The 72089-nt window shown below is 40.2% G+C and overlaps 1 protein-coding gene across 1 annotated transcript; it reads right to left on the bottom strand.

The window, feature by feature from the left end:
• Window positions 1-39969: 39969 nt before the first annotated feature.
• Window positions 39970-70878, bottom strand: SNAPC1 (small nuclear RNA activating complex polypeptide 1). The gene is made up of 10 exons (XM_046647022.1): window positions 68639-70878; window positions 66225-66384; window positions 65932-66072; window positions 65157-65261; window positions 59372-59530; window positions 57782-57850; window positions 57019-57081; window positions 53636-53786; window positions 42683-42778; window positions 39970-40206 (listed from the first exon to the last, which is right to left on the bottom strand). Exons 1-10 carry the CDS (start codon window positions 68764-68766, stop codon window positions 40145-40147), a joined length of 1134 nt encoding a protein of 377 aa, XP_046502978.1. The 5' UTR covers window positions 68767-70878; the 3' UTR covers window positions 39970-40144.
• Between the last annotated feature and the right edge of the window lie 1211 nt (window positions 70879-72089).

The following is a 72089-nucleotide window of genomic DNA, read 5'->3' as shown; positions in this document are numbered from 1 at the left end:
CTTCAGCCCTTCCACATAACTCAGAATGGACTTCTCTCCCAGTGCTTAGTACCCGTTTCCATTATGTAACTGTGACTGTGAGGTCATCTTCATATGGAGAGAATACAGTACAGTGCTTACTCTATAGTAGAAACTCAAGAAACAAATACCTGTTCAACTGTTAGGGCTGACCCAGTAAAGAGAAGACTTTGCCTCAGGCCTGTTGCCTATACCAAACACAATGGAGCAGGATGAGTCACTGAGATGTTAATTTATGCTTTCTTCCTGCTGCTATTGCTGCTATCAGCATTTTCTTTCTCCCTCCCAAGAAGGCAGACAACTGTATGTTTGGAGTTCTGGACTCCTTGGCCAGAATCACACAAGATTTTTAACGGTTTGTGTATGGCAGAGTTATAAATGGAAGTTGCAAGGTATCCACAAAAGTTCCCATCCAGACCTTGGTTTGTGGAAGAGAGCCTGTGCCAAAAGGGAAGGGGCATGGCTATCCTAAAGACCGGGAAAGGAAGGAGTTTGAGGGATTGTACTCTGTCAGAAACGCAGACCCCATTCCCACCGGGCCTGGATGGGGAGGGGAGCTACTCCAGAAAGCCCACAGTGGATGAGCACTGTGCATTGCCTCCCAGAGCGCTCAGTGGTGCAAGCAGCTGGGAGGGTCATCTGACTCTGCCTACATGCTGTTCCCTTCTTCAGCTGCAGCATAGCAGGCTGTAACTGTCATGACGGAGCCATTGGTGGACGGCACACTGGGCCCCACCCTAAATCTGTGATACCGCATTAGCCTGGGATTCTTGTATGATCCCACGGAGTGGGTAAAGTTGCCTCAGTAATGACTGAGATTGAATTTTCCCTCCAGCCACGCAACTCATTCAATGTGATTTAGAGAAATAAAGCAATGTGACCTAAAATAATACTGTGATCTAAAATTAATATCTACTGCCCAATGCTCATTAAAATCCCTGAGAAAATTAGAAAATCAAAAGATCCTTCAGAGCATCCCTGAAAGAGCTTTGGGACATAACATTGGCCCATTCTTACTTTGAACATATGTTATCTAATATGCCAAGCTGCTATTACACAGGCAATGAAATTTCTTGCACATTTATATCTGTTTAAAACTATTGGAAAGTCTTCTCCTGGTATGTGCTGTGACATGTCTCTCCACATCACATTGGTTCGCAAAGCCAAAGGCAGAAACATTCCAGCGTAACCAATTTCAGCTTAGCAGGACACTAGGACCTAGGAAGGAAGTTTACAACTAGGAAGGAAGCTGACATCTGGGAAGTACAGTTCTCAAGTGTGGCCACAAGGTGGCAGAGTGACTCTGCACACCAGAAGTGCATTGTCCACACAGAACAGTTCTGAAACCTGGAGTCTGAGAGAATCGAGCAGACAGTTGACATAGGATAGTTGGGAAGTCTGTTCCTTGAGGACTTCTCTGCTGAGGAATTGATCCCCATATTATTAACATCCCTGTTTTATAGGGACAGGCTGTCCAAGAGCCTTAGTGAGGGCTGAACAGCTTTCAGATATTGAGCCCTCCGTTCAAGGACCAGCCTCCCACGCTCAGTGGAGGATCGATACCTGTGACGAGGCCTGGGCCCAGTCGCCAGTGCAAAGTTAACACTGAACAGAGGTCTGATTTGGAAACCTCTCAATCTTAAGGCCCAGAAAGAGCCTTCAAAGAGAAAGAAAGGAAAGACAAGCTCAGTGTCAAACATTTCATCACAGGCAGGCCCACTGCCTCAGGAATGGGAGGTGGCCTTCAATTCTCATGACCCCACTGTCTTCAAACCACCTCCCCCGCTCCCAGTCAGCATGGTTAGCACCCTGCTGCAGGGCAGACCGGGAAATCTACAGACAGCAGCCAGAAAATTGCCAGAATTCAGGAGAGAAAATAAACACCTAATTGGATATTAATTTGAAGCTACAAGAAAATTTATTCAAAGAAATTCAGAAAATCCTAATGAAAGAAATAAGGTCAGACATAAATAGATGGAGCCTATGTTACCTATGACTGAGTGGCTAACAAGCTTATTTCCTGGCACCATCACAGAATTCTGTGAGTGGCCATGTGCTCTATGGTTAAATCCCCTTTTTCCTAAAGTAGTTGAGTGGGTTCTATCATCTGCAATGAAAACCCTCGTTATTACAGAAGACAAGGAAACAAATGGAATTGCTTCTCTATAGAAAAAAGGTAATTGGTGCGAGGAAGAGAGGATGAGAGGATGAGGAGAGGATGGAGAATGGCTGAAGGATTTTAGAATGGGCATAACTAACATTCAATTTTAAGCCGTTTGTGTTACTAAAATATAAACTTCTTCCATTGCTCTAAACCATCAATCAGCAGTCTTCTATATATTCGAATGTCTTTCAAGTGAATGGATTGTACATGTTTGTGTAAATTAATAAAAATGGTTTCAGTTCCTCATCTGGGTCAGTGCCATGGACACAAGAGCAGCTATCAACAGTAAAACTACAGTGATTAAGAGACCCTTAAAAGCCGGAACAAAGAGCTGGAAGAGACTATGATCAATCAAGCTCCAGGAATTGGATGTCTATGGTTTCTATGAAGACGGATATGGGAGTAAAGAACTTGAGCTGACCTCTGAGTTACACAAGGACAAGCTGCTTCTAGGCTATCAGTCCTCAAACTTGGCGTGTGCATCAGGATCCCCTGGAGGGGGGATTAAAGCAGAGTGCTGACTTTCTCAAATAGTAGGTCTGGGGAAGATGATAATTTATGTTTCTAGCAAGTTCCAGGTGATGCTAATACTGCTGGTCCAGTGACCACACTTTGTAAACCACTGTTCTTCACCCAAAAAAGTAGGTCTTACTAACCTGGGGAATATGATCCTTTGAGAGAGATACGACATATGTCTGTGAGCCAGGGAGAGAAATTTTTATTAGATTATCTAGAGTTTGAAATTTATTTTTGTAGAAAAGTTGTCAGATTTTGTTATCAATGCACTGCTGCTGAAGTACAAATTATCACAATCTTTCTGAAGGGAAATTTGGCAACATGAAAATATCAAATGAGTATATCCGTTGACTCAGCAGTTCCACACCTAAAAGTAAATAAGACAGTGTAAAAAAGATAAATTCAATTATATTCGTGGCAGTATTTCTCTAATTATTTTTTTAAAAAACACTAACTGTCCATGAAAAGGTGACTGATAAGTCATAAAAGAATAACCTTCATGAGACAACATTCACAATGTACTATTTAGGGAAAAGGCAGGTCAGTGTGCCCTGTGTTACTGTACTACTTAGCGCTACACAAAGTACCAGGGTATTAACTGATTTTTAAGATCTGTGAAGATTATAAATCAACACACTGCCTCCTTCATTGAAAATCTTTTGTCATAGCAAATAATCTTAATCTCAATATCTTCATCTGCTAAATGGGGATAAAAATCAGGATTTATAAAACGTAGGGTTCTACAGGCCTTAATGAAACTGGAACAAGTGCTTCGAAAACAGAAAGACAATATCAAACCCACGCCTAGTTTTATGGAGGTGCTAGGCTATATGCCATCATATATTATTAACACAGCAAACATCATACAGCTTTTTCAGATTAGATAATTTCAATAATGTAATGAGTTTAATAAACAATTTCAAAAGAGAAAAAGCAGGGCACCAAGTAGTATGTAAATGCCAATACAACTGGATGTGTGGATGGCTGATCTACATCACATGTGAATTCAGAACTCTGGCCATGTGCCATAGAGAGCTGATATGGACGTGCCCATGCCACTACAAGCACATGGAAATTCTGGATAAAATATAACCAGTGAACTAAATGTAATTACATAGGTGAGCTCCAAAAGACAAATATTCCCCAGATTCCGAAATCAAAAAAAATCAAAGCGAGAGCCTCAGCATTCACCGGGGCTTTAGTCTCAGATTTAGGGGCGATGGGCCCACAAAGAAGAAGAGGCGCTAAAGCGCCATCCACAACTCTCTGCCAGAGGGAAAGCCGGCGCCTTAAAGAACACTCTCGCAAGTGAAAAATAAGACCATACGAAGCCCACTCACTAGCCCAGAGAAGGAGCAAAGACAGTGCTGAGTGCCCTGGATCTTGAGGTAAAAAAAAAAATTGCCCATGAGAAACAGAAATCCTAAACTTACACAAGGTGAGGGGGTCAAAATTTTTTCTCCACGCGTGGTTTAAGAACCCCAGATGAATGGTTAATATAAAAAGTGATTCAGGACCATTAAAATCCCCAGGGATCCAGTAAACACAACATAAAAATCTCCATCCTTAGGGACTGTTTCACAGCTCAGGGCTTATTGGAAATTCTCACTGAAGATGAACTAGCAAAATGAAATGTCACAGACCACGTGAGGAAATGAATCATCACAAAGGAGAATCAGCAGTCATCAAAATTGACACTTCAAGAAGTGGGAACAATAGAGGAATCTAATAGACTAGAAAACAATGTTTTAAAATAATTTAGAAACTATATTGAAGGAATAAGGTACTACAGAAAAAAGACAGACTTTTTTTTTAGTAACCAAAAAAGAATTTTATAAATGAAAACTATTGTCACTGGAATGAAAAACACTAGATAGGTTAAATACAGGTAGACCTGATTTGAAAAAGAACTGCTGAAGTGGAGAATAACTCTGAAGAAATTTGGGAGAGGGAGAGAAAGAAAGAAATATGAATATGACTGAATGAGTGGATATGAAACACAGAAAGAAAAACTTCAATATATGTCAGTCTAAAAAGGTTTCAGCAGGAATGAAGACAGGCACTGGGGGAGAGGTAATACTCAGAGAGATAATGACTAAGAACTGTCCCAAATTAGAGAGGTGAGAATTAAGATTGAAATGTCTTCGACAAGATAAATAAAAACAAATCACCCAAATAAACAAAATACTTACATACAAAATCTAACAAAATATGTACCAGTTCCATGTGAGGAAAACTACAAAACTCTGATGAACAAAATCAAGGAACTAAATAAATGGAGAGCGATTCCATGGTCATGGATAAGACTCAATACTGTCAAGATGGCAAGTCTTCCCAGCTTGATCTATAGACTCAATGGAATACCAATGAAAATTTCAGCAAGTCATTTTGTGGATATTGACAAACTGACTCTAAAGTTTGTATGGAGAGGCAAAGACCCAGAACAGCCAACACAATACTGAAGGAGGAGAACAAAATTGGAGGACTGACACTACTGGACTTCAAGACTTACCATAAAGCTACAGTAATCAAGAAAGCGCAGCACTGGTGAAAGAATAGACAAAGAGATCAATGGAACAGAATAGAGAGCCCAGAAATAGACCCCCATAGAGTCAAATGATTTTTGACAAAAGAAGAAAGGCAATACAATGGGGCAAAGATAGTCTCTGTTCAACAAATGGTGCTGGAACAACTGGACATCCATAGGCAAAAAAAAAAAAAAAAAATGAATCTAGACAGACCTTATACCCTTCACAAAAATTAACTCAAAATGGATCATACACCTAAAAGTAAAACGCAAAACTATAAAACTTCTAGAAGATAACATAGGGGAAAACTTGGATGACTGGGTATGGTCATGCCTTTTTAGATACAACGTCAAAGACATGATCTGTGAAAGAACCGATAATCTGAACATTGAAATTAAAAATGTCTGCTCTGTGAAAGACAAGTGCAAGAGAATGAGAAGACAAGCCACAGACTAGGAGAAAATATTTGCAAGAAACACATTTAATAAAGGACTACTATCCAAAACATACGAAGAACTCTTAAAACTGAACAATAAGAAAACAAACCACCTGATTAAAGATGGACAAAAGACCTTAACAGATACCTCATCAAAGAAGATAATCAGATAGCAAATAAACATATGAAAAGAGGCTCCACAACAGATGTTATCAGGGAAATGCAAAGTAAAACAGTGAGATACCACTACACATCTATTAGAAGAGCCAAAATGGAACACTGACAACATCAATTACTGGCAAAGATGTGGAGCAGCAGGAACTCTCACACATTGCTGGTGGGAATGTAAAATGGTACAGCCACTCTGGAAGACAGTTTGGCCGTTTCTTACAAAACTAAACATACTCCTACCATACAATCCAGCAATTGCACTCCTTGATATTTACTCAAATGAGTTTAAAACTTATGTCCATACAAAGCCTGCACACAAATGTTTACAGCAGCTTCATTCATAATTGCCAAAACTTGGAAGCAACCAACTGTCCTTCAGTAGGTCAGTGGATAAATAAATTGTGATACATCTAGACAATGGAATGTTATTCAGCGCTAAAAAGAAATGAGCTATCAAGCTATGAAAAGACAGGGAGGAAACTTAAATGCATATTACTAAGTGAATGAAGCCAATCTGAAAAGAATACTGTACGATTCCGACTATATGACATTCTGGGGAGGGCAAAACTATGGAGACAGTAAAAAGACCACAGGTTGCTGGGGTGGAGGGAGATAAACAGGCAGAGCACAGAGAATTTGGGGGACATTAGATGCTCTGTATGATATAATGATGGATATATGTCGTTATAAATTTCTCCAAACCCAAAGAAAGCACAACACCAAGAGTGAATTGGTACGTAAACTATAGACTCTAGATGATTATGACGTATCCATGTAGGTTCATCCTTGGTAACAAACACACCATTCTGCTAAGTAATGTCGATAATGGGGGAGGCTACGCATGTATGTGGGCAGGGGTTACATGGGAAATCTCTATGACTTCCTTTCAATTTTGTTGTGAACCTTAAACTGCTCTTTAAAAAAAAAGTCTTTGGGAAGCTCACAATCTCTGACTTCAAAATGTACTACAAAGCCATAGTGATCAAAACGGCATGGTACTGGTACAAAAAGAGGCACACAGATCAATGGAACAGAACTGAAAGCCCAGAAATAAAATCATACATCTATGGACAGCTAATCTTCAACAAAGGTGCCAGGAACATACAATGGAGAAAAGATAGTCGCTTCAATAAATGGCGCTGGGAAATCTGGACAGACACATGCAAAAGAATGAAAGTAGACCATTATCTCACACCATACACAAAAATAAACTCAAAATGGATCCAAGACTTGAAGATAAGTCCTGAAACCATAAAACTCCTGGAAGATAATATAGGTAATACACTCTTTGACATCGAACTTAAAAGGATCTTTTCAAATACCACGTCTTCTCAGACAAGGGAAACAAAAGACTAAACAAACAAGTGGGAGTTCACCGAACTAAGGAGCTTCTGCAAGGCAAAAGAAACTAGGATCAAAACAAGGAGACAACCCACCAACTGGGAGAAAATATTTGCAAATCATATATCTGACAAGGGGTTAATCTCCATAATATATAAGGAACTCACACAACTGAACAACAAAAAGCAAACAGCCCTATCAAAAACTGGGCAGAGGAGATGAACAGACATTTTTCCAAAGAAGATATACACATGGCCAATAAACACATGAAAAGATGTTCAATATCACTAATCATCAGAGAAATGCAAATCAAAACTACACTAAGCTACCACCTTAGACCTGTTAAAATGGCTATAATCACTAAGACTAAAAATAACAAAGGTTGGAGAGGGTGTGGAGAGAAGGGAACCCTCATACACTGCTGGTGGGAATGCAAACTGGTGCAGTCACTATGGAAAACAGTATGGAGATTCCTCAAAAAACTAAAAATAGAACTACCATACAACCCAGCTATCCCACTACTGGGTATCTACCCAAACAACTTGTAATCAACAATCCAAAGTAACATATGCACCCCTATGTTCATTGCAGCACTATTCACAATAGCCAAGACATGCACACAATCCAAGTGCCCGTGGACTGATGACAGGATAAAGAAGATGTGGTGTATATATATATACAACAGAATACTGCTCGGCCAGAGAAAAAGACAAAATCATCCCATTTGCAACAACATGGAAGGACCTGGAGGGAATCATGCTAAGCAAAATAAGACAGACTGAGAAAGACAAACTCCAGATGATTTCACTCATATGTGGAATACGAACAAACACATGGACAAAGAAAACAGTTCAGTGGTTACCAGGGGAAGGGGGGTGGGTGGACACAGCGGGTGAAGGGGGGCACCTATGTGGTGATAGTCAAGAAATAATGTACAACTGAAACGTCACGTTGATGTAAACTATTATGAATTTAATTTAAAAAAAACCTTTTCTTTTGAAAACCCACACCTATTCATACAATGGTTAGATTGAAAATAAAATAACTCAAAATCAACCAAAGAAGAAACATAATTTACCTAAAAATAAATTATAAATTATATTTCTCATCAATGATAGATGCCAAATGACTAAAACAATAACACATGAAAATGTTGAGGGGACTTCTCTTTGCAGACAAGATGAAATAAATGTAAAAAAACAAAGTTCCAAGAAAAGTCCACTCTTTGGAGCTCAGGGTTTCTCAACCTCGGCACTATTGTTGTTTGAGGCCTGATAATTCTTTGTTGTGTGTTGGGACAGAGAGGGGGCTGTTCTCTGTGCTGTAGTATATTTAGCAGCAGCCCTGGTCTCTACCCACCAGAGGCCAGTAACAACCTCCCAGTTGGGACAGCAAAAAATGTCTTCAGACACTGTCAAATGTTACCAGGAGGACAAATCACCCCCAGTTGAGAACTGCCCTCTTTGGCCAAAGAACTAGGAAGAGGACAAGCGCTCGAGGACAAAACCTTTTCTAACATGCCTACTGTAGGCAAACACCATGAAAGAGCCACATGCCTGCCTCCCCACGAGGTGTTATGTAGACCAAGGGGAGGAGCCATGTTGGCCATCCCTGCCCTACAACAACAAAGCAGACGCAGCATGCCTTCCTTCCCCCGGGGCTGCAGAGAGGGAAGGTGGAGCCCCCTTGACCATCCCTGCTCTGCACTAAGTCAACATCAGGAAGGAGGTGGTGCCCTTCTCTCTCTTCACTGGCATGGAGACCACAGAGGCCACACAGACTGTCGAGAGCAGCACACTTGACCGCCATGCACTGTGCCAAGTGAAGGAGAACAAAGAGGCAGCACCCCAACTCATCTCAACTGGGGGGGCGTTGGGGGAAGATTATAGAGAAGAGGGAGCTGGATGAAGGAATCTTATAAATCTGTGTATGAAGAACTGAGCACACTCCTAAATAATTCATGCATAAAACCAATCTGAGTTAACACAGGAAACTTCTGAGAACTGAACTGCAGTGAGAAATAGCACCCAGATTTCAAATTAGCCTGTGGGTAATAAATCAGAGCAGACCAGGAGAGCACTCCCAAGGCTATGAAAACTGAACTGACATTCAAACCACAGCCCACAAAAGTGGATAAGGGCACAAGTTTTGAACTTAAGCAAGTTGATGGCCTCCAAAATTATAACATTTAAATATAAGAACCAGAGTCTCATTATGTAATACTCAAAATGTCTAGGATACAATCCAAAATTATTCATCATACCAAGAACAGGGAAAATCTCAACTCAAATAAGGATAAGAAAATCAACAGACACAAATGTTGGAATTACGACAAGGATTTTAAAGCAGTTAGCACTAAAATACTCCAACAAAAAATTATAAATTCTTTGGAAATGAACTGAAAAATCAAAAGTCTCAGAAAAATATTGAAGCTATAAAGAACAAAACTGAAATATTAGAACTGAAAAATACAATAACTGAAAAATTTTTTAAACTCACTGGCAGGACTCAGTGGCAAAATGGCAATGACAGAGGAAAGAATCAGTGACTTTGAAGATATATCAACAGAATTTGTCCAATCTGAACAAAAGAGAAAAGTTTGGGGAGAAAAAATGAACAGAGACTTGAGGAGCTGTGGGACAATAACAAAAAAGCTAACATTTACATCTATAGAACCCCTGAGGGAGAGGAGAAAGAATGCAGGACTGAAAAACTACGTGAAGAAATAACGACTGAAAACATCCCAAATTTGGAGAAACACATAAATCTGGAGATTCAAGAAGCTGAGTAAACCCAAACAGGAGAAACCCAAAGAAATTCACACCCACAGACTATAATTAAATTTTCAAATACTAAAGACCATAAAAAATCTTGAAAACAAACCAGAGAGAAATAATGCATTATTATCTATAGTGGAATAACAGTTCAAATGACAGTGGACTTCTCATCTGAAATCATGGAGGCTAGAAGGAAGTGGTACATTTTTCAAGTGCTAAAATAAAAGGACTGTCAAGTCAGAAGTCTATATCCCGTGAAAATATCCTTTAGGAATGAAAGAGAAATCAAGACATTTTCAGGTGAAAGAACACTCAGAAAATGGTTGCCAGCATTCCCAGTCTAAAAAGAATTGCTACTACGGGAAGTTCTTTAGAGAGAAGGGAAATGATACTGGGAGAAATGTGGATCATCAGGAATGAAGAAGAGAAATAAAGATGGTAAATATCTGGGTAAACATAGTAGACAATGCTCCTTTGAAGCTCTTTAAAATATGTTTGACTTTTGAAAGAAAAATGTTAACATTGTCTGATGGGGTTTCCATTGTATGTGTGTTAGTTTGCTAGGGCTGCCATGACAAAATACCACTGACTGAGTAGTTTAAACAATTAAAATTTATTTTCTCACAATTCTGAGTCTAGAAGTCCGAGATCAAGGTGTCAGCAGGGTTGGTTCCTTCTGAGGCCTCTCCCCTTGGCTCGCAGATGATCATCTCCGCCCTGTGTCATCATATGGTCTTCCCACTGTGTCCAAATTTCATCTTATAAGGACACCAGTCATACTGGATTAGGGCCCACCCTAATGACCTCATTTTAACTTAATTACCCTTTAAAGACACTGTCTCCAAATATAGTCAGATTCTGAGCTACTAGGGGTTAATTTTAACATATGAATTTTGAGGGGACATAATTCAGTCCATAATAGAATGTGAATATTACACGATAACTAAAAAATACAGGGGGTGGGCAGTAGGGAGTTATATGGGGCTAAGATTTCAATTTTCCATTGAAGTGGTAAAATATTGATTCTAAGTAGGCTGTGAAAAGTTAAGCATGTACATTGTAATTCCTAGTGCAAACACAACTACACAAAAAGAGCAATAATAAATTAAAATGGAATACTAAAAAACACGCAAATAGCCCAAAAGAAGGCAGAGAGGAAGCAACAGAGAAACAAACAATATATCATGACCAATAGGTCTAGTCCCAGCAATGCAAGTTTGGTTAACATTAGAATATCTACAACGACTCATGTCCAGTTAAAAACGGCAGATTGAATATATAAATGCATTGAATATATGCATTATCTTCATTCCTGCATCTTATCCAAATTAGAGAAAGGGAATTTTTTTTAAAAGGTAAAACCAACATAAACAAAAAGAGCAAAGAAGAAATAATAGCAGACGAAAAACATCAACACATTTTTGGAAGACTAGAAGGAGACAGCTAAAAACTAAGTTTCGCTCATCTTTCTCCACCTGCAAGGCATCTACATAGGAGAGATGCCACAATAAGCAAGCCAGTGCGTTGCTGTGGAATCCCAGAATGGCTCTGTAACTGTAGGTACCTGTTACCTCAGAAGGTGGGAGTATGACTGAAAACAGGAGAACTGGTTGAAGGACGTGTAGAGCACTAATCTTCCACCAGATCCACCTCCACTCTTAAGCCAGGGTATTCCCTTCCTATTATGGACTGAATTGTGTTCCCCCAAAATTCACAGGTTGAAGCCCTAACCCCTAAGGTGACTGTATCTGGAGATATGGCCTTTAAAGAGGTAATTAAGGTTACATGAGGTCACAAGGGTGGGGAACTAATCCAAAAAGACTGGAGTCCTTATAAAAAGGAGAAGAGACACCAGAACTCTCTCTCCGCAGTGTGAGGACACAGTCAGAAGGCAGCCATCTGCAAGCCAGGCAGAGCAGTCTCACCACAGACCACCCTGCTGGCTCCTTGATCTTGGACTTTCAGCCTCCAGAACTATGAGAAAGTAAATTTCTGTTGTTTAAGCCACCGGATCTGTGGCATGATGTTAAAGCAGCCACATGTGACTGCGACGCTAAGTCCTGGGGACCTCTGTTTAATCCCTGGAGAAACGAAAGCAGAGGCGCTCTGGGTTTGGGAAGCCAGCATCCCTGTGGCGAGGATGAAGTTCTATCTGAACACAGAGTATTCAGGAAGAACCCCTATAATGAAGGGAAAGACGGCCAGACCTCTTTATCTTCTGGACTCAAATACAGTGATAGCTGGGCTTATGCACATGCGTGCTTACACACTGAGACGGCATAGACGGGAAACTGGAGTACTCATTCGTAAAGAAAATGACTGGGCCCCGGGAAAACAGCTAAAAATACCAAGAGCCGGCGGTCCACAGTGAGATGCATTCCAGAATGGTGGAACAAGCAAAGCGGCCCACAGCCCCGCCCCCACAAACAGCGATTTTAGCGCCCCGCTCTCACGCGCGAGCGGACAACCAAAGATCATACCTCCTTTTCCAAGAACCTAACGGAGGACTTGTTCCAGCCTAACCAACATACAGCAAGACAGTGGTTCTCCAACTTTTTGGTCTACGGACGCTTTTACACTCTGAAAACTTAAGGAGCCGAAGAACTTCAGTTTTTGTGAGTTTTATCTATCAATACTTAAAATGTTCACAATTAAAACAGAAATTTTTAAAACAGAAGAATACACTGGCACAACATTCTATTAGCCACAGAGAGATGATAGCATCGCTCCTCGTGTGCCCTCTGCAAACTCCATGTTCATGCAAGAAAAAGAGAATAAAAAGACAAATACAATTTTCGTATTATTCTGAAAGTAGTTTTGACCTCGCAGACCTCTAAAAGTCTTAGGGACGTCCACCCCATGGGTTCCTATGTCCACAATTTGAGAACTGCTGGAGTACAGGATGGGATCCAGGAAAAACAGAAGCCTCACAGGAGAGAAACAGACTGAATCTAGGAAACATCTGAGTGGCTACTATACACAAGCCACCATGCTTATTCAAGAGAATGACAAAACTGAGGAAACAGACCGAAAAGCAGATCTTGCCCTCAGGGAACAAACAGACTAGAGAGAGCCCCGTCCCCAAAAACTTACGAGGATAGGTAAAATGAACGACGGATTCTGCTGAGAATCTCTTGGATAATGGCGTCTGTTGGAGAGTTGATCAAGACTTCAAAGAGAAAACGGCATGTGATTCGGGCCACAACGGAGGAGAGAATCCCTTTTAAAAAAATAATTTCAGCCTTCTCCCGTCTATTCATTTTCTATAAGCTGATTTTATCAGATAAAAATGTAAAAGCTTGTCTCCAGGATACAACTCAATTTATTAAGACTCGGATAGTCTTATCTAGATTACACATAGCTAATTACTGATTGCATCTCTTTCACTGTAGAATAGCTTTCAAGTGATAAGTAGCAACCAAAAGGATCAAGGTATTCAGACTTATAAGAAAGGAGTTTGCACTGAAAATCAATATTTTCCGTTAAGCAAACCTCTTCAGAACAGTTTCATATTCTAAACTCTATGAGTCAATAATTTTAAGGCAAGAATTCAGCCAGCAGTTTGTTGTCCCACAGAACAATATTATCAGGCAGTCAGGAACTGTGCAGTTTCCAGGTATCTGTCACCCTCTTAATAAGTCAAAAATAATAGTTTGAAATGAATAAAATCATTTATAAGAATATACAATACAAACGTAGAGCCTTAAAATCTTATACAATCTCCTCTCCCTGTACAATGCTTTGGACATTGGAAGGCACCTTAATAAAATCCATTTGCCCCTGTGAGAGAACATCTTCTCTTTAACACCGTTCTCACCCGCCTTATTTTTCTCACTCTGTGCCCTTCATTGAGTTTCAACCCTAATTTCATAGCTTTGTCCTGACTTCCTTTATTTTTTAAGTTTTCCAAAAATGAGACTTTTTGAGTGTTTCAATTTTTAAAAATTTGTGACAGTTTTCATAAAATTCATTCACAAAGCATTCAGTCTTCTGCTTATCCAAAGTCCTCCCAGCAGCACCTTATTCAGATGTGACTTCCCAATAACAGGTCAAAGACCAAAACTTACCCTTCCCTGCCCCTTCCACCACCCTCATTCCTACAGCATTCTGGTAGGAGGGAGCAGAACAATTTCTTTTCTGAGCAAGGCAATTATTATTTCAGGCTTTACCATCCCAATGTTATCTAAAGCTTTAAGGAGGAATGCGATACTCCAAACGAAGATCGAGTTGAAGTAGACATTAAAAGTTGCATGGGGAGCATGGCAGACAGACTCTAAGAGGGGCTCCAACTGTCCCCATGTCCTACTACTCACACCCTTGAGAACGCCTTCCCTTTGAGTTTAGGCAGAATCTATCGCTCACTTCCAACCAATAAAATATGACAAAGATGACGAGAGGTCACGTCCATGATTCTATCACATAAGATTTTAAAAACCTATCTTGCTAGGAGACCCTGTCCCTTGCCAGCTTTGATGAAGTTAAGTGGCCATATTGGGGAGGTTCATGTGTTCAGGAACTCAGGGTGGCTGCCGAGGCCCTTAGTCTGTCAGTCCACAAGGGTCCAAATCCTGCTGACACTCTGTGAGCTTGGAAGTGGATCCTTCCCCAGTCAAGCCTCAGGCCTTCAGATGAGAACCCTGGCAGACACCCTAGTTGCAGCCTTGCAGACTCCTGACTCCCAGAAGCCCTTCCCAAACTCCTGACCTATAGAGCTGTAAGGTGACAAATGTGTGTTGGGTTAAGCTACTAAGTTTGTGGTCATTTGTTCTATGGCAGTAAATAACAAATACAGAGGACCACAAAGAAAAATAACACACATAACTATAATTATGATTGTAATTATCACCACTACAATCTAACAATTGATTTTATGGTAATGGGCAAGTTAAGAAAGACATTATAGTTAGTTCACCTCTAAAAAGTCTGAGGACAGGATGGTAGTGGCTAAGGGGTGAAAGGTTGTCCTCTACCTGCCCCTGTGGAGAAGCAGGTGAGGACTGGCTGAAGGCAGCCTAGATGCTGCAATATGGGCTTCAGAACCTCCTTAATTTATTAGAAAGAGCCGTCACTAAGTTTTACCATCATTTTAACATACAATCATTGTTAAATGGCATAATGAGCATCGTTTTATCAATCCCTAATGCTAAAATAACAGTAATTAATTACTAAAGGATATCCTACTGACTGAAAGAACAAATGTCATGCAGATCTACCATGCTGAGGAGGAGGATTATTCCTTACAAGAGATCTGGCCCATTTCCATTACAAAACATCAGATATTAACCCTTATCAGACATGTGGTTTGCAAATATCTCCTCCTTATTGTTAGCTTATCTTTTCATTTTGTTGATGGTTTCTTCACTGTGCAGAAGCTTTTTAGCCTGAGGTAGTCCCATCTTTTTATTTTTTCTTTTGTTTCCCTTCCCTGGTGAGACATGGTATTCCAAAAGATCCTTCTAAGACTGATGCCAAAGAGTGTACTGCCTATGTTTTCTTCTAGAAGTTTCATGCTTTCAAGTCTTACATCAAGTCTTTAATCCATTTTGAGTTGATTTTTGTGCATGGTGTAAGGGAATGGTCTAGTTTTATACTGTTGCATATGGCTGTCCAGTTTTCCCAAGACCATTTATTGAAGAGACTTTCCTTTCTCCACTGTATGTTCTTGGCTCCAGTGTCAAACATTAGCTGTCCATGGATGTGTGGATTTATTTCTGGGCCCTTGATTCTGTTCCACTGATCTGTGTGTCTGTTTTTGTGCCAGTACGTGCTGTTTTGGTTACTATAGCTTTGTAGCATATTTTGAAATCAGGGAGTGTGACACCTCCAGCTTTGTTCTCTTTTCTCAGGATTCCTTTGGCTATTTGGGGTCTTTCATTGTTCCATATAAATTTTAGGATTCTTTGTTCTATTTCTATGAAAAATATCATTGGGACTTTGATAGGGATTGAATTGAACACATCTCAACAACAAAGAAACAAACAACCTGATTTAAAAATGAGCAAAAGATCTGAACATTTTTCCAAATAAGCTATATAGATGGCCAACAGGTAATATGAAAAGATGTTCAACATCACTAATTATTAGGGAAATGCAAATCAAAAGTACAATGAGATATCACCCCACACCTGTCAGAATGGCTATAATTAACAAAACAAGAAATAACAAGCGTTGGAGAGGATGTGGAGAAAAGGGAACTCTCACACACTGCTGGTAGGAATGTAAACTGATGCAGCCACTACGGAAAACAGTATGGGATTCCTCAAAATATCAAGAATAGGACTACCATATAATCCAGTTATTCCACTGCTGGGTATTTATCCCAAAAATAAGAAAACACAAATGCGTAAAGATATAGGCACCTCTATATTCACTGCAGCATTATTCACAATAGCCAAGACTTGGAAACAACTTAAGGGCCCAACAATGGATGAATGGATAAAGAAGATGTGGTATATATACACAATAGAATACTACTCAGCCATATAAAAAGATGAAATCTTACCATCTGCGACAACATGGATGGACCTTGAGGGTATTATGCTAAGCAAAATAAGTCAGAGGGAGAAAGTCAAGTATCATACGATTTCACTCATAAGTAGAAGATAAAAATAACAAACAAACACACACATAGATACAGAGATTAGATTGGTGGTTACCAGGGGGGAAGTGGGAAGGAAAGAGGGCAAAAGGGGTGTCAGGGCACATGTGTACAGGGATGGATGGTAATTAGTCTTTGGTTGGTGAACATGATGTAATCTACACAGAAATCAAAATATAATGATGTATACCTGAAATTTACGTAATGGTATAAACCAATGTTACCTCAACAAAAATAAAATAAAATAAAACACTAGAAAGTCAGCTTGGTCAAGAAAAAGCTTCACTGGGTTTACCACATCAAAGGTGCCATGCTGAAATTAAAACTTACGGAATTCTACTCAAATACTATGAAGGAGTCATTCTGACTTTCAGAATGTCTCATTAGGGTAACATCGAACGAGTCAGTCAGTCCAGAATACTGTCTCCACACCCATCTTTATGTTTTCTTCAAGAATTCAACTCTTGGTTTAAAAAACAGGAGGAGGAGTTTGGAAAACAAAACAAGAACAGGCAACTTCTCAGACTCTTTCTTGCACACCGTTTATAATTACCCAGGCTTAGTCAGCTTTTCAAACTGAAAACAAGTGTGCCACCCATATATGTCAAATCACTGCATTTCTCAGAGCTCTGGTTACTATTCTATAACACTAACAATATCTATGTCTATGCCATCATTTGTTACCTTCCTTAAGTGCAACAGCAGCAGGGGGCTCTGGGAGCAACACAGTGTGCAGAGAGGCGCACTAAAGCATCACCATTAACATACCATGCTGTCCTGGATTTGCTTCCAAAATACACCCCGCAAAAAAAAGTTGTGGGGGGGGCACAGTTTAGATGCAGTAAGACTGGCAAAATGCTGATGACTGCTAAAGCTGGGTTACCTGAGTACATCGGGGTTCATTATACCATTATCTCTTCTTTTGTATGTACACAAAATTTTTCATAATAGAAAGTTTTGCTAATATTATTGTCTCAAACCAGAATTAAGATTCCAGAATTAAGAGTTTTTCAACATTATTTCTTTCAAAAAGTAAACTCAATAGTATTAGACCACAATGCCTAGAATTACAGATTGGCATCCCAGTGCTGTCATTTATAAGGGTTTTTTTTTCAAATTTATGGAAGAGTTTCAAGAATAGTATAAAGAAATCCTAGATTCACCAAATGTTAAAATTTGCCACATTATCTTTCTTTCTTGTGTAGCACACATATACACATACATTTTTCTCCTAAAACATTTGAGATTTAGTTGCCGACATCATGTCCCCTTACCCCTAAATACTTCAGTTTCCCCTAAGAAAGACATTCTTGGGGCTGGACCTGTGGCTGAGTGGTTGAGTTCACACGCTCTGCTTCAGTGGCCCAGGGTTTCACTGGTTCAGATCCTGGGCACAGACCTGGCACTGCTCATCAAGCCATACTGAGGCGGCATCCCGCATGCCACAACTAGAAGGACGCACAACTAAAATATACAACTATGTACTGGGGGACTTTTGGGAGAAGAAGGAAAAATTAAAAAAAAAAAAAAAGGAGAAAGACATTCTCTTTCAAACTGCAATAAAAATATGATATTTAGGGGCCAGTACTGTGGCACAGTGGTTAAGTTTAGCATGATCCGTTTTGGCAGCCCAGGTTCACAGGTTCAGATCCCAGGTGTGAATCTATACCACTCGTCAGCCATGCTGTGGCAGTGACCCACATATAAAGTGGAGGAAGATTGGCACAGATGTTAGCTCAGGGCTAATCTTCCTCAGCAAAAAAAAAAAAAAAGAAAAAAATATCATATTTAGGGAATTTAATATTGATACAAGGCTATTATCCAATATCAATCCATATTCAAATTTCACCAATTATCACAATATTGTCCTTTGCAGCATTTTTCTCTGATTTAGGATCTGATCCAAAATCACCCATTGCATTTACTTGTCCCTTTAGTCTCCTTCAATCTGGAACAGTGCCTTCGCCATCTTCACGACACTGACTTTTGTGGAACGTCTCTCATCTGATATTCCCTCTTGAGTAGAGTCAGGTTATACATTTTTAGTACAAGGGGCATTGTGTCCTTCTCAGTCTTCCATATCAGGAAACACAGGATATCAGTTTGGCCCATAACTAGTGACAATAACTTTGATTGTTTGGTTAAAGTAGTACACTCCACATTTCTCCACTGTAAAATTACCATTTTCCCCTTTGCGATTAATAAGTAACTTGTGGGGAAATTCTCCAAGAATGTAAATATTCTGTTCTTCTTCAAGTTTTCACACACTAGTTTAGAATCCATAGATGATTCTTGCTTGAGTCAATTATTACTGTGATGGTTGCAACGTAGTAATTTTCTAACTCTGTCTATATTTTTTAGTTGGCCTTATTTGTAAGCTTTTTAGTAATTACTATGATTGGAAATAATTTTACTCAAGAATTTGAGTCCATTTTCACTCAAAGGCAAACAATTTTCTTTTAAATCCTAAACATCCTGAGTCCTGACCATCTCCAGTAACTGCTGGCAGAGGTTCCTAACCTTTACCTGCTGAGGGCCAACACTGGACGCTCCGCTCCCCTGCTCTCTCTGCCTCTATCCTGAGCACCAAGCACAGAGTGGAAGTTGCTGATGGGGTAGTTAGGACAGGGAGAGAGGAAACTGCAGCTTGCTGACCAGTAAGGAGAAGGGAAGGAATGGCCACTGGTGGAGGTTGCCTGTGGGCTACGAACCACATTCATCTGTGGATGAACCAGGGAAAAATGACACAAGATTAACCGGGAAACCAGGAGCAACCAGATATGCCCCTTACGAAGCCAAATGCTCATCAACGACAGCCCCAAAGACCCATACACCCGAGAACTGCCCAAGATGATAAAGAGACATATTTCCCACATTGCTCAAACATGCCCGGCTATTCCTGAGAAATTCTTATAAACAGACTAAAGTAATGTCTACCAAAAAGAGCCAGAAAGAGAAGCATTAATAATGTAGCAAATGACATAAATGGAAGAAAAAAAGAAAAACACTTCACTACGATCTGGAAAGACAAAATTATCTGGAATACTTGTAACTGAGGACATCATGAAACAGTTCAAATAAGTACCACCACTTATGACAAACCGGGACAACTCACGCGAACAGGGGGTTTTTTTTTCTCCTACAAACTTTTCTCTTTTCTCTATTACAATTCCTTCTAATTTTTTTGATCTTTTAAAGATCTTATAAACCTGAGTTATCCAAATAAAAAAGGTAACAGCCCAAAGGGAATTTAGTTTGAGGAGCTCAAAGTTCCTCATCATTTCATGATAAATCAGTAAAAACCCAGCTGAGGCTCTCGGATTCTCCACTCCTCTGGAATTTGCCCTTCGACAGCATGCTGTCAGGACATAAGGACATTTTCTATTTGTTACATTCTTTCTGGTGAACATTGTAAGTTGCCAGGCAAATATTTTTAAAATATCTCTTTATTTTATACACATTTACATACCACATTCATAAAGAAGTTCCTCTGGATTCCTTCCAGAAATGATTGGAATAGAACATTCAGATTTTCCCTCGCTTTAGAACCAATTTTTCTCTCAAGGGACATTTCCTCGGGTAGAAAAATGGGGAAAGCAGTCAGCTACAGCCCTAAGGCAGCACTGTGCCCAGGGCTGATATATCTTAATGAGGCCGTGTCTTCGCTGCACAGTGACAGGACAGGACCGCCAAAGAAGTGATCGTCACTCTGCTACCTGCCTCTCCCCTGGCACTGCCTCAGCTGCAGAGGTGAGGAGGACAGGAAGCACAGTGGCTTCAACGTCACCTGGAACTTGTCAGAAATGTAAATTCTCGGGCTGCACCCCAGCCTTACTGAATCAGAGACGCGGGGGTGGGGCCCGGCAGCCGGTTTCAACAAGCTCTCCAGGTGATTCTGAAACACATGAACGTCTGAGATTTACTACATTGAAAACAAAATACTGATGCCAGAGGATTTTTTTAAAGCTCTTGGGGTAATTCTAACATGCAGCAGGCTGAGAAGCAAGCTAACCAAAGAACTCTGTGTCCGGGAGGAGCCCAGGGCCCCTGAGTTTCAGGGCCACCTCAGGGCTAACTCTAAGAGAACCATGCGACTTCAAGCTGCAGACACCGTGAAGACTGGGGAAAAATCCTTCAAGACACTGGTTGAGAATACTTCCTTTCTCTTCATTTCCATAGTAGGGACACATAGTAAGTCTCTCACTTTACTTCTAAATAAGAACAAAGACGAACTAATTATCCTCTACATTCTGTAAACCGAAAGGAGTTCCAGCTCCACGCCAGCTGAGAATGAACATAATTAAGACTGTGCCTGAAAATCAGCTCAAGATCTAAGCTGGTCGAATATCACAATTTTTTCCATAAACAAACAAAACCAATGGGATAAAGTTTGATTCTTCAGTAGAGTTGAATATACCATGTAAGGAAACGGAACAAACATTTATCTAAATACACTGGGACAGAGCATGGCCCATTTGTTTCTAGGATACCAAACGTATCATCTTTACCCAAAATATAAGAAAAGGAATACGAGAACACGGTCCCACTGCATTTGTGTGATGCAAAAATTGCCTAGAGATACTTTGAACCCTTCAGTCTTTGTTTTTCTTAAGAAATACAATAAGACCAAATCTAATTACCTTCCTCTTTGTTGTCTTACTTTCTTAATAAAAGCTTAAATCCATAATTTCTTTTCCTTGAAAAATTAAGCCAGACTACACTTTTTATAAATAAGCAGCAAAAAAGGGAAGCTTGGCTCAGAATAGCTGATTTTATTATAAACATCTGATCTACATTTATTTACTTTAAAAAGGGGGAGAGCATGTTGGTATCTCCACACATATGAAACGACGGCAAAGACGGAGGGGGAGGAGACTGCCCTTTACTGAGGGCCAACTGTGTGCCCATCGCTGTGCAAGACTTTAAAGATAAAGAAGCAGAGCATCCTTGCCACGGTCCCACTGCAAGTGAGTTTCACAGGTTTAAAATACAGGTCTGTTAGCCACAAAAACCCATGCTCTCTGCACTAGACCAAAGCTGTGTTCTTGACTGGGATAATAGTTTGTTTAAAAGAAAAATAATAAATAATTGCAGGAATGTTGACCCTCATCTTCCCACCTTTGCTCCTTCTCAATTCTCAAAAATGCCTACCAAAGGGCATGTCTAACCAGTATTCATTCATTCATTCAACGAGTCCCGAACAGGTGCAAGGCGTGTGCTCGGCCTTTGGACACAGCATCTGCTACATGCTGGGTATGCAGCAGGTGTGACTGGTGCTTTTACTCTGACCTCCCTTTGAGGCTTCACTAATATGTATCTAGCTTCCAATGCATCCAACTTAACCAGCTTTCATAGACGTGATTCCATTTAGCCACCGCGCCAACAAAGCAGTGGTGCCAAGATGCCAAGAGCAGGCCAACCCAGCGCCTTCCAACACTTCTATTCAGTAGTTTTAACCTGACACGTCCACGCGCTAATCTCACTCACTGTCGGTGGAGACAGATGCGGTCTCTGGCCGGCCCTCGGCTGTCCCCCAGGAGCACGGCCCAAGTAGGGCCACAGGGCAGCCGACAGTCAAGCCACCCGTATCCCCGGAAGGGAAGCGCGCAAATCCAACCCAGAACTGGAGGCGAACCCTGAACTCGCAGCGCCGAAACTCGCGGCGCCTTGGCTGCAGGGCTTCCCAAAGGTTGACTCTGGGCCTGGACGCACTGCCCCCTAAGGGCTGCGATGACAGGCCCCGCTGCCCCGCGGCATAGCAGTGTCCCCTCCACCTCGGCGCGCGGCGCACGCCCTCCTGCCACATCCTCCCGGGCTGGCTATCAGGACCACCTGCGCCTCTCAAGTCCTGCCAGGCAGCAAAGGGTGATGGGCAGAGGGTCTAAGGCCCGCCCAGGGCGAGGGGGATCCCGGCCGCTGGCCCTGCAAGCCCGGCACAAAGGCGGGAGTCGGAAAGAGGAGAACGCCCCACCCCCGGGCCCTGCGGCCTCCCGCCCGGGGCCTCGGCGGCGGAGCGCACTTACTGTCGGTCGCCATGGTCCGGCTAGGGGCCGCTGGGCGGCCGCCGCGGCTGGGTACCCGGCGCCGAGCCCGGCCGGGCGCGCGCTCCTCGCCAGGCCCCGCGCGCTCGGGGGCCGCCCGCGCACAGCCCCTCCCGCCGCGCGCCCCGCCGCCACCCCCAGCCCCCCGGCCCCCCCCCCCCCCCCCCCCTGCCCCGGCATCTGGCCTCCCCCGCTCCTCCCCCAAAAACAAGAAATGCAGAACTTGGAAACACGCTCCCGGCCACGCCAGGGGCGCCTGGCCAGGGTCCCCTCTCCAGGCTACGTTTCCCACTATACTCCCTGTTACATTCTCGTTTTCCTGTCACCTTTTCCAGCTTCCACTTCATCCCTGCCTCGAGCTTCCTACCTGCAGTTCGGGGCCTAGAGTCAGTGCCCAACCCCAGCTGGAAGGCACAAAGCAGGCAAAGAGCTGAGAGTGGGAGGCAATGCTCTGCCGGGAGCCCAACGTTAATCCTCCATGGCCGCAAAGCCGCTCACACCACCCTGGTAGGTTCCAAGGGTCCTGTGCCCTTCCTGTTACCATCTGGTTTGTCTCCAACGTGAAAATAGTGTCTGGCACATAGTAGGCGCTCAGTGAACATCTGTTGGGTGGGTGAGCGGATGACTACATGACTGAGGGCCTGCCTGAATAAATGAACGATTGAATAAATGGCCAACTGACTGGATGCCGACTGGGTGAGCCAAGGTTTGACAGATGGCCCTGGGCCAAACCACAGCCCTGACAGCTGGCTAGGAGTGGAACTTCCAGTAAGTGGATCAGCCTGAATGAGTGAGCAAGACCGTTTTTGTCCTTCACGGGCCATTCATGGTTCAGGAGGGCTCTGAGCTGAAGCTGTCTGTAAAAGTTATATGCATCTTCCAGAAGTCCAGAGACCAGTTCCTGATGGACTCTTGGTGTGTCAGGAGGTGGTACATGAGACCCCCCCCAGCTCCCTTATGCAAAGAATCAAATGGCTCAAAGATGTGTCCTAAAGCATATGACAGGCTATTTACTTCCTACAGATATGATCTATTTGATGCATTTGGGGATGCACGTTCAACCCAGTCAGTAGGGATCCCAGTAGGGCTCATCTGGGCCCTGGCTAGACACTGAGAAGACCCTGGAGTAAGGCAGCGTCAGAAGCAGCTCCCATCTGGCTGGGCAGACACAGGAAACAACCAGAGAACAACACAGGAGTCCTTTCTGACCAGTCACAGAGCACATGTGAGGGAGACCGGGATATTCTGATTGGGCTTCACATCCAGAGCCAGTCCATCTGCAGGGGGACCTAGGGACACCGGTTTTTGTTGTTTGTTTTTAATCCCTGTGTGTGTGACTCAGGTGGCTCTGAAGCACGCTTCTAGTTAACAAGCACAGAGATCTGGCTCATTTGTCTTTCACTCTGTCGTAGACCCAAAAGCAAAAAGACTTGCAATGCGTTAGATGGGGAAAAGGAAAAAAAGAACTAAAGATGACCCTGGAGTTTTGAACATTTTGGGAGCTCACAAACCAGGACGTTAAGCTGGTTTGAGGAGGAAGAAGGTTGTTTGCCTTTGCACTCATGTGAAGGGTCAGTAGAACGTTTGTGAGTCTCTTTATTCGTTAATCAAACCTCCTTTTCTGTCGGAAAGAGGAAAAATGATAGCTCAAAGCGTAAGTTCAATAAATGCTTTGTGAATGATTGAACTGTTAGGTGTTGGGTTTATTAGCTTGGAGCCAGATGACAGACAAGAAGGGGTGAAGGAATAAGAAGATGTCAAAGAGGACGAGGCCCTCAGTAGAGAACTCTCAGACAGCTGGGCAGAGCAGGGAACGAAAGGGGACAGAGAGCGGCACGGGAGAGCAGGATTGAGGTACGACTGGGTTTTTTGGTTGGTTTTTTGTTTTTAAGATAGAGGATTGTTTAGAAGGAAAGATATTTCTGTCATACATATTCAAGTATGTAAAAGAAAAAAACCTTCGCTTTCTATAACTAAGTTAACTTTCTGTCCCAAGTCTGCATTCTGCCTATTGTTAGGAAGCTTGATTTCAGTCAGTTCAGGGTAAACTCCATCAACTCAGAGGCAATTCAGAGATTTCCCTCCCCGCTTTTTCTTGGGGTTACACTCAAGTTTGGAGGAAAGGGTTGGTACGTCAAGGATGTGACAAGGTATCTGGCCCTCAGGCACTGTCTCCTCACTGGGAGGGACCCCCTCTGTCTGGACTCGAGAGCTCATCACACCTCCTCAGTCATGGACGGCCTCCAGTTTTCAGTCCATGAGTGTGGGATCCACTGCTCTGTCCTCTCGCCCACACCCAGAGCCTCTCCAGGTCTGACTTTCTCTCCTCGACTTTCCCATTGCTCTTGAGGGAAATGATGCCTACTTGCCCATGGCATTCTGAGGAAACAGGGAAATCTGAGGAGTCTCAGGCCTTTTCTGACAACCATCCCTTTCTTAATTCCCTTACCATGATGGTGAGGGGCAGCTCTTCATGGTTTGCCAACAAACAAGACATTCAATATGATGTGAGACAAAGGTCCCCTTAAGTCTCAATTTCCCAACCTATCTGGAGGTTCTGTCATCCCCGTCCCTCCCCACAGTCCTTGGTGATGGGACTTTTCTCTATGAAAAGGAGTGGGAGGAATGGGTATGGGATGTTTTCAACTACACGGAACTGCATAAGGGAGGCTTAAACGCTAAGAACATCTTACTGTCTCATATAATAAGGAATCCAAAGGGGGGGTGCTCCCATGGTTGGTTTAGCATCTCAACAATGTCAACAAAAACTCGGACTCTTTCCATCCTCCTACTCTGCCATTCTCAATTTGTCAGCAGCTGTTCCCCCTCATGACTACGATAAGATTGCTGGAGCATAAAACCTCATGTGACAATGCCCCACAAGTGGGGAGGGGGTATTCCTTCTCATCTCTCTCTTTGTAATCAGGGATGATAATCTTTGTTAAAGCCCTCAAAAGCCTCCTCTATCAATTCTAGTTGCAGTGGAGGCTGGGAAAGCAAGTGTCTATTATTTTCAGCTTCTATGACATGAGGTGGGTTCTGCCAGCGCAGAAGGAGGAGGGATGTTGAGGACACCATCATGTCTGCCCTTGTCTTCTCACACCCCCGGTGGAATCTCACCTGATTGCTCTCCTTTATGACCCTTCCTCCCTCCCTCCCTCCGTGCGAGGAAATCTATCTCCTAAGGTGCTGGAACACTGCCTCTTAAAACATCCTGTATTCTTGTAAATCTCTGTGTCCTGTACATGGACCTTCGCTTTTGAAATTCCCAAGCCAAGATTTTGGCTCCTTTGGTTCTCTACACAACCTAAAGCCATAGATGCGAGGGTCCACTTAGAGACAGGGAGACCCACATGGTAAATGAAATTACATAACAGCCATGAAAACAACGTAAGTCAGTATCAAGCTAGGATCCTAGTAACTCACAAGGGCTGAAGAAGGAGTCATTGGAGAGGAAGGATCCAAAATATAAAGAGAGGCAGGAAGAGGTGTTGGATGAAAGAGTGGCTGGCATCACCAGCATAGGCAGAGTTTCACCTTGGAGAGAAAAACTCATTTTCAGTCTCAGAAACTTAAGTTGAGAAAAAGAGTGATGATGCGAAAGAGTTTTGTGGTTGGACGAGGGAGGTTGAGGGAGTTCAGATGTGCTGTGTGGTCCTAGAGTTCTCCATAATGGAGGACGTGTGCTTAGTTGCCAAGAAGGAAGGGAACAGAGATCAGGTTGAAGACTTAGGTTGTGGGAAAGGTTTTAAGCTGCCTCTGTTAGGAAGGTGGGAGGGAATCTAAGGGATGAAGAGAAGACAAGGACTTCCAACCCACAGCGAGGGCCCACCTGGGATTAGACAGAGCACAGGGGGCAAGGCAGCCGTGTGGGAGATTTCTCCAATGTCGCTGGCGAAAGCCAGTAGTGGAAGAAGATGGGACTTGAAGAAAGACCAAAAGGGGGAGGAATTCTAGGTCACTGTGTCCCCACAATACCCACAATACCTAGCCACAGGGCTCAGGGGGTTGGAGGGATAAGTGAAGCCACAGCAGGAGTGAGGAGCGACTGGGAGAATGCAGAGGCCCAGGGCCTGGAGCCCCTGAAGATGGCAGCTAGGAGGACAGGCTCAGATGGCTGGGAGAACGTTAGCTCTTGGGGCTGTATATACCTAAAGGGGGTTGGGACAGAGAAAGGGCAGGAAGGAGCAATTGTTTATAAAATGCTCTAGCGAAGGTAATTTATGATTACTGCAGGGCTCTTCTGACTTGTTAACTGCCATGATTCTGATTCAAATGTCACCATCCACACTGCTTAGTTCATTTCCAGAATAAGACAAGACAAATACCTCTTATACACCCTGCACGGAAATGATCGTGCAGGCTCTCCCACCCTTGGCCTATGACCACATCCTGTGACTTTATCAACACTCTGGCCATAAGCAGTGAGAGCAGGGCAGTCTGAGGGGCTGCAGCCTCACGTTGAATGGGTCTGTGTCACCGAAGAGACTATTTTTGGTTGAAATATCTCCTGCTTTGTCCCTTTGTTGGAGTAGGTGAAAATAGAAAAATTATTTTAACTATGATTTGTGCATGTAGCCTGTGCTACTGAGCATTTTATCTGACAAGAGAAGAGAGGAGTTTTTGATTGTTTTGTGCAAAACTTGCCTTTGATTTTCCTTTGCATCTGTATCTGTCCTAAGCTTCTGAACTTGAATACTTCAGAACATTCAAATGCAACATGGACTATGGTAACAAAACTTTTTAAAAATAGCCATTAGGTAATAAACGGCATCATGTTCTGATTTAACCCTTGCAAGTCACATGGGGAATGAGCATAAGTTGGGCTAATGGGGTACAGTTAAGTCTGGTCTGGACAGTGGAAGGCAAGGCCTGGGTCTTGCCCTGTAGTGTGGTCATTAAATTCCAGCAGGGACTCAATGGCTTAAAACCAGAAAACCACAGCATTTGTGGTTGCCCGTCTCCCACTGCAGGGTGCCTCGAGCTGGTCCATTTCGAAAAGTAATACACAGTTATAGAAATAATGCTCAAGCAACACATACTCACCCTGGGATCAAGCATGCTTCAAGGAGGGAGAGTGCAGGGGCTAAGGAACACATCTTAAAGAGTTCTTCTCCAGTTTGGCCAAAGGCAAGGCTAGCCTGGCCTTCACCATGTACGGGCCTCAGACCACCTGATCCAGAATCGCCTGGAGAACTTGCTAAAAATGCAGATTCTCAGACCCCAACCAGCACTTACTGGATCCGAAGCTGTAGCAAAGCAACCCTCGAATCTGCATATTTAATGAGGTCCCCAAGTGTTTCCAACACAACCTATTGGAGAACCTCTGACCCAAGTAACAGCAGCTGGTAATAAAACTGCCAGGAGACCTGGAATTTCAGAGCTGGGAGTTTCTGCTTTTGTCTTCTCCGACAATGGAGACTGAAAGTATTCATAAACTACTGAATACTGAGAATGCAGCCACTAGGAAATGCATTCAGTATTAACAGACTTTCAATAAATATCTCTTACTTAGATGCAGTTAAAGACATCCATTTAAAAATTAAAGTCCATTTCTTCTTTTTATCCTTTAAAGAGAACTAGTCACAATTCTCAATAATTAATTCCTCATATAGTAATAAAAAGCTCCAAGCGTTATGGGGCCACGTAGTTGCTATCTATTCTCCAAGCTAAGTAACTTCAATTCTTTGTCAAAGTGCTTGTTTGCAGGATATAATTTTCGAAAGCTGTGTTTTCCTTAAGGAATCACTCATGGACGGGGAGGGCATATGGCGGTCAGGAAATAAGATATCCACTTCACTTCACCTCTGAGTATTTAATTTTCTTTTCAACTTGGTACAAGAGAACAGAGCTGGATAACCGTAAGGGGAAATGTAAGTGAGTTTTAAAACACTGATCTGCAATATTATAATATTTAAACTACAATAAAATTTATGGTTTCAGCAACTCGTTTGTTATGTCATTCTCCTTAGTTCTACTTTCTAAACCTTTAAACATCTTGGCCTCTTGATCTTGTGCTCCCCTCTCAGTAAACCCTTCAATTTCTCTTTATTCCCATGCAAACTTCTGAAAAGAACAATTCACACTTCCCATCCACAGTGCATCACTTCCAATTTAATCCTCAACCCACTAAAATTTGCTGTGTCTTAATCCATTTGGGCTGCCATAAACTTGGTGGCATAAACAATAAATTTATTTCTCATAGTTCAGAAGGCAGGGAAGTCTAAGATCAAGGCACCAGCAGATTTGGTGTCTGATGAGAACCTGCTTCCAGATTCAGAGGGCTGTCTTCTGGCTGTGTCCTCACATGGTGGGAGGGTCAAGGGGGGGTGTCTAGGGTCTCTTTATAAGGGCACTAATCCCATTCATGAGGGCTCCACCCTCATGACCTGCACACCTCCCCAAAGACATACTTCCAAATACCACCATGTTAGGGATTAAGTTTCAATCTGTGGATTTGGGGGGACAGAAACATTCAGTCTGTAGCACCCTCAATAAAGGCAGTGACTTTCTAATCGCCAAACTCAAAGGATAATTTTTGGTCTTGAAACAGCACATAAAACACTGTGATAACAGACAGGATGTCACATGTGCCAGGCAGCAACCTACAGCCCCAGGGTGACCCTGGAACCAAGAATCTTCAGAAGTGTTGCCACCAGAGCCCTTTACGAAGTGAGAAGTCCTTTAAAAAGGAAAAGCCGCCTTCCAGCAGCTTGATTACTAAATATGGACTGATTCAAGACTAGACAATCAGGTTCTGCCCCTAACTCCTTAAATTTTGCTCTGAACTCTGGAGCCAGGAGACAGATTTGAGAGCCTTGCCTCCTGTCTCCTTGCCGGTCAACCTTGCGACAAAGCCTTTTCTTTCCTCAAAAGCCGGTGCCATAGTATTAGCTTCCATGCACGTGGGCGGCAGGCCCTTGCTCAGTAAGTCTTTATTGTATCATACTGCTGCGTATGATGACACTACTTATCACGCCCTCCTTGAAATTCTCTTCTCTTGACTTCTATGACACTTCATTTTCCTAAACTTCCTCCTACAACGTATATCATTATCAGTAGTTCTTCTCCAAGACTCTTCTTCCCCCGTGGGTTTCCCCTGTATTTGGCCCCACACATTCCGGGGTCCCATGTTGTGTCCCCTCTGACAGGGGCAAGGAAACTGAAGCTACAAAAATCACGTGCAGGATCGTCATAACAACATTATGGCTATTAGATGCTAATGGCTTACACATTCTAGTTGGCAACTCTGGGAAACAATATCAAGTAAGAACTGTCAGACACCCGCTCCCCGCCAACCGTAACTGCCACCCTGAAATTGCATCTTTGGGACTGGTATGTTCCTTCATTGCAGCTTTTGTTTATCCCCAGGCACAAACCCTAAAAACCAGCGAAGAACAGTAAGCATGTCTTCTCTAAAGGAAAGCACCCAAATTAGAGCCACAGGACTCCACAGGTTAGATTCAAGAAAACAGGCTCTCCAAATAAAAATCACCAACAACAAGGACAAAAGGCACCATGAGTGAGACTTAGCAGAAACAACGAAAAATAGACTGATTTATTGAATTTTAGATATTGAAATTATCAGATACAGAATATAAAATAATTATGCTTGAAATATTTAATAAAAGAATCAAAGAATATCAAAAATATCCTGGCAGATATTTTAAAAACTCTCAGAAATGAAAAAACAAAGTGAAAATCTAAAAGTCAATGGATGAGCCACAGGTTGGCCTGGACTTATCTCCTCTTGGTGTCACAAATTCCAGCTTACAGAGGCCTGCGTGGAAGCCCACACCTGCCATGTTTTATTTTGTGTGGTCACCCTGACTGTACAAATTACTACAGATACTCCTCATTTTATGAAAAGTTGATACCAGAAGAAGTGTGTAAATCCACCAAAGAACAAAGAATTTTGACTGTACAGCCCTTAGGAGACATTCTACTTTTTTTCTTTTCTTTTGGTGAGGAAGATTGTCCCTGAGCTAAGATGGTGCCAATCTTCCTCCGTTTTGTATGTGGGATGCTGCCACAGCATGGCTTAACAAGCGGTGTGTAGGTCTGTGCCCAGGATCTGAACCTGTGAACCCTGGGCCACTGAAGTGGAGTGCGTGAACTTAACTGCTGCGCCACTGGGCCAGCCCCAGAAATTTTACATTTTTCATTTTCTTCTCTGAAGCAATGAATCCCAATTATGGAGACCCAAAAACATGATAAAGAGACATAGTCCTAATTCTGTAAAGTATAGTTTTGTGAATGAATTGTGTTTGTAAATATAAAGCATTTTCAGAAAGAAGGCTAACAGAGTTATTTACTGGTATGATATGTATATGGGTAATTTTGTCAGAAATTCAATATTTTGTTAGGTGTTGGTGGTAACACTAAAGACAAGCTGTATCTTTTGATTGGTTGATTCATCTTTTTTTTTTCTCCTAAAGATTGGCATCTGTTGTGAATCTTTTTTTTTCTTCTTCTCCCCAAAGCCCTCCAGTGCATAGTTGTATGTTCTAGTTGTGAGTGCCTCTGGTTGTGCTATGTGGGACACCGCCTCAGCATGGCCTGAGGAGCGGTGCCATGTCTGTGCCCAGGATCTGAACTGCGGAAACCCTGGGCCACCAAAGCAGAGTGCACAAACTTAACCACTCGGCCACGGGGCCAGCCTCTTGATTCATCTTTAATTATAAACAGAATGAGTTTCTGGACATACGGTCTCTAAAGAAAGGAGAGTGTATTTAGTTTTTAAATGCAATACAAAAAGTTTCTGCTGAGAAAATTTTATAGGTAACTAGTTCAACTTTACAGACAGAATACCTTCAGGTAACCAAGTATAATAATATAGGCAATATACAATTATGCTGCAAGAAACTGAGATAAACCAACCATTGAAAATATTTAACAAAGGCAGAAGAGTTAATAATTTGTAAAAACCTTAGCAAAATTCATTTAAATTATATACACTATAAGAAATTCAGGTTCAACAAATTTTGTGAGTATTGATGTCTCTGAAAATAGTTAACCAAAACTGACACAGCCCAATTAATTACTATGGTGATAACATATTTGAAATTAGCCTGTGGATAATGTAATTATATTATATGAAGCCTTGCTTTCTTGTTGTTTTCATTATTTAGCTTAAGTAAGATTTTTTAAAGCCTCATATTGAAGTGCTTGTAGGAAAAGACTGGTGTGGGCTGGCCCAGTGGCACAGTGGTTAAGTTGGCGCACTCTGCTTCAGCAGCCCAGGGTTCACAGGTTTAGATCCTGGGTGCAGACCTACACACAGCTCATCAAGCCATGCTGTGGCGGCGTCCCACATGCAAAAAGCGGAAGATTGGCACAGATGTTAGCTCAAGCGACAATTTTCCTCAAGCAAAAAGAGGAAGATTGGCAACAGATGGTAGCTCAGGGCCAATCTTCCTCACCAAAAAAAAAAAAAAGACTGGTGCATATAAAAAAATTTTCCTTGTGGCATAATATGTAATTGGCCTGATGATCAGGCTTTATAGCTTGCAACCAAAATCAAATTAATACTGTGATTTGATTATTCTGTAGTGCTTAGCATTTTGGGAAGATTCCCCTCCTTGAAAAATCAGGGATTTTTAATGTATTTTCAGCAGTGCACCAACTTCTTTCAAGCCATTAGGTTAGTATGGCACTAAATTATGATCAAATAGCACTTGGGTGACCTAAATGAGTTGTTAAACTCCCAAAGAATACTAAGTGGAATCTTGGTAACGTAGGAGACACACAGGACACAAATCCAGTGAAGGTTCAGTAACCTCCGGGAAACAGGAAGCTACCGTCTCATTCCTTTCTGTGGTAAAAACTGTAGGGGATGCAAGCCTTGAAAGAGGGAGAGATCCACGCATACACAACTTCACCGCTGAGGGGCATGCCCTGACCGTGGGACAGGACAGGGAGGACTTGGCAGAAAGCCTGAATCCTCCTGAGCTGAGGAGTCAGAGGAGGCTGGGCTGTCAGGGTGGTTAGAAGTCGAGATGGGAAGTCCCTGAAAGGAGTAGTTACAGAGAGGGCAACCCCAAAACATGAGTGTGAAAGCCCCTCTGATCTCAGGCGGTGAGCAGGACGAGGACTCCACTGATTCCACGAGGGCTGAGGGTGCTGAGCAGTTGTTTCAGTGGCTGCCCGCGCAGGGGTCTGAGTTCAGAGCTGAAGCCCTGCCAGGATAGAGTGATGTGGCAAACACTTTAGGCTCTCCATGAAAACTTAAGGAGGGCCACACCTTAGAAATAAGGGTCACACACCAGGACAAAGGTATGTGCCCTAAAACTAAGGACAAAACCCAAATAGAGCCACCCTAAAGCCTAGAGTCAAACCTCTACAAATCCAAGATGTGTGGTCAGTGATTTAACTGCCTCCTAGAACAAAACTTAACACTTCAGATGGAGATGATAGAATCTACTCTCTAACATGTATCATCATACAATAAAAAATTACTGGACAGGGAAACAGAAAAATGTGGCCCATAGTTAAAAAGAAATCAGCCAACAGAAACATCTACACTGATGACTCCAATGTTGGAACTAATAAAGACTTCAAAATAACCAAATTATATTAAACAATCTGTAGTAAAAGATGGATATAATGGGTAAAAGAAATGGAAACTTTCAGTGGAGAAATGAAAACCATAAATAAGAATCAAAGGGATATCTTAAAATTGAAAAATCTGACACCTAGGGGCCGGCCCAGTGGTGTAGCAGTTAAGTTCATGTGCTCTGTTTCAGCAACCCTGGGTTCACGGGTTTGGATCCCGGGTACAGACCTACAGACCACTCATCAAGTCATACTATGGCAGCTTGCCAAACACAAAATAGAGGAAGACTGGCACAGATGTTAGCTCAGTGACAATGTTCCTCAAGCAAAAAGAGGAATATTGGTAACAGATGTTCGCTCAGAGCCAATCTTCCTCAGCAAAAGGAAAAAAAAGTGAAATAACGAGGCAAAATTAATTTTTAAAAATCTGACACAAAATTTAAAAGTTATTGGATAAGATTAACAGCAGATTGAATACACGGGATGAAAGAATTTGTGAACTTAGTGAATACACATGTAAGTGGAGCCCTAGAAAGAGAAGAATGAGACTGGCGCAGAAAAACACAGGATATACTGAGAAAATAAACAACATTAGGCACATCATATCAAACTGCTGAAAACCAAAAATAAATTTAAAAATCTTAAAAGCAGCCAGAGAAAAAGGGCACATTATATATAAGGGAACAACTATAAGAATGACAACTAACTTCTCATCAGAAACAGTGAAGGCTGAGGACAATGGAACAATCTTTAAAGTGGTGAAAGAAAAAGAGCTGTCAATCTAGAATTCTAAATCCAGCAAAAGTCTCTCTCAAAAATGAAGGTGAAATAAAGACATTTTCAGACAAACAAAAGCTAGTAGAATTTGTCTCCAACAGAGCTGAGCTACAAGAAAGTAATTTTAAGACAAGTTCTTCAGACTGAAGGAAATTACTCCAAATGAGAGCATAGATGTGTGTGAAGGAAAGAACAGATTCAGAAAGGTCCACATGGGAGTAAATGTAAATGTCTCTTCTTATTTTTTGTTTAAAGCAAGATAAAAATGTACAATGAGGTTTATAACATACAGAAGTAAAATATGTAACAATATCACAAAGGACAGAAGGGGCTGAAATGGAATTACGTTGAGTGAAGGATGCGCCTCCCTCACTCATTACAGGTAGATTAAGTCACAGGTGCACACTGTAATCCCAGAGCAAACCCAGGGAGTCTGACCCAGCGCAGTTTCTCCAGGCACTGTGCACTGCGGCTGTTTGTCAAGGGAGCATTCTTGCCACTACTTCATTACTTCACAAAGTCGCGATATTGATGATCATGTATAGCATCATCATCATTTCAATCACGGTTGGACCCGGAAATCCATGAGGTTCTAAAGGCCTGTCCCGCTCACAGCCTCTTCTAAGGAAAGCTGCTGGAGCTGGGTCCTTTCACGTAATTTGTGGTGCCCTGGGGCTCATGACCCCGCTACACTGGCCACCACGGATTGCACAGGGATCTGTGCCCCAGTTAACGGTGGCCATCCCTTGGCTGGACAAGGGGAGGCCAGAATGTCCCAGGAGAATCTCTGTCCAATCGGGGGCTCTCTTGTGGATTATAACTAGTAGAATCGGTCAGATCCTCTTTCAGGGTCAACAGAAGTAGTGGAGGGAGAATGTGCAGAGAGAAGCTGGCATAAGAGTAAGCTTCTTGTGGCTACATGGCAGCAGACCTCCATTCCGACGATGAGGACACAACCCAGTGCTCGGGGCTGCGTGTTCACTACATGACAAAAAGCAATTTTTTCAGTTCTCCAAGAAATTGTGTCTCTGGTGAGGTGGTCACCTACTGTCCTCTGTATTCTTAAAATAAGCCTCCAGCATTGAAGATAAGGTGAATGCCCTCTGTTCCTTGCAACCTAAAGGAGCCTGTCCAAACTTATCTTTAAAAAATCCAGACCTGCAACATACAGCATAATAAACCAAATAATTCAGGTATAAAAAAATACCACATAAAAAGGGGGTATCCAGGGGCCAGCCCCATGGACGAGTGGTTAAGTTGACACTCTGCTTTGGTGGCTCAGGGTTTCACCGGTTCGGATCCTGGGCGCAGACACGGCACCACTCATCAGGCCATGCTGAGACGGCGTCCCACATGCCACAACTAGGACCCACAACTAAAAAATATACAACTATGTACCGGAGGGGCTCTGGCATTTACTTTAATACAGAGAATTTTTAAAATGTGCAATGAAAATTACCACATAGTTGTTCAAAAGACAAATGAAAATGTGACTAGCTCAGAGTCCTCTCAAGGCCGTTTAAAAAGAAGGCACTCTTCAAACTGTAATTTAATTCAAGAATCAAGGGTAAGGTGGGAAGGTACTAATGACTCTGCTTATTTTCCTGGGCTCTTTACGTCAAAGCAAAACTAATTTTCAAGTCATAATGTTCATTTTTAAAGATACCTCAATTAAAGGTATTCTGTCTGTCTCTGACTCTGTGAATCTCTTAGTTCTGAGGAAGATCTATGGTGTACCTCACCGGACCTGAGAAGGGGAAGCCAGGCTCCTTCAGTTGTGATGGAGCCCGAGGAGCTGTCTGCCGGCATCTGAGGCTGTGTGAACACATGATCTCTCGATTATTAGACCTAAAAAAACCATCTGAAAAATCACTACATTACGCACTAAGAATCACTTTCATTTCCTCAGCGTCCAAGTACTTTTTAAAAGCTTACGCTTTCCAGTTGTAATTATTTTGAAGTTCAGCATTCATATCTTGGCATTTTCAAAGCAGTACGCAGTTCTTAATATTTTTGACAGTAAAATAGATCTGTATTATCTTGAATTCACAGCTAAGAAAAGGATTTAAACAAACCTTTTTAAGGATACACAATGAATCAGTGGCAGAACTGGGATACAAATTTTTGACTTTCTAGTTGCTAGGTCAGACAACTACAAGTATTCAAACTATCTGGATAAAGTTTCTAATGCATTTCCCTATGATATCACTGTTCTGGAAAACCTGTAGAAGACAAAGTCTTTGCCTAAAAGTTGGTTCATTATTTCTCCTTTGGTAGAAAATACCTTGCAGACGGTACAACTGTGTCTGTTTCCGGGAACAAACACTATAATTGGGTGTACAGAGACTGGGAATGTCCCCCACATTAAATACACCCACTCAGTTAGGAAACCTTTGAGGCATTAAGAGAATGGGGTTATAAACCCAGATGGATCTTAGGTGAGCTTACAACAACATAACCCCCTAATACACCAGCAAAGCAAACGGACAGCACACTAAGATGTCTCATGGAGAAGTGCACATTTCCAGGGCAATTTCTTATGAAGAAATAAATTACAATACTTTTTTTCAAAGTGAAAAATATTGTTCTAATAAGCATCCATACAAGCTCAATTTTCTTTATGGTTCCACTTCTTTTATTCATTGTTTGTTTTTTAGATACACCAAGTAAACCTGGCATATAATATTAAAACTACTATAATTCCAATTTCCTACTTTGAACAATACTTTCACATATTAAGATTTCTGAAAGCGGTATGGTTTTAAAATATAGCTTGTTTATGAATACTGTCATGACCCCTCCTCCTCCACAAAACATTAATTTAGTAAATATTTAATATTAAAATCCTGCATTTATGACTCGGTGCAGTTATTTTATTATAATCCAGTTGACAACACAAACAGCTTACTGTAATAGGTAACCAGTATTTGGATACCACATTTTAATTCTGGAAAACCACTGTTAAACATAAATATTTTCTATCTGAACTGTTTAATAAGCTTCAATTTCACATTTAAAGCAAATCTATCAAGTGCTTCACACTATCTTCAAAACACGTTCATGGGGCCGGCCTGGTTGTGCAGTGGTTAAGTTTGTACACTCCATTTTAGCAGCCCCGGGTTCGCCGGTTCAGATCCCAGGTACGAACCTATGCACCACTTGTCAACCATGCTGTGGCAGGCATCCCACATAGAAAACAGAGGAAGATGGGCACGGATGTTACCTCAGGGCCAGTCTTCCTCAGCAAAAAGAGGAGGATTGGTGGCATACGTTAGCTCAGGGCTAATCTTCCTCAAAAAAACCACAAAAAAACCCAAAAACAACACTTTCCTGACAAACCTGCTCCCAGCGGCAGCGCTGCATCTGCCCCATGGGACCATGTAACCATGTAACCACACACATTGCTTCATCCAATTATGTTACTTCTCTTTCTACATTTTTGGCTGATAAGATTCAGGCTATATTCAACTGAACAATTACAAAAATTCCCTCACAAATACTTAGTAGGAATGTAAACTGGCAGTCTTTTTGGCGTTCAATTTGGCAATAATTAATAAAATTTTATATATACACAGTTTGACAAGCAAATCCACATGTAGATTTATCCAACAGAAATACCAATATAAGTGAGCCAGGATTTACACACAAAGCTCAATGCAGCACTGTCTGAAATAGTGAAAATGAGCCTGTGCAAGAGGCAACATGGAGGCCTGAGACTGCCATCCTTAGAAAGGCATGCCTGCAGGGTGGCCCTCGGCAAGGAACTTGGCTGGTGAACAGTTCCCTGCACTGAGAGGAAGCTTGCCCTGAAGACCCAATCCTGGGTGGATGAAGCCGTCATGGAACTGATGCACTAAACAGCCCAGAGCCAGTCCGCATTGAGACTCAACTGCTGGTGTTTTTTGGTGAGGAAGATTGTCCCTGAGCTAACATCCATGCCAGTCTTCCCCTGTTTTGTATGTGGGACGCTCACAGCATGGCTTGATGAGTGGTGTGCCTAAGTCTGCGCCTGGGATCCAAACCTACGAACCCCGGGCCACCAAAACGGAACACACAAACTTAACCACCACGGCACTGGGCCGGCCCCAATACTCAACTGGTTTTAAATTAGACTTTCCTTATTGTTTAAGCCATTGTGAAGTGGGCTTTTACTGCTTGCAGTCAAAAGTACCCCTCTGGATTTCCGTTTCTGTGGGCTTATACAAAATGACACTGAAATTGTAGGAGAGTGCCTTGGATTTGAATCCCAGATGCGTAGCTCAGTAACTGTGTGATTGTGGGCAAGGCACCTACCATCCTGAGGCAGTTTCTTCACTGTACAAGTGAAATGATACCTCGTATTTTGAAAGCACTGTTGCCAAAAAAGAGAGGGCAACTCACTGTGTTATCCGTACAAGATTTGTACATTTTATTCATCAAATTCTAGCAAAGAATCTGGCATAGAAGTAGCTAATAGTGGATCCAGGCCTCTGAATGCCCCACCCGAGTATTTACATCCAGGCTCTGCCCAATGTCCATGTGATGAAAACTGCCCCATTTATTTCCAGAAACATCTGAAGGCAGTCAACGGAAACAATTTTGTTTAATAGCTAATGTGAAAGCATAAATTCTAATAAGTGAAAATTTTATCTAGGCTAGTATTAGTATTTTGATTTAAAAAGATTATAGACATCACATATTTTCTCTCATAGAACATTTGCAGAATTCCTGAAATATACGATGCTGGAAAACAACATGGAATATAATCAACTATAAGACAGGCTGAGCCAGCCACATGATATGGAGATGGTCTGCTATTGGCAGCAATTCAAACAACAGGCTTAAGCAATCTCCACTTAAACATCTTGAATGAGAAATTAACAGAGAGGCATATTCATGAAGCTACAGAATTTTTTTCTGTAAGTACCAACTATTCTGTACTATAGACACATTCTGGAATTTACATTACCACTCTTAAAGGTTTTATTAGAAATAATGAGGGGCCAGCCTCGTGGCTGAGTGGTTAAGTTCACGCACTCCACTTCGGTGGCCTAGGGTTTCGCCGGTTCGGATCCTGGGCACAGACATGGCACTGCTGAGGTGGTGTCCCACATAGCAGAACCAGAGGCACTCATGACTAGAATATACAACTACGTACCGGGGTGCTTTGGGGAGAAAAAGAAAGAAAAGAAAAGAATGAATCAGTATTTAAATGTTGTACCTGAACAATGTATTGACTAATCCGATCATATGTGCGTGTGTGTATACACGTACATACATATATCCATACATACACGAACATACATGTATGCGCATATAAATGTTAGACCAAGGGGAGCTTTAAAACAAGCACTAAAGCATATTGAATTGACTGCAGAAGTAGAAACTGAGCTTTGTAAGTTACCAATCACAAAAGTTACTGATTATGCAACTTTCATATGTTAAAAAATAAAGCAAATAAGGCAAAAACTTCCTTGCATTTAACCATATAATACATAAAATAGCTAATATACATCATACACAATTCATTACCAGACTGTAGATACAAATGACATGTAATAAAGATTAATATTTACATTTACATGTAATAAATATTACATGTAATTTATAAACATGTATTCATAAACATTAATATTTCAAGAAAAAAGATTTTAAATAGAATAGTTAATATTACCAGAACTGTACTAAGACAGTAAAATACCACAAAAAGTGGTAAGAAATAATAATAATCTGCAAATAACAGGACCATTTCTATTATATTCTAAATCCAAATCTTATCTTCATTTATGCAGATTTCATACAAGAAAATATTAAAATTAAATTCTGGAGTAAAGTCTTACTCTAATTTTTGTACTTTTATTCCAGAACTGTATTAAAGTATTGCCATTTCAAAGAAATAAACTACGTTTTCCCGAAGAATTATCCTTTTTTTGAGGAAGATTAGCCTTGAGCTAACATCTGCTGCCAATCCTCCTCTTTTTGCTGAGGAAGACTGGCCCTGAGCTCACATCCGTGCCCATCTTCCTCTACTTTATATGTGGGACACCTACCACAGCATGGCTTGCCAAGCAGTGCCATGTCCACACTCGGGATCCAAACCGGCGAACCCTGGGCCGCTGAAGCAGAACATGCGCACTTAACTGCTGTGCCACTGGGCTGGCGCCCCAGAAGAATTATTTTTAATACTGGAAGTCTTCCTGTGCAATACACAAATAAATCTTTTCTTCCATCAGAAAGTTCAAAATTAAGAACTTGACACCAAGCTCTTTGTTCTGTGTTTTCTTTTCCTCTTCAGTGCAGTGAACTCTAAAGACAAAATTAAGAAGTCTGTCAGGTCTAAAAAAATAATACTTAATTGATAAGACACATTTAAACTACACAGATGTCTATCTGGTCCGACAGTAATAACACCCACAGACCAAAGATTCAACAAGAAGCCTTCAACCTGACATACACACGACTTTTTTCTTCAAAATGATATTGCAGTTGAAAATTTACTGATGTAGATCCTAGTCATCCTGAATCCTACTTAAAAAAAAGAAGCTACTCTGAAGTTGTTTCCTGTCGGTTTGCCCACCCTATATCTAGCATGGACTCCACGTGCCAGATCTGAAGGGTCTCTTGACCAGTGCTGAGAGAGATAAAGTGACTAAGGTTTCAATTTCAATTAAACCTGAAATGTAACCCAAAACACTATACCATACATTTTTTTGGCTACCACAGCAGACGCCATAACCAAAACTCAATTAAGTGTCCATCTAGAAACAGTTGGGAACCTAAAAGTTACTGATCATTAAAAACAAAGAAAATTACAGAAGATACAAAAACACAAAAATTATGAAAGATGTAAAGAACAGAAACATTCCCTACCAACGAAAAACAAGAGAGAGTGACAGTAAAATGAACAAGAAAAGACAAGGGAAAAATTAAGAAGAAAAAGAAAGACTCTCAGAAGAGTGGCGGGCGGGACAGAGGCACAGGCTGGGGCAGGCGGCCTGGAGGGAGGGGCGGGGGGGCAGTGGGTGGGGACGGGGAGGCTGACAAAACTGACGAAATGCCAACGTGTCTGAATGTACCGAGAGGAGATTCACACAAGGCAGGAAGACTTCGGGGGTAAATGAGTGATAGATACACAGAAAAAAGGAATTAACTAAGAAGGCGAAAAAGAAGTTATTAATTCTCTAGGGAAAACAATAAATATATTGATTAAGTAAGAATCATTTCATGGCCCTGTCAATGTTTTGTAACTGCTGAATACTAATCTAATACTAGTGTATGCTGATATATACTAAAATACGAATACTAATCTAACTAGCATAATAATTATTTTGGGAGGGTGGAGGTGAGAAATATACATGTGTTTGGGGTGGGAGGTGAAGAATATATTAAAGATAACTGAGCCCTCACCTTCCTCAGTGGAAGTCAATAGATAACACAGAGAACTAAAACATGAAGAAGTGGCAATATAAGTATGTTATTTAGAGACATGGCAGTAACTACTAAAATAATTAGTAAAGAGTTAAAAGTGGTTGTCTCTGGGGAGTGAAATGGGAGTCAGAGTCAGAAGACTGTGGTTTCTTATAATGAGTATTACAAAATTATTTGAGTTGTTATATTTGTCCATATGTAATTATTGATGAAAAACAAACTTGTAAAAATCACAAGCTGATAGATTTTGGAATGGGACTTGCCAGGTGGCCGTAAAGACGTGTGTGTGTGTGTTATTAATTGCTGACTCACAATAAAAGCCACCAATCAAGACTGGAGAGAAAATACACTGAAACTCTAAAGATCGTAAAGGACTGTTTTATGCTGACATTAGCCAACCACAGAAGGAACAAATACGCCCTTTAACTGTCCGTTGTCTTCTATACGCTTGTATAGCACCCTGTTTCTCTTTACTATAACGTACTTTAGTTGCCTCTCTCCCACACTAAACTGAAAGGTCCTCAGGGGCACAGACTGATCTGTCTCATTCAACCAACGTTTACTTAGGTCCACTATGGCCAGTCACTGTGCTCAGATCTTCAATCCCTGAGATCAAAATAAAACAGTCCTTAAATTCTTATAGTATATATATCTTTAAATCCCTGTACCTAGCTGAGTGCCTGGAACACAACAGGCACTAAGTAAATGCCTGCAGAGTGAATACTGAGCCAAAATGACAAAAAAGCAATTAGGCAGCATTCTTAACACACATTATATTCATTATCATCAACAGTTAACAAGCCTAGCCTGCTAACTATAACATTCCCTGCAATACTGTAATTATTACTGGAGATAACATTTATTGTTTAATACTACAAATTATGAAAAACAATGCTAAAAGTATAGCTATTTTAATTCATATTGTGCAATATACCACTATTTAGTTACAACTGTCACTTCATAGGTGAAAAATTTCCATTTACTAGAAATAAGTACTTTTTAACAGTAAAATCTTCTTTTTCATATCCAGAAATTCACATTTTGTGAACCCTGCCCTTTGTTAGGAACACATGCAGACAAGACGCCCTCTCGAGTAGGGATGTCACTTACTGACAACAGGAGTTCTCCCTACCCTTCACCTCTCCCCTCGACCAATCCCTGCTTCTCCACATACATTCATTTATTGTATTTACTTTTAAGTGTCACGATTAACGGCATGATTTATACTAAAATTCTCCAGTATGCCAAACCAACCATCATGTGTAGTCAACCATCATGCTCTTCGAGGGTTCTAAACCCCGATGCTCTACAAGCAGAACTTTCCCTCAGTAGTTTGAGGAAATTTCATCTGTACCTGTTTCACTACTTTCATTCTCCTCTTCCTCTTCTGTAATTACAGGCATACTCAGACTTAAAGATTTATCTTCCTTATGAACATTCTGCATATCATCTGAAAATAGTTGGGAAAATAGTTTTATATGAAAACAAAGAATATTAATCTTTGAGAAAAATTTTTACACAACGTCATTATTACAACATAAAAATTAGATATTTAAACTGAAGACTAAAATTGTAATGGTAAACAGAAATATGCATTTTTATCTTCTTTAAAGTATTAATACATTTGTATCTATGCTTTGAAAATAATCTCTGATTCTTCCATTAAAGTAAAGAAAATGAAAGAAAAGGGAAGAAACAAAATCAGCCAAACACAGCTATCTTATTCCATCTTTATCGTGCCAGCACAGGTTATATCTGCAGACATCAGGGAGTAATCATGTGTGTTACTTCCACTTTATTAGTTAGTCACAAATGTAATTTTAAAGATAACAGCCTTGTTTTTGAATGCAGACACTCTTTCTCTTATCACCACATACGCTCTACAAGATATATTTCTCCAGTCATAATTTGCCGTTGACTTTCCATTTTCTAAAACATAGGAGGTTTTCTACATCAACCTTCTGTTGTGTTAAGAATATCCTCATGAAATTTATCAAAGACGATTATCATATCAGTCTCACTTAGCACCGCACTTCCATGTCCAAGTAGCAACCCCCACACGGTCTCTCTTACTCCTCTCCACAACACTTCACCACCTGACAGAGCAAACATTAGTTTGTTTCTTCACAGTCTGCCTCTCCCCCTAGAATGGAAGTTTCCCAAGGACAGATCCTGGGTGGTTTCAGCTGATGTATCTCCAGCACTCAGAAAGTGCCTGGCATATATTAAGGGCTCCATAAATATTTATTAAATGATTAAATATGGATTCAACTATTTTATTTTTGTGAGGAAGATTCACCCTGAGCTAACATCTGTGCCAATCTTCCTCTCCTTTGTATGTGGGATGCCTCCACAGTACGGCTGACGAGCGGAGTAGGTCAGTACCCAGGATCTGAACCTGTGAACCCCATGCTGCCAAAGTGGAGTGCACAGGACTTTAACCACTTGGCCACGGGGCTGGCCCCATGGATTCAACCATGTTATAACAAAATACTTTACAGAGCACATATGTTAATAAATATCTGTCAGCACAGGAGGCAAGAAATTAAATGAAAATGAGTTTAAGCCCTCCGAACACATGTATGCTGGGATCTTAACGGGAGCAGATTTTATGGAATGAAGAGATTACTCTAAAATGGAGTTGACTAAACCGCAGCAATAAGCTTCCATTTTAAACACAGTTCAAACAATAAAATAATACCAATTTTCCATTAAGTCATTAAAATAGAATTTTACCTTTACTTGCAAGTCCTGATTTCAATAATTTCTTACATAATTTTTAAGATGATAGGTAATCTTTTAGGAAATCTTTCCATATCTAATCACATGCTTTTTCAGACTTTGAACCTATACAATTTTTCAGTTGCTCACAAAATTATAATCAGTACAATCTATCCAAATTTCTAATACGGTTCTTCAAAATCTTTTAGCCATGTCGATCCATATCAGTTATTAATGATTTCTTAAAATCCACATTTACAACCTAACAGAATCTATCCGACAATGTCAAGGGAAGGATTTCTTTTTTTTTTTTAAGATTTTATCTTTCCTTTTTCTCCCCAAAGCCCCCCGGTACATAGTTGTGTATGCTTTTAGTTGTGGGTCCTTCTAGCGGTGGCATGTGGGATGCCACTTCAGCATGGCTTGATGAGCGGTGCCACGTCCACACCCAGGATCCAGACTGGCAAAACCCAGGGCCAGTCCACACCCAGGATCCAGGGCTGCCGAAGTGGAGCATGCGGACTTAACCACTCAGCCATGGGGCCAGCGCCAAGGAAAGGATTCTGAATTAAAAACTGACAGCTGAGAAATAAACCTTCATCTAGTCACATGATGATTAACCGTACTTTAGAGCTCCATTTCTACATTATATGAATAAGTTTAAAAAATAAAAAGCAATATTCTCTAAAGGCACTTAAAAACAAATACAGTGCTTCACCCACCTATTATGCAGCCAAGAACTAAGAAGTAAGCACACAAAACTTCAGGATGTTTATCTCAAAGTCCACATAGTAAATAAGGCTCAATGAGCTTCAGGCACAGGTATGGTCCTCAAGCATCTACCCAGAACTTAATTATATTTATTTTACATAAAACTGAGATGAATGGCCAACCCGTTTCTTAAACCATTACATTTAAGCAGCAGCAAAAGGGCAAAAAAATTGCTACAAGCCTGCACAGTGAGAACAGAAAGAAGACACCCACAACAAATATGACAAACTATCTTTAAAAAATAAGACAGACTGGACAAAGTACTACAGCATGAAGACATAAGCATACAGATAAACTGCCCCCCACACTTAAGATATCTGATAGGATCATCATATTATACAACCCAGTAAAATAAGACGCTCACGATGATAACAGTCAGAAAGAGAAAATTAAATTATGTTCAGGATATATTGTTCTAGAAAAATAGGAGAGCATAAAATACATTTTTAGTATTTTTCTAATTATAAAAACAATAAATACACATTGAAGAAAACAAGAAAAATAAGATGAATATAATATGTTTAGAAAAATATCAAGCAGAATAATTAAACTTTTAAAAAATAAATTTTGACATTTAAATCATTAACCTCAGTTATCCACAAAACTAATTTCCCAGAGGGTGTCAAACAGATAGCTTTACTATGCTCCAAGCTAATTGTTCAGGATGCAATTATAACTAATAAAGTATCGCTCAACCTCAAAACAAATGATTACTAGACATGCAGCTAGATTATAACTTACTTGAGTGCATGTCTAATTTGAGCTCCAGATCCACATTTCCAATTACTTGAGAGACAGCAAGTATAGCAGTTAAAGATTCAGGCTTGGATTCAGACAGACTGCCATTCAAGTCTCAGCTCGATTCATTAGCTAGGTGACTTTGGACATGTGAAAAGTTGGCAGATTAAGTGTTACATAAACAATAGCTGCTATCATCTTCACCATCATATCATCACTATTAGTCATGTCCTTCCAGAAACACACATCATAGTCTAGAATGGTGAACAGGTGTAGCTGTAGCTTAAATAGTACGAACTTAGGTAAATCCAATCACTCTACTGAGCACATTCACGTGCTAGTCAGCTATTAGAGGAATTGAGGCGGAAAGGCGGATTGGGGCAAATTCTCCCCCAACTGAAATCTTCATCCTGTGATCCTTATTTCTGTTAAAGGCACCAACATTCCCCCAGCTGCTTAGGCACGAATCATCGTGTCAAATCCCTCTCCATCAGCCTCTATATTTGGTTACTTGTAGCTACACATGGGTTCTCATATCTGTCTGCTTTCTAATTCCTACAACCACATGCCAGATACTCATTACTCCTCAACAGCCTTCTACTTAGTGTTCCTATTTTCAGTTTGTCCCCACCTACCTACCAAATATTCCCAGACTGATTTTCTTCAAAGAAAACTGGTCGTGCCACTTTTCTTGCTCAAAAGTCTCAGATGACTTCCCTCTGCCTACCAAAGTAAGTCTAAACTTCTTAGTTTTACATTTACGGCCTGGTCCCAGTATAACCGTCAACATATTTTCTACATTTATTTTTCCTTTTTCTCCCCAAAGCCCCCCGGTACATAGTTGTATATTTTAGTTGTGGGTCCTTCTAGCTGTGGCACGTGGGACGCCGCCTCAGCATGGCTTGATGAGCGGCACCATGTCCATGCCCAGGATCCGAACCGATAAAACCCTGGACCACCGCAGGGGAGCAAGCGAACTTAACCACTCGGCCACAGGGCCGGGCCCCTTTTTCTACATTATTAATAGTGACCCCTCAAGACCTCCTTTACACTCCAGGCAAAAGGACCCCTCACTCTATCCTTTCAACTACTTCACCTTTTTTCATGCCAATCCCTCTACCTGTCTTGGTCTGTGGAATTACTGTTACATTTATTTATTTATTTTTAAATCTTTGGGTTTTTTCTGATTACTAAAGTAACATATGGTTATCATAAAATTCAAACATTATAGAGATTTATGGACTTGGAAATTTCTCAGGATCCCATCACTGAGAATTAACCACCGTTAATACTTCACATGCTTCTAGACTTCTTCAATGATATATATTGCATTTGTGTCTACATTTATTTTTACTAGTGGAAATTAAATCATACTCTTCTTTAAAAATACATTTTCATTAAGCAATGTATCAATATATTTTGGACACATTTTCATGTCAGTATATATAGAACTTTCTCCAGCTTTTTAATAATTGCAAAATATTTCTTTGTACAGACTGACAATAATTTTACGTACCCAATTTTTCAATGTTATACACTTGAGTTGTTTACAATCTTTGTCATTTCAAATAATCTTGCAATGAATGTCCTGTGTTTTTGTCACTTGTAACACCTGTAAGCACTTGTAAAGGATAAGTTCCTAGAAACTGAATTGCTAAGTTAAAAGGCATGCATATTTAAAATTTTAATGATTCCCAACTGCTCTCTGAAAAGGACGTGCCAATTCATACTCCCACTTAAATTCAGATTTTATCTCCTCAAACTTTCACTATCAATGGTATCCAGTTATCTTTAATCTTTGCCAAGCTAATAAATTATATAAAAATCATGTTTTAATTTACATTTCTTTAATTATTAATGAAATTAATTTTGTAGTGAATTGCCTGTTTGTGTCCTAAGCCCATTTTTTCTGCTGGGTGGTGGCGCTTTTCTTATTAATTTATAAGATCTCTAATAAAATTAGAAGTTTTAACATTACCACATGTGCTGCAAATGGTTTTGCAAGATCTTTTGCATTTTATGGAGTATGAAGTGCCTTGTTTTTAAATAATTTTGAAATCAAAAATAATTTTCCAGTTTAAGGAAGTGAACTTTTGATTAAAGAGAAACTATGAAGTCAGCACTTGGATCTTTATTGAGGTACAGAATAACAAATGACCTCTGCTTTAGAGTATTTACAATACCTTTGGAGCTACAAAGCTGGTCAGCTGTAACAGTGGAGCTAGGATTGCAGATGTGAATTCAGATTATATTTTATTACATTTTCTTTCTCAAGGTTATGTCCTCCCTGGCACACCTCAGTAAATGCAGTAACAAATCTGAGACGTGCTAAAGAGCCTGGCCCTTAAAAGTTAATTTCAGAATTTAATAAAATGTTTTAGCCAACTACATTAAGTAATAAAATATGGCTAGTGAAGGAATTGGTATTTCATAAATTGTATCTGGCAAACATTTACGATGAAAAGGAATTTACATTCTTTCCTTTCCTGTCTTGCACTTGCTCCTCCTCTGTTCCTCATCCACACGAAAAGACTTGTTTTTCAAGTATTTAAGAAAGCAGCTTGACCAGCTTACCCTTCTGCTGTACTTGTAGGAAGGTTGATTATTAATAAAAAATGCTTGTGCAGGTTTCTAAACCTAAGTATCTTTGATACCTTAGAAAAAATATTTTAATCTACTAGAATTTTTTTTTCTTCCCAAAGGCCCCCAGTACATAGTTGTATACTCTAGTTGTTGAGTGTCTCTGGTTGTGCTATGTGGGACGCCACCTCAGCATGGCCTGATGAGCAGAGCTATGTCCGTGCCTGGGATCTGAACCAGCAAAACCCCGGGGTGCCGAAGTCGAGCACTCGAACTTAACCACTCAGCCATGGGGACAGACCCTACAAGTTAATTTTTCAAATACAATCAAACTCATCGATCTTTTCCTCATGTCCTCAGATTTTGTTGTGGTTTGGTTTTTGGTCAGATTTGTTGAAGTATTACTAACAAATAATAAAATTCACCATTTTTAATGTACAGATCTCGAAGTTTGGACAAATGCATAGTTGTGCAATCACCACTGCAATCAAAATACAGAACAGGTCTCTGACACCAAAAGTTGCTCTTGTGCCCTTTTGCAGTCAACAGCCCCTCCATCCCTAATTCCTAGAAACCAATAATCTGTTTTCTGTCCCTATAGACTGCCTTTTCCAGAACATCTTATAAATGGAATCATAAAGCATGTAGCCTTTTGTGTCTGGCTTCTTTCACTCAGGGCGAGGCATGGGAGATTCATCCATACATGTTATTACATGTATCCTTTGTTGTGCTCCTTTGTTGCAGAGTACTACTTCCCTGTATGATTACACCACAGTGTGTTTATCCAACGACCAGAAGAAGATGTTTAGGCTGTTTGCAATTTTTCATAATTACGAATAAAACTTTCGCATACAAATTTTTGTGTGAATGTAAGTTTTGATTTCATTCACTTCATTTCATTTCTCTTTGGTAAATAAGTTTTCATTTCTCATGAGTAGGACTGCTGGGTCATATGGTAAGTGTATGTTTAAATTTATTATAAACTGCAGGGGCCGGCCCAGAGGCTTATCAGTTAAGTTTGTGGGCTCCACTTCAGCAGCCTGGCGTTCACTGGTCTGGATCCTGGGTGCAGACCTAGCACTGCTCATCAAGCCATACTGAGGCAGCATCCCACACAGAACAACTAGAAGGACGTACAACTAGGATATACAACTATGTAGTGGGGCTTTGGGGAGAAAAAGAAAAAAAAAAAGAGGAAGATTGACAACAGATGTTGGCTCAGGGCCAATCGTCCTCACCAAAACAACCCAAAAGAAATCCTGCAGGTTTTCCAAAGTGATTATTTATACCATTTTGGATACCCACCAGAAGTGTATGAAGGTTCCAAATGTTCTGTTTTATGCTTTTTGGTGTTTATAGCCATTCTGACAGGGAATAGTGGAATTTATTGTGATTTTAATTTGCATTTTCCTAATAACTAAAGATGGTGAGCATCTTTTCATGTTTTTATTTGCCATCCACATATTTTCTCTGGTGACGTGTCTGTTCAAATCTTTTTCCTATATTTTTTAATTGGGCTGTTTATTTATTACTGAGTTTTAAAAGTTCTTTATATATTTTGGATACAAGACCTTTACCAGGCTCGTATTTTACAAATATTTTCTCCCAGGCTGTGCCTTGTCTTTTTTTTTTTTTTTGTCCTGCTTTTTCTCCCTAAATCCCCCCAGTACACAGTTGTATGTTATAGTTGTGGGTCCTTCTAGTTGTGGCACGTGGGACGCCGCCTCAACGTGGCCTGAGAAGCGGTGCCATGTCCGCGCCCAGGATCCGAACTAGCGAAAACCCTCGGCCATCGAAACAGAGCACGCAAGCTTAACCACTCAGCCACGGGGCCAGCACCAATCTTGTCATTTTCTTAACAGTGTCTTCCAAAGAATTTTAATTTTGAGGAAGTCCAATTTATCAATTCTTTTTCTTTTATGGCTTGTGCTTTTTGTCATATAAAAAAATCTTTGCCCAACCCAAGATCACATTTTCTATGTTTTCTTCTTCAAGTTTTATCATTTGGTCTATGATCCATTTTGAATTAATTTTTGTTTATGATGTGAGGTGTGAGTTGAGGATCTGTTTTTTCATATGGATATAAAATTATATCAGTACCATTTATTGAAGAATATCCTTTCTCCATTGAATTGCCCTTGCATCTTTATTGAAAATAAAATTGACCTTACATGTATGGATCTACTTGTAGATTCTAATATTTTCCATTGATTTGTGTCTATCTTTTCACAGACAGCACACTGTCTTGAGCTCTGAAGCTTTACAGTTATTTTTCAAAACTCTTTTAGCTATTCTAGTTTCTTTGCATTTCCATATGTACTTAAGAAGCAGCTTATTAATTTATACAAAATAACCATGGGGATTTTTTTATTGGGATTGCATTTAATCTACAGAACAATTTAGGATTAGTGGACATCTTAACAACATCAGGTCTTCTAATCTATGAAGACCATTTTTCTATTTATTTAAATCTTCTCTGATTTTTTTCATCATTGTTTTGTAGCGTTCAGCATACAGATCCTACAACATGTTTTGTTAGCTACATAAAGAAGTAGTTTGTGTTTTTGGTGTTATTGTACTTTAAAAAAATTTCAATTTCTAATTATTCTGTGTTAGTATAAATACTAACCCAGTATTTCATGACCTTGTTAAACTCACTTATTAGTCCTGGTAGCTACTGTGTAGATTTTGGGGGATTTTCTGTGTAAAAAATAATTATACTTGCAAACAGAGACAGTATTATTTCTTCCTTTCCCATCTAAATGTCTATTGTTTCCTTTTCTTGTCTTATTGCATCGGCTAGGACCTCCAGTATGATGTGTAATAGGAGCAATGAGAGCAGGCATCCTTACGTTGTTCCCAATGTTAGGAGGAAATCACCTTTAAGTATGATGTTGGCTATAGTTTCTCATACAAGCCCTTTATCAGGTTAAGGAAATTCCCTTTTAATCCTAATTTGCTCAGAGTTTTTATCATGACTAGATGCTGGATTTTGTGTACATATACTAAGATGATTACACAGCTTTTCTCCCTTATTCTGCTAATATGGTGAATTATGTTGGTTTATTTTCTAATGTTAAATCAACCTTGTATTCCGGAATAAACCCTAGTTTGTGATAATAATTGTCCTTTTAACACATTGTTGGATTCAATTTGCTAATATTTTGCAAGGATTTTTACATATATGTTCATGAGGATTTTTACACGTATGTTCTTTAGTTTTCTTTTCTTATAATGTCAATCAGCTGGGAAGTGTTCCCTTTTTGCATTTTCTGAAAGAACAGGATTGATTTCCTTTCTCAAATGTCTGCTAGGATTCCCAGTGAAGCCATCTGGGAATATAATCTGTTTAGTAAATATAGAACTACTCAGATTTTCTATTTATTCTCGTGTTAGTTTCAGAAATGTGTGTCTTTCCAGAAACATATCCGTTTTATCTAAGCTATCAAGCTTATTGGCATAAAACTGTTCATAATTTTTCCTTATTATAATACCTTTTAATTTCTGTAAGGTCTGTTGTGGTATCCCTACCTTACTGAAATTTTTGTTCCTAATTCTTTTCAGCAAATTGTCTTTAGGATATTTTTTAAGGCATCAAATTAATCATTTTCAAATCATGATCATTTTGTAGCCTTTCTTTCTGATATCATATATCACTTGACTCTTCTGCCTAATTATGACTAGCCCTTTAAGAGCAATGTTAAATAAAATTGTGATATTTCTATGTATTACCAGTAAAAATGAGGTGGCTTTTAGTCTAATAACACACAGACACACACACAACACTCGCTCTTTTTAAAATTAGGTTAAAGAAATAACCACCTATTTGTTTTATCTGGAGCAGAAGGTGACAAACTATGACCACAGGCCAAATCTGGCCCCAAACTTGTTTTTGTAAATGCAGTTTTACTGGAGCATGGGCACACTCATTTGCTTATATATTGTCTATATGTGCTTTCATGTTACAATGGCAGAGTTGAGCAGCTGTGACAGAAACCACATGGCCCACAAAGCCTAAAATATTTACTATCTGGACCTTTACAGAAACAATTTGCTGATCCCCTAATCTAGAGGAATTCTTTTTTTAAATCAAGAATGTATACTGGATTTTATCCAATGTCTTTTTTGGTAACTATTAAAATGAATTCACATTTTCCCCTTTAACCCATTCATATGGCAAATTATACTGACTATATATTATTACATTATATCGATTCCTAACTGCACCATCCTTGCATCCTAGAATGAGTGCACTCATTCAAGTTGTTTTATATCTGGAATTCTTTTGATACATATAATTTGGGATTTTTCAGTAATCATTGTAAGTGAGATTGGTCTAACAGTTCTCTTCGCATTATCTGCTAACTTTGTAGAAAGAACTAGAAATTCTCCTTTTCAAGGATTTCCTGATTATCCTCAGCAAATGCGGTATCCCTTCCTCTGAATTCTCAGTGCACTTCAAGCAACTATCACAAAACTTAACCATATCTGGACTATGTTAAAGGCATTTAACTTCAGTTCTCCCTCCACTGCCTCAATCGAGGAAAAAAACATTTAAAAGACTATAATATATCTTCATATACTGCTGCAGTAGCCAGGAGTGTGTTTTATACTGGGCATTAAGTATTAACTAATGTTTCTAATGCCTGTTTTTTTTTTCCTGAGCCTGCTAATCAGATTCCAACTTTATGTATGGTATATATATATACACACACACATATATATATAATTTGTGTAAGTTTTTAAAGCTATTGAAATATGGTCTTTTTTTTTTTTTTTTGAGGAAGATTAGCCCTGAGCCAACTACTGCCAGTCCTCCTCCTTTTTGCTGAGGAAGCCTGGCCCTGAGCTAACATCCTTGCCCATCTTCCTCTACTTTATACGTGGGACGCCTACCACAGCATGGCGTGCCAAGTGGTGCCATGTCCGCACCTGGGATCCGAACCGGCGAACCCTGGGCTGCTGAGAAGCAGAACGTGTGAACTTAACCACTGTGCCACCAGGCCAGCCCCCAAAATATAGTCATCACTTCAAAAACCAAATACCAAAGTAATTTTATAGATACACTATTTCAAAAGAAAACCAAGTGCAGGTTAATTAGTGCAGCTAAAGAGAAATATGGTTTATAGATTATATTACTTATCAGATAACTTATTTATATATAAGTTTGATTCACACACAAAAATTACTAATAAGTATGGTCTGGATAATTCTAGACTGATTTCTATAACTATCTAGCTATATCACTTTTGGACAAGTTATTTAATCTGTATGAGCCTAAATTTCATCATCTACGAAATGATGAATTTGATGACCCCTAGGGTCCCTTTCAGCAGTAAGTCTAAGAATCTAAGAAAACTTAGTTTTAATATTAAATCTCACGAGGTTCTCAGTCAAACAACTATCAGATCCTTTCTGATAAAGAAAAAAGGTGAGGGGAGGTTGTAAAGAAGACTCATTTTCCCTTGTTGGGTCTCAAAAAGACTTTAAAAGTTACCTCTGTTCCTGGAAGACATCTTCCTTCCTGCTGATTTCAGTGTGTCTTGGCTTCTTTTTTTCCTAGTTGCTTTGATTTGTCCTTGACCAGATGCAGAATCAGAGTCAGAAGAGTCAAGTTTGACTTGGCGATGCCTTCTTGACTTGGAAGCCTTAAGAGTTAGAAATCCAATTAACCACAACTAATCACACAATGAATCCAACTGATAGATAATTGAGGGAAAGGCAAAATACACAATCTAAGAGGAGGAAGGATTTAAGGAAATACTTATAATAAAGTACTTTACCATTATCCTGGCTTGCTTAATACCTGTCACATGTATATACTCTTTTATCTTTACAACAGGAAAAGTTCCCTGCAGCTGTCGTCACCATATACTTAAAGTGAGTTAAAATGTAGTTGTTGGGTTAAAATGTAGTTGCAGTTGAATGGCTGGGAAATGGAGGTGTAAAGACCAAGTACTCTCTTTACTGCCTAACAACCTGTTCTCCCTTTCTTCTAACAACATCTTGTTTTCCTTAGTTATCACCGTAAGTTTCTAGTGGAACTACTTTACGCCTGGCTGCAGGTATGGCCACGTGGCCCCATCTAGTCAAAACGAGTTTCACATCCCCGTGGCCACTATGATTTGCTCAGGGTGGGCATGATCTGTTTCATAGCTGATATAACTCAATTTTAGAATTTTGCTTAACTCTTAGGAAGGAAAATCCTCCCTTTCCATTGAACCTAAAGCTGGGGACATGCAAGGCTGGAGCTGTTATAAACAGCACTTGAAGCTAGTGAAAGCAACAAAAAAGGTGAGAAATGGAGGGACAGTCCAAGGACTTTTTAGTTACATCAGTCAATGAATTCCCTTATTTGCTTAAGGAGAGTCCTGACTAACACAGTTCTCAGTTAATGTCATATATGCAGGGCAGGTATGAACAGCTGTTAAAAAGCTACCATGCATTGTATGTTAATGACGCCTCTTTAAAGAAAAAAACCACAACTATGCAATGATACATACTTATAACAATTTATGGGGATTATAATGTAATGAATTTTTTTTTTTAGGAAGATTAGCCCTGAGCTAACATCTGCGCCCATCTTCCTCTACTTTATATGTGGGACACCTGCCAGAGCATGCCTTGCCAAGTGGTGCATAGGTCCATACCTGGATCCAAAACAGCAAAGCCCAGGCCACCAAAGTAGAATGTACGAACTTAACCACTGCCCCACCGGGCAGGCCCAATAATTTAATGATTCTTAAAAAGTATTTCATAACGTCTTAGGATATGCATTAAACATCACTATTAGCACTATATAAAATTAGCACTATATAAAATGGAAATGGTTCTAGTTTAAAAAGCATTTGGAATAATTTATTGTCCTTGGTGCTTTCATTCAACAATATTTTGTACTCAATTTACTGTGGTATAGCAAATATATAACACAACTAATCTATAGTCACTTTTAATTTTTTTACTTATTCTTTTTTATTTCTATAACCAGAATATGACAGTAATTTCCCACAGAATAAAATTCTTAGATTCATGCAAAGAATTCAGAAAAACATGAGATTAAGCACATAAATCTATCAGTGCTCTCTCCTGAAATCCCACTAAAATGAGAGTAAAGGAATAAAAATAAACTCACGAAATAGAGACAACAGGAAACAAAGCAGCTGTAAAGAAAAACAACAACATTGTGGAAGTGGGAGAGTGAGTGACAGCTCATTTAACAGAATGAACAGAGCTGAAATCTAATGGCCTGTATTGAGGAAGTTACTGTAAAGCAAGCTGGTCCAAGTGGATCAGGAAGTGGAGTCAACAGAAATGGGACTAAAAATATGGGTAGAAATGTTGCAAATCTACAAAGGGAATAGCGTCCCTTTTCCTAGTGTCTAAACTAAACAACCAGCCCCCTCCTGTAGAGAACAGGAGGTTTGCTCTCTGGGGAAGCTAGACCAGAGAAGCTGGAGGCTTGAGGACACTGCAAGAGCTGGGGAAGGGACAGATAACGCCTGCTACTGAACATAGGGAGGTTCAGTGAAAACCTGCATAAGGAATGCTAAGCCTCTTGGCTGATTCTCTCAGGAGGCTCCCACCACTAGCAGCTTGGCTTATTTACCACTTTCCTCCCCAAGATGAGGGGATGGAAGACTACTCTCTGGTTAAAAAAATAAAAAAAAAAAAAAGCCTAGATCCAAGAGAAAGAAATACTGAGGTCAAAAAGCTGTATCTCCACATGACCAGTCTTAAATATGGTCTGAGGATCTTCAAAAATTTGAAAAAAGCCACCAAAATGAAAGAGAGAGATCAAACTAAACAAAAATAGGAGCACTGAGGAAAGAGAAGGAAACTTCAAAAAACTGTAATCAATATCCTCAAAGAGATAGATACTGCATCCAGAAAAGAAAGATAAAGAACACATTTTTTCAAGTAAGAAAAGATTCTTGGAACAAGAAAAAAATCTTAGTAACGAAAAAATGTCAGCAAAAATAAAGAATTCAATATAATGGGGACTGGCAAAGTGGCTGAGTGGTTGAGTTCACATGCTCCACGTCAGTAGTCCAGGGTTTGCCAGTTTGGACCCTGGGCGCGGACATAGTACCACTCATCGGGCCATGCTGAGGTGGCGTCCCACACAGCACAACCAGAAGGACCTACAACTAGAATATACAACTATGTACTGGGGGGCTTTGGGGAGAAGACGACGAAGGAGGGGAAAAAAAAAAAAGATTGACAACATCTTCTCAAGATTAGCTCAGGTGCCAATCTCAAAAAATAAAAAAAAAAAAAGATGAAATTAAAAAGAAAGAATTCAATATAATGGTTCAGAAGATGAAGTCTAAGAAATCTTCCTGAAAAGAGGAAGATTGAAAACAAAAAAGAAAAATGAGAAGGAAAATTCAAGGAAAGAAAAAGAGCAAAAATGCAGTAAAGCATACTATCAAAGAAATAATACAAAAAATTTCTCAGAATTGAAGGCTATCAGATCAAAAGGACGCCCACCATGAGAGCCAAGGACAATAATGGGAAAAAGACCTGCACTCAGTTACATTATCACGAAATTTCAGAACTCCAGGGATAAAGAGAAAATCCTAAAACCTTCTCTGATGAGGAATACAAGAAGCTGGAAGACAATAAAGAAGAATGGCATCAATATTCAGGGTAAATACCAGAAGAAACAGCCAAAAGAGAAAAAGCTGAAGACGGCTGAGCCCTGAGGTCAGGAAGGCAGGGGTGGGAGGTGGTGGAGCAGGGGACTGTGGGGCTATATAAGCCGTATAGTATTACGAGACTTTTAAACTACGCACATGTTTTACTTTGATGAAAAATAAAAATGTAATTAAAAAAGCATCAAGTCAACTTCTAAATTATCTTACTAAGGAAATAACTTACCTGAACAACAACTGAAAAGGCCTTTGATTTTATTTTTGCTAATGATTCTGCCCTTTCACATCTCTGGAAGCGAAAATAAACAGGAAGGGGAAAAAGTTAAAACACATAAACATTAAGTAAAATCATGAAAACCCAAGTATTTTGTTATCAGCAATAAGATTTGAGATAGAAGGTAGGGTAAAAGAAACTAACATTTATTGGACACATATTGAGTAAAGACACTTAAACACACACCACATTCTCATAGCAGGTGGCATGAAACCACCCACACAGGTACTGACCATTTTCATTCAGGATTTAAGGATAATACAGACTAAAGCCCTGGTGACCAGGCCATTCCCTCCTATGCCCAAAGCAGGCTCCTTGTCTCGTCCACTAAGGTGGAGGAAAACTCTGGGGGGTGGAAGCAGTAAATAGTAGCTTCACCTCCACACAGGCTGAAAGGCTGACAGGAAATGAGAACAGACATTACAAAGCCGTCCTCCGCCCCTGTAAGGACTGATGCACCATCATCCCTCCTTTTCCCTGCTGAAAACTGTGAATATCCTCACTCGCAGTCTACACCTACTGTCTTTCACAAGGTTTCCAGTAAAGAACAGACTAGCTCTTCACAGAGCCATGTTTCAGAATTTTCTAAGATATTTATTATAATACTGACCAAGGGTCATAGTGCTTAGTGTACACAATCATAGCCACACATAAAATGAAAAGAAGCTAACCAAACTACTGTCCCGTAAGCAATGATACAGGGAATTTTTCTGACCTCTGATTCTTGTGAATTGCCTTCCCTCTTTTCTTCTCCATCTTTAACTTTTGATTTTAAGGATGGATTCTGAAAGAGCAAAAAAGTTATATATATACATTTACAATTCAAATTAACTAAAAATTAATTGCAAATCAATTTCAGAACAATAAGAATCATCTACTGTCAATTACTGAAAACCTACAAGACGGCTTCATGCTATTGCAGCATGGCTCGCCACCTGACTCGAAGACTAGAGTTAGGGTTCAGAATAGTGCTGAAATCCATCAGTAAGATGTCTAAATCCTCCTACTAATGAAGGATGACATGCTCTTTATGTGGTAGTAAGAAAACTGGCTTATCCTCCTTTCCTTCAGGTTTCCGAAGGTCTTGATAATGCTCATTAAAGAGAGTTTATTTATTAAAAGAGAGTAGCAAAACAGATTTTTACATTAAATGCCTACGTCATTTATGTAACCGATTTGTAGCACCTAAAATATTCAACCATTCTAAAATGTGCTTTCTCTTATTAAAATAAATGTGGGTAGAAGCAGCAAATTATTCCCTTTTTCCCAAGACTGTTATCTACTCATCACCTTGTTTATCTTTTCTAAAATTAACTTATGAGCCAGTATCCTTTTTATATAGTAGAAAGTCAAAAAGTGGCAACAAATCCTTCTAAAAGGCAATATATAAAATAACAAAACCTATCTAGCACTTGTGAAAACTCGAACACACTTTCAGACACATAGTAAGTAATTAGAAATTGCTCATTTTTCACTTTTATTTTTTCCTAGAAGTATTCACTAAAATAAGATGAAGCAGTGGTTTCAAAGGTAAATTTAGCAGTGCTGGCCTTTCGGCTTCCAGAGTAAAAAAGTTTCTCTAGCTGAAAAGGTTAATGTGGAACATGGGCAGTTCCAGCATCTGTATTTGGACCAGAACACTAAACTGAAGATTTGTGTTGATGAGATTTGTAAACGGATACACCAAGGCAGATACAGCATGTGGTAAACAGAGAAGCACGTGCTGGGCCACAATGGGAGAAGCACCACTCAGGTCTAGCTGTCTGCTGTCATGCAGCAAAGTGGGACCAGTGTTACCAAACCTCTGATTTTTAAGAGAAGCTGGATGTCTGGAATTTTAAGGAAAGTCCACAAATATTTAAATATTAGTAATTAATTCAAATTTTTAAAACAACATTAGGATCAACACCGTGCCAAACAAAGTCCATCTGTGCGCAGGATTTGGCCCAAAGACTGCCAGTGTGCAACCTCTGGAAAATACTAAATTATAAAGATTGTAATAAATCTGTGGTATGCCAAGATACTTATCCCTCTATAACTATATATATAAAATATTTGTTATATATTATATAATTATAATTGTCTAATTATATATATAACCATATATAAAATCAGACTGCACAGTTAAATAAGATCCCATAGCTAACAAGCGGCAAAGCCAGAACGGGAAAAGGAAAGCCCCTGAACCCTAACTCCACAGGACAGGAGTTACTCAACAGTCTGCCTCTAAACATCAGGGCCCACGTCGAGCTGCCCGTGAACCATACAGATGCAGAAGTGAGGTACCAAACAAGCAGTCGCGTACCTTTCTGTCTTTGTGCCACTGCTGATGCTCCAAAACTATGTTCTTAATATTGTCAAAGAAATCATCCTTTATCAGGCTGAGGGCTTTGTCTGGATTGGACTTATCAGCTGAAATTATATGTTTCATGTTCTGATAATGATCATGAACATTCAGCATTTCCTAAAAGTGAAAAGATGAGTCTTTTATTTCAATTTTTGAGGAGAAACTTAAAGGCAAAACCAATATAAAATAAAATGCCCTTCCAAAGTGACTGAGTTGATAAGGATTAACATGCTACAGCATTTTGAAAATAATATAATCATGCAAACAGAACTTTACAACTTTATTAATGAAGGCTGCTTTCCAGAGGTATGGGCTCACTGAATTGAACTTTGCAAACATTAACTAATATACACTGTATGGAGAGACACTGGGGAAAGACTAATTAGTTAACATAGGATTGCATTCCTGGATATAATAAAAATTATTTGTAGTATAACATAATGTTAAATACCACTACTGATAACTAAGATCACATTTTTCTTTCATATTGTCACATCAAAGATATTTACATAGTTCTTTATGCTCCGCTGGAAATTCCTACATAATGACTCTCACCCAATCCTCCAGAGATGTGCTCACTTGCACAAATTTCAAAGCCTGTGCGCCTGTCTCCATAAGCTTCATCATTACTTCAGTGATAAGACTCAGGATTAAAAGAAACAGAGGATGATTTATGACACCATTTGAGGTACCATTTATTAATCAGACCTGCCTCCCCCAAACCTCCAGCCAAATGGGCAAGTCTGTGAGGTAAGGAGAAAGCACAATGCACGCAGACTTAAGAAATAAGATAAAACCACTACTGGGACTTGACTCACAGACCAGGAGAGAACTACTGACCTCTCCATCATAGATGGCCACTGCAACATCTGAGTCATCCCTGAGTTAGGCTACTCAACTGATTTCCAGCAGACTTCGATGGAATCAACAGACATCTACTCAAGGAATCAGAAACTGCTCAGGAGTGATGAGTGCTCACATATGCAGGATCTTCAAAGGGGAACAGAGTCCAGGCATGGGAGCCCCTAACTTTTTAGTTTACAATGTGCTGTACTTCCATTACTTTACAACATGCAATACAACAGGACAGGAGAAAGACCACTAGCTGGACCTGGTTCTGAGTCTGAGTTCTGTCACTTGCTAGATTGTGACCTGGAACAAATTCCTCAATCTGGGAATCACGTTCCACACTTGTACAAAATTAAGTAATGCCACCTAACCCACTGTACAAGTATTAAGTGAGCTTACATAAGTAACAGTGTTCTGTATAAGGACAAGCACTATGCAAAGTTAAAGGAGTAAGAAATAAAAGAGGGGCCGGCCCCGTGGCTGAGTGGTTGGGTTCACGTGCTTTGCTTCGGCAGCCCAGGGTTTCACCAGTTCGGATCCTGGGAACAGACATGGCACCGCTCATCAAGCCACGCTGAGGCGCTGTCCTACATGCCACAACTGGAAGGACCCACAACTAAAAAAATATACAGCTATGTACCAGGGGGCTTTGGGGAGAAAAAGGAAAAATCATTAAAAAAAAAAAAGAAAGAAAAGAAAGTGCATTTACAATAGCCAAGACGTGGAACCAGCCTACATGCCCAGAAACTGATGATTGGATAAAGAAGATGTGGTATATATACACAATGGAATACTACTCAGCCATAAAAAAAGACAAAATCGGCCCATTCACAACAACGTGGATGGACCTCGAGGGTATTATGTTAAGCGAAATAAGCCAGTCAGAGAAAGACGAACTCTATATGACTCCACTCATAGGTGGAAATTAGTATATTGATAAGGAGATCTGATCGGTGGTTACCAGGGAAAAGGGGGGGTGGGGGGAGGGCACAGAGGGGGAAGTGGTGTACCCACAACATGACTAACAAAAATGTACAACTGAAATCTCACAAGGTTGTAATCTATCATAACATTAATAAAAAAAAAAAAAAAAGAAAGTGCATAGACTGGAGCCTTACAGACTTGAACATTCAAAGCCAAGGTCTGCACCTTATTTTATGTAAATTACTTAACTTCTCTAAGCCTCAGCTTCCTTGTTTTTAAAATTAAAAAAATATCACCTCCTCTGCAGGGTTACTAATGATGATTAGTGAGATATATGTAAAACATCTAATATAGTTCCTGGCATATGTGTAAAACTCAACACACAATGGCCATTATGAAACAGACTCAGAAATGAAATGATTGACTCGAGGTCATATTTAAGTAGCAAAGTTAGAATTAAAAATCAGATGTTTTGATTCAATATCCTATTCTCTTTATTTTATTATCCTCCTTAATCACACAGTGAGAACCAGTGAGTGGCAGAATCATGATCAGAATTCAGGTGTGCTGACATGGAGACTTAACAGCATTTGCAGGCAGTAGAAGGAAAGTAGAAAAGGATTAAATTTAAGGATTATCAGTGAGAAAGGGTCAAAGGCTATGCTAGGACGGGATGAAGAGAGTCAACAGAGGTAATGAAGGAAAAGTCTCTCAAAGCAGATCTGTGGCAAGGCAAAGACCCTAGATAAAGTCAGGATGACTTCACGCAGTCTATTCCATTCCTAGAAAACTCCAGGAATAAGCATTTCATAGCCAGCCTTCTGACCCTCCTCTCCAATGACACTTTGACCAGCTCCCCAGCTATGTTCTCTAAAATCTTCCACACCTTTCTGCTGACAAACACAATTTTTGTTTCAACACAGGAGGCTTTAATTCAACACATGGTAGTAAAAGAGCTTAAAAATCAAAAAGCAGGGGCCAGCACCACGGCCGAGCGGTTAAGCTTGCGCGCTCCAATTCAGCAGCCCAGGGCTCACCAGTTTGGATCCTGGGTGTGGACCTACACACTGCTCATCAAGCCATGCTGTGGTGGAATCCCACTAGAAGAACTAGAATGACCTACAAGTAGGATATACAACTATGTACTGGGACTTTGGGGAGAAAAATTTAAAAATCTTAAAAGAGGAAGACTGGTGACAGATGTTAGCTCAGGGCCAATGTTCCTCACCAAAAAAGCGTACCTTTAAAAAAAAAATCAAAAAGCATGTTTAAGAAGGTATGTTGGAAAAAAATTAACATTCTACCACCATATTGGTCAACAATCAAAAATTATAACTGGATTCCAATCATCTTCTTTCATTGGGAGAACATTGGCGAGAACAGTGTCCTGCTCCTCTAACATCCTCTGCCTCTCCCTTTATGACTCACATCAGTGCTCCTTAGAGCCCTTCTAGTATCCCAAAATCTTTCTTTCTCCACAACGGCTACTCCAAACTTTCTCAATCCTCAGTTCCTTGAACCCCTACAGCCCTCTCAAAATTCAGGCTATCAGGTCTGCTTGCCTTCTATTTCTCTTCCTCACAACAAATTACACAAATCCTTTTCACCTCCTTCTCTCAAGTTTCAGAGGAAGCTGTGTGCCTTCTCCTGCTCAAGGCTCTCTCTCCACCGGGCTCCTGATCACAGACCACCCAACTCCTCCACAGCGGGAACCCTGCTCCCTCTGTTTTACACAACCTCTCCTAACTGGCTCCTTACCCTAAACCTAAATATATACTTTAAGTCTCTCCGAGCTCTCAAACTTTTAAATGATTCCCTCTACCAAAAAGACAAAATACAAATTCCCTCTATTATACCAAGTTCTCTTATCCCATTTATTTCTCTACATATAATCTCTCCTACCTCTTTCTCACTAAGCTGCTAGAGAGCAAAGATCCAAATTTTTGTTATACTTCACTCGGATGTGTGCTGAATGACAGATTTCTAACCCCAGTCCCAGCTCGGACAAGGCCTTTGCGGTCCAACAGGCACTGCAGCCATACAGAAGATTAGCTCCATCACTTCCTAACTTAGCATCTCTGTACCTTAACTTTATTTACTTATTTTTCTTCTGCTTTTTTCCCCCCAAACCCTCCCAGTACGTAGTTGTATATTTTAGTTATGGGTCCTTCTAGTTGTGGCATGTGGGATGCCGCCTCAGCGTGGCCTGAGAAGTGGTGTCATGTCTGCACCCAGGATCCGAACTGGCGAAACCCTGGGCTGCCGAAGCAAAGCACATGAACCCAACCACTCAGCCACGGGGCCAGCCCCTACCTCAACTTTAAATCAGGGATTAAAACACCTACTTTTAAAAAAATTAATTATAAATTATTTAAGCACCTATTTTGCAGGGATGTTGTGAGGAGTAAAATAATCTACACAAAACATCTTGTATAGCTCCTGCCCTATACTACGTCTTTAGACAGTCAGTATTCAATTTCCTTCTAATGCAGTAATTCTTAACCTTTCGGGGGGTATGAACACCTTTGAGAATCTAAGGATAGTTATGGTACCTCACCCTAACCAAGCATCCATATGGATGACACTCAATTTATCATACAGTTTAGGAGGGAAAGGGATCCACGGCCCTCAGAGTAACAATTCTTGCTCAAAAATAAAGTCATTTTACAGAGCAGTCCCAGAGTGCTTTCAAAAATCAACTTGATACCTGAATTACAAACATCATAGATGCAACCTGACAGGCTGAAGCTAGTAAAACATGTCAGCACCTAGAACACAGAGAAACATTTGAGCAACTCAAAGCTCTCATCCCTCTTTCACTCTTGATATAGGCAAAGACTGAATAAGGTTGGGGGGAAAAAAGAAGTAACATTTATTAAGAGCCTGCTCTGTGTCATATGCCACACTCAGCACTATTCAGACATAGTCTGGTTTCAATTCTCACAATTGGATGAAATCAGGGTTCTAATTCTAATATTAAAGAGAGGGAAACTAAGGCTCAAAGAGATTAAAAGACACGACCAAGGCCCCCACCTGCTCATGCCACTCTCTCCCTCTCTCTGTATGGATCCATTCTTGTGAAATGTGAATGTATCATTGATTAGAAAGCTGTAGCCCTGTAGCGGGGTTTTGTTTTAACCTCAGGGCCATGCTTTTCCATCCACATAAAACTCTACAAGTGAGTATCACTACTAACCCACATGAAAGATTTTCTCAATACTGCACAACTCAAATAAAATACAAAAATATATTAGACGGTAAAGCTATTTTAAGACTACCGCTTACACATAATTCTTGATTTCAAAATTTTTTTTAATCAGAATAGCCTCATTGTTTTCAATGGTGGGTTTTTAAATAAGTATTGTGAAAAAGGAACTTAGGAAGTGAATTCATACTGTTAAAATAATAAAATAAAAATAAAGTCACTTTAAATTCTTGTTTTAAGACCTATCCAAAGTCAAATACATGCGCCGGCCCAGTGGCACAGCGGCCTGGGGCTCGCCGGTTTGGATCCTGGGTGCAGACATGGCACCACTTGGCACACCATGCTGTGGTAGGCATCCCACGTATAAAGTAGAGGAAGATGGGCATGGATGGTAGCTCAGGGCCAGTCTTCCTCAGTGAAAAGAGGAGGATTGGCAGCAGTTAGCTTAGGGCTAATCTTCCTCAAAAAAAAAAAAAAAAGTCAAATATAAATGGTGGTTTCAGTATTTGAATCTACATATCCTGAGTCCAAGTCTAGTCTTCTATACTTTTCTGTATCTTGCTGTGTTTCAAGATTTATTCCATACATTTTGACATATTTAGGGCGTATGATTTCTGATACTTTAGAGAAAATAATAAGCATTCTATGATTGATTAAAATCATTAGAAAATTTTTCAGTATCCAGTAGATGAAGGTATAACCTCAATATATAGTTAACAGTACAACTTTCTAAAGAAAATTCCAACAGCATAAAAGCAAATTTACCTCTAACACATCAGAAGTGATAAGTTTCATTACACGATCATTTGGGTCCTTAAATTCTTCTGTAACTTCAGCTCGTTGAATTTTTTTCTTCATTCTATATGACAGCTATTATGATAAAGAATGTATTTTAAAGGATATTTTTTAAGTACTGAAATAAGTAAGCCAGCAGTAAAAACTGTCTATCAGTAAACATGGATGAAACAAAAGCAGCTCTCCGTATGTATTTATTAAATAATCCATTCTCCAAAGACTATCACTTTTGAAACAACCCTTAAGATGCCATGCCACATGCTTACAAATTCCGATGGGATTCAGAGAAGTCACATGATTTGCCAGCTGATGGCAGAACCAGAACTAGAACCTAATGCTCTTTCAATGTAGTGTCTCAACTGTCCTAAGATTGAAGAAATACGGTATTTTCTAAGTGAAGTTTCGACTTCTCATTAACTGACATTAAAATTCCTTGGTCCTCCTTCAGTAACCTCTCTGAGGTCTGAATAAAGGAATGAGCAAATGCAGATGCCAATCTAATGTCCTCTTCTAACAATTTCCTTAACAGATGGCATCCTGAAACACAGTGCATTTAAAAACAGAGACAGAATTTTTGTCTGCAAAAAAGAAGTAATCATAAAGCACTTTCTCCTATTTTAAGAAGCCTTTCTAAAAGTATTAGAAACTATATAATATTCTGTCTGCTTTATGGAGACTTAGGTACTTTATCGACAATGAAGCATAATATCTCATTTTGAAAAACAATCTATTTTAGATAACATACCAATTTGGGCATTGCTGTAAAGTGAAATGCTTTGTCTAGACGTAGTTTTCTAAAAATATACGCTGCATCGAAATGTTGTGCATTTATCAAATCTTGCTGAAATTTTAAAATTTCATCCCAATCTTTCAGGGCAACTCTAATCTGCAAAGAAGAGGAGTAAGAAAGTTATTAAATGTAAATCTATTTTCACAAATGTACTATAATTTTGAAACACTGGGGTTTCTATTTAAATCAGTTTGTTGTAAAAATATTATACTTGTTTCATATTTCTGCTGGAAGAAAACAAGTATTACCTTTTGTTTTGGTTGACACAGCTGGGTGTTATACAATCCATATAGCAGATATAAAGCACCAACTCTGATCTGGAAGGTGTATGGAGGTAAAAAATATCGCCAAGCCAAAGCTAAAGCTTCTTTTGTAAACGTGTTCTTTTCTAAATTTCTCATTCTACCACTAGAAAACAAAGAGAAAATATATTATGACTCTAGGTAAGTAAGTAACGAACAAAAATTAGAAGAGGCATAATCTAGCAGCTGCTAAAAACTGGATGGGAATTCCACATCTGATCCTGTCATAATCCAAGCACAAAGACCTAATTTTCTGCTGTGCTTTACACTGAGGCACAGGCAATATACCAGGTAAACATGACGTACCTTCCCAAAGCATCAACTTCACCTGCTGAACTGGGGAGCAAAAAATGAGGGGTTGCGAATTATTCCTGGTTAAGAGTTTAAAACATTTAATATATTAAAATAACTATGGTTATATTACAGAGTAAAATACAAAAATTACATGCACTTTAATACATAATGGAGATTTTCCCCAATACTCGCAGGGATTCACACTAAATCTCATTTCTCCTTGCAACACCCAGGTGAAAAAGTTAAGAGAACCACAATACAATGTAACCCACCGCCTCCTCCCAATTCTGCAGGGCAAAGCTCAACAAAGTAGAGGAGGAGCAGGGGAGGAAAGCAGACTCCACTACACTCCCAGTCTGGGCTCTTCAAATAATACAAATACTAAAAGAACGCAAAAATACCTACTGTACTATTGGCAACCAAATCAATTTCTAAAGAAAAATCCACCACTCCTCAAGCGGGCTCCACTTTTTTTCTCATTTCAGTTTTCCCTCATTAGCTAAAAATTGAGGTAAACTCAGCAAAATGTTCCTGAACTGTCACTTTCCTCAAAAGGGATAGAGTGAAAGATTGTGGGTTTTGGAAACAGGCAGACATAGAGGTTGCAATGTCTGCTCTACCACCGACTAGCTGTGTGATCAAGGAGAAATTACTTCACCTCCTTGAGCCTCAATTTCCCCATCTATAAAACAAGGATAATTATACCTGCCTTTCAGAGTTGTTCTATGGATTAAACACATTAAGCTATAAATGCATTACATTTAGTACCCGTTAAAAAATTAGTTCCTCTCCTTTCATTAACTGTATGACAAATAACTCTCAATCATCCATCTCCTACAAGGTACAAACCACACAGGTGATTATTGTACATCAAGAGAGAGAAAAAAGGGAACTTTTATAGTTTATTCAGCAAAACATAGTTTTAATCACAAGAACTCATCCAGTGAGTCAATATTTTCAATATTATATCTATTATGCTAATAGAATATCAGACTTATCCAGTCGCTGCCCTCACAGAGCACTGTCAAGGAGAGGGAAAATTAAAAATAATAATGAACATTTATTGAGTACTTAGAGTGCATTAAACATATATTAGCTCATTTAATCCTCAGAACAACAATATGTGATTTTATCATTCTATTTTACAGATAAGATCAGGCAAGTAACTTGCCCAAAGACACAGTTAGTGGGCTGACTCAAATTCAGGCAGTTGGGCTCCATAATCTGTGCTCTTAACCACTATACAACACTGCCTCTTGAACTACACACTTACAATAAAATGGGCTAAGTAGAGAGATAAAATAAGCACAGAAAGCTATAAGAAAAAAAGGGCCTGAATGCCTTACTTAGTCTAGAAGGGCACAGGTAGGCTTCCCTGAGGAACTGTCCTCTGAGCTCAAACCTGAGTGAAGAAAAACGTGGCCAGACAAAGGAAGCTGGGGGGAAGCTCCAGGCCGAGGAAACGCCTGTAGAGACCACAGGCAGATGCTGGAGCAAGAGAGCGGGAGCATGGAGACTGGAAGATGAAGCAGCAGAGATGGGCAGAGTCCAGTCACAGAGGGCCTCGCGAGCCCTGTTACGGAATCTGAGCCGTATCCCAAAGGCAAGGGGAACCACTGAAGGGTGGTAAGCAGGGGAGTGACATGATCAAATGTGCACTTTAGAAAGGTAACTTTGGTTGCTGGATAAAAAAATGAATTCAATCGTGAATGTCTTTTTCTTTGTTTAGGTGCTTTTAAACATGGGGTTCTAGGAAGATAAGACTGGAGGCGGGCAAACGATGGTGACCCAGGTCAGGGTGAGGCAGTGGAGAGGAGAGAGAAGGGCGGCCGTGCAGAGCACATATTCGGGAGGAGGCCGCAAAAGGATGCAACCGAAGCCACCGACCTCGCCCAGAGAAAGCGCGCGGCCCAGGCGCAGGTGCAGGCCCCGGGGCCAGGGAGGCGGCGCCAGAGCCCAGCGCTTTTCTCAGCCCCTCCCCGGGGCGGCGACGCCGACGGGAAGGAAGCAACTTCCCACGCCACCTCTGAGCGGGAGAGGGGCGGGGAGCAGACGAGAACACCCACCAGAAGATGGTCGCGAACTTCATGCTCCTCCAGAGCTCCGTGAAGTCCTCGAAGCGCACGCTGTCCGTCTCCTGGAAGCGGCTGAGCAGCGCCTCGCAGTCGGCCTGCAGGCCCGGAGGAGCGCCCATGCCCGCGAGCCCGCACACCACTCCAGGACCAGCAGGGCGTCGCCGAGGAAACCAGCCCCGACGCCCCGCCCCCTGCGGCGTGACGCAACGCGCTCGGTGACGTGTTATCCGGCCTCTTCCGCTCCGCCTCCAGCCGGGGCCGCGCGCTCTCCGTGATGCTTCCTGCGCGTGCGTGGAGCCGTGCTGCTTTAGCGGTTCTCTTCTCCTTTACTTAGAGGATTAAGATCAGCACTTTTAATTTCGTTGAAGAGGTTTACGTCTCAAGTGTCTTGTGAGCCCAAGAAGGATTTTAGGTCTACATTAGGCTAGCTTATGGGTTTATCCTTACTATCGCTCTCCTTTAAGTGATCGTGGAGTGACAGAGGTCAACTTTTATAGCTAGGGAGGAACAGTTCCCAGCCTCAACCCACCCCCACGGAGAAGGAGAATCTAAAAAAGGGGATTTGCTACAAGTGGACTGGACTCATTCGCTTTTAGTCTATACGCACGTGATATGGTGCCTCATGTTCGGCTCTCTAGCTGTAGCGCTGGCAGTCTTCTGCAGCCGAGCTCTTGTGAACATCTGCCCAGCAGCGCCCGCACACCCCTACGCTACAATCTAGCACCGTACTTAGCAAGTATATACTTTGTATATATAAATATGGGATGAATTGGCCTTCTGTGTACGCTCCATCGCCTGGTGTCTCCCAGGAGCTAGCTATGGAGTAGTATTTTGTGCTTTTCACGATGTCTCTGATTGCGGGGCATGCTATTTTTATTCTTTAGGAGAGAGATCCTAATTTAGTAGAAAAGCATTGGGCTTTCCGTCTGTAGATGGAGATTCTACTCACTTAACTTTCCTGATCGTTGATCAATTTTTTTAATCTTGTGTAATATTTTATATATACGGAAACTTAGGTAACATATGTGAGTAAGAAGCATGGCGGTAAAATGAATATCTGTGTAGGAACTAGAACATTACCAACACCGTCCTATCAAGCTGTGACTTCCTCCTCTAACCTATTCCCCTGCCTCTACCACTACCTTAGTAACAACTACCTTACTTTGTTTCTCATTCTCTTGTAAATATTTTATCACGTGTGTGTGGATCGCTAAACTATATTGTTTAGTTGTGGTCGGTTTTGAGTTTTATGAAGATAGTTATAAAATGCCATTTCTGATATATATTCTTTGAATTGCTTTTTAAAGTTAATGGTTCTAAGATTCACTTTTCTTACTCATAGCTGTAGTTCGTTTATTTTCACTGCTGCCTAGTATTCCATTGTGTGAATATACAGTTTATCTATTATTTTCTCAATGCAAGTTTAGGTGGGTTTCAGATTTTGCTGTTGTAAACAATGCTACTATGAACACTTTGGTACATGCCTCTTGTTATTTGTAGGATTACTGGAAAAAATACATAAGGCAAAATTAAATTTAAGTTTCAGATCAATTAAAAAAATTATTAATTGTTTATCTTAAATACAGTTTAACTGGGCATCTTTTATTTTTGTTGGCTAAATTTGGCAGTTCTACTTATGTGTTGCAGTAGTCTAGAGTACATATGCCTATGAGTGGAATTGTTGGATGATAATGGGTGCAAATGTAAAACATTGCAAGATAATACCAAATTGTTCTCTAGAGTGGTTGAACTGATTTACGCTTCACTATCAGTGTATGAAAGTTCCCAATTCAGCCACATTATCTCAGAAACTTAGTATCTAGTTGTGTTCTTAATATGCATTTCTCCGATTACTAATGTGATTGTGTACCTTCTCAAATTCTAATTTTGTATTCTTAGTTCCTCTACTGTGAAATTCCTGTTTATATATTTGTACATTTTTGAGTTGTTTGCCTTTTTCATACTGATTTGTAGGATCACTTTATATGTTCTGAATGTGCGTTATATGTATTACAAATACCTATTTCCAGTTCGTGACTTGTTCTCATTTACTATCTTTATGGTGATTTTTGATGTACATAAATTCTTATTTTTACTGTGCTCAATTTTGTAATCTTTTGGCCATAAATATTTTATTTTGGCCCCTGACTTCTGCTTGTATGCAAACTGTTTTTCACCTCTCCATCACACAAAAGTACAGAAACTGAGAATAAGTGTTTGCAAACTATTAATAGCATTTTGATAAAGTAATTTTATGTTGTTGAATCTAATAATTTTAAAAAATGGGTTTGGTATGACCTTTTAAATTTCAATTTTCTGGTAATTTATATTTATTGTAGTTTACAAAACTATTGGTCCACAATAGACTGGGGAGAAATAGTCCATTACCACAGATAATTTGAGAAGCACCGGTGTACACTATTTTAGTCCATGTTCTGTTGGCCAGAACTCAGTCACATGGCCCCATACAAGTGCAAAGAGACCTGGGAAATGTAGTCCCTAACTGGGCACCTTTTCCCAACAACTACAATCTGTGGAAGAGGTACCCAGTCTGTGTGCCAACATCACTGCTACAATTTTATTCCGAAACTCTCAAAATACTGCTCTTTACTTTTAACCCACTGTAATCCATCTAAAAATGATTTTCATTATGGTATGAGTTGAGGATCCCATTTAACTTTTTTCCATAGGTGTAACCATATATATGTATGCATACATATGTGTTTTCCATATGTATAATTTTACAGCATCTGTGATTGAATAGTCCATTCTTTTCCCAATGATCTAAAAAGTCACTCTGTCACGTATCAAGTGTGCAGGACTAACAGAAGCTAATATACAACTGTATGGTTCTGTCCCTGTTGCTAACATACCAAGATAATGTCATTACTGTTAGTATATAGTCACTGCCCTGAGCCTCCTGATTACCCTCAGCCCCACCATTTGGGCCACACTGGTCCCTCCCTGGAATCCCCTAACCTCCCCTCAGTCCAAAAGTGAAATCGTTAAACCTAGGACAGGAGGAAGCTTCCAGTACCCATTCCAGCTTCCGTCTGTTTCTGGGGTTATTCTTTCCTTCCAAAGGTCAATTTAGATGTCCCTAGACTAATACAATCCTCTACTACAGCTTTTTAAAACATCTTGTCTAAGAAGGAGATTTAAAAACATCTCTAATCTAGGAAGAAGGAAAAATCTTATCTAAGGATCATATCTTCTTCTTCAGGAGTATCTTGACTTTTCTTGGGCTTTTGCTTTTTCATGTAAATTTTAAATTCAATTTCTCTACCAGTGCCAGTGAGATTTTGATTGAATTGCATTAAATCTGTAAGTCAATTTGGGAAGGAATAACATCTTTATCATATTCAGTGTCCCTATCCCATAAACATTTAAGTAATCTTTAGCATTGTTAATAAAGTTTTACAATTTTTCTTCATGAAATTTT

Source organism: Equus quagga, chromosome 20 (assembly GCF_021613505.1).
Source record: "Equus quagga isolate Etosha38 chromosome 20, UCLA_HA_Equagga_1.0, whole genome shotgun sequence".
NCBI classification, from domain to species: domain Eukaryota; kingdom Metazoa; phylum Chordata; class Mammalia; order Perissodactyla; family Equidae; genus Equus; species Equus quagga.
Note: the sequence above shows the minus strand (reverse complement) of the source record. Positions and strands in the feature narration are given on the sequence as shown.

Coding starts and splice junctions, on each gene's coding strand:
- SNAPC1 (XM_046647022.1), bottom strand. CDS start 68,766: ATGGGCGCTCCTCCGGGCCTGCAGGCCGACTGCGAGGCGCTGCTCAGC. Junction 65,262..65,931: donor TTACAGCAATGCCCAAATTG/GTATGTTATCTA, acceptor TTATCATAATAG/CTGTCATATAGAATGAAGAA. Junction 53,787..57,018: donor CCTTTTCAGTTGTTGTTCAG/GTAAGTTATTTC, acceptor CTAACTCTTAAG/GCTTCCAAGTCAAGAAGGCA.